At 32.9% G+C, this 64955-nt stretch overlaps 2 protein-coding genes and 2 pseudogenes across 2 annotated transcripts; all 4 read left to right on the top strand.

Moving 5' to 3' along the window:
• The first annotated feature begins 9765 nt into the window (after nucleotides 1-9765).
• On the top strand, nucleotides 9766-10707 carry LOC144256737 (putative olfactory receptor 2B3; annotated as a pseudogene).
• Nucleotides 10708-29141: 18434 nt separating this feature from the next.
• LOC144256703 (olfactory receptor 2B11-like) lies at nucleotides 29142-30080 on the top strand. Its single transcript, XM_077802118.1, has one exon. The coding sequence runs from the start codon at nucleotides 29142-29144 to the stop codon at nucleotides 30078-30080; it is 939 nt and encodes a 312-aa protein (XP_077658244.1).
• Nucleotides 30081-49494: 19414 nt separating this feature from the next.
• LOC144256486 (olfactory receptor 2B11-like) lies at nucleotides 49495-51412 on the top strand. Its single transcript, XM_077801531.1, has 2 exons — nucleotides 49495-50419; nucleotides 51375-51412. The coding sequence occupies exons 1-2, from the start codon at nucleotides 49495-49497 to the stop codon at nucleotides 51410-51412; spliced, it is 963 nt and encodes a 320-aa protein (XP_077657657.1).
• Nucleotides 51413-57425: 6013 nt separating this feature from the next.
• LOC113200103 (olfactory receptor 2B11-like) lies at nucleotides 57426-58362 on the top strand (annotated as a pseudogene).
• The last annotated feature ends 6593 nt before the right edge of the window (nucleotides 58363-64955 follow it).

A 64955-nucleotide genomic window follows, 5' to 3' on the forward strand; every position in this document is an offset into this window, starting at 1 on the left:
GATACACAGAAGTGGAACTTAACAACCCCCAGCCCTTGACCCAAGGGTCACAGAACCCATTAATAAATGAATAAATAGATGAACAAACAGAAAGATTCAACAACATAAGCAATGAACATCCTCCTTGTCAACAGTTTTGACTATCTCAATGGAAGCAAATGCTTAGTTTCTCATTGAGAAGATTTTTTCTTATTCCTTCTCCTTTTCCTTTTTAAGTTTTATTTTATTTTATTATTAATTTTTTTAATTTTTTTCAATCCGTGTGATGCTGTGTATATATATGTAATATATATATATTATATGAGTAAAATTATATGAATATGTATATATGTAATATATGTATATATGTATATGAATAAAATTATATGAATATGTATATACATATATACATATTCATATAATTTTGCTCTTTTTAGTTGCTTAAATTTACTTGGTTAAATTTATCTCTTTTTAATATACACAAAATATGTGTATAAAAAAGAAAGAGAAATTCATCTTTACTTCACCCATTAATTATTTAGCCTTGATTTGACTTTACTGGGGTAAAATTTTATATGAATTTTGTTTGGTTTGGTCTTATATTTGTTTCTTTGTTTTTGCTTTGATTTTTGTTCCTCTTATTATCTCTTCTTCACTCTACTAATAACCAAATTTTCCTGTTCTGTCCTCCTCTATTTCTTTCCTTTATTACTTTTAGTTATTTTTATCTCTCCATTTTTACAGCTGTCATCTGTTACATATCCCCTGCTTCTCCTTTATTCACTTTTAAAATATTTCAAACTTTTTCTTGCTTTCCTACCATATTTCTCCTCATTTAAGGAACTGTAATTTTATTATCTTATATAAATATATATTTTAAGTAACTTCTACCACATTCATGGTGTGATTATCAATATAGTGGATGACATAGTAGACACCTGCTGTCTATGTCTGTTGTAGTTCATGGTTATTTATTGTTAGTATTGATGCTAAATGCTGCCCTCATCATTCATCTTTAATTATTGTTACAAATGTCAAATTAGACACTGGACATTTATTTTAAAACTGTACATTGGTTGCTAACACTATTGCTATTATTTGTTCCCCCTTTCTCTAAGAGGGGCTGGGAAGTGATTGGGACATTTGGAATTCACAGAGTAGAAGATCTGCTGCTAAGTAACACCATAACTAAGACAAGTAACAGCAAAGCTTACTCCATACATAAACATGAGCCTCAACAATACTTCAAAACATAGAATAGAGGAGACAAAAACCACCAAACCAATAATCAGGTCTCAAATAGGAACAACAAGAAAGGAGTCTCATTTTTGGCCAGTTACTCATACAACAAAAACAGAGAAATTTAACAAAAGATAACCATACACCAAAATATGTGTATAAAAAGGAATTCATCTTTACAAAGATGCATAAGTCCAAGACCTTTGAAAACATGAGGAAATAGGCAAACAAATCTCTCCCCAAATTCACAATTCCTCAATAAAGAAACTCATGATATGTAAGTGTATGAAATTCCAGAAAAGACTATAAAAACTCATTATTACAATGTTTCATGAACAAAAAGAAGACCAAGGAACAAATTAAGGGAGCAAATACAGGTGGTGAAAGACCATCTGAATAAAGAAATAGGTATATTGACAAGAAACCAACCAAAAATTCAGAAAATAAAACATACAATGAATTTAATTAAAAATTCACTTGAAAGTATCACCAACAGAATAGAGTTCATAGAGAATATAATTTCAGACCTTGAAGATAGAATTTCAGGACTTTAAGACAAAGTATATGAACTTGAATACTCAGTATGTAAGGAAGGAAAAAAATAAAGACCATGACAAAAATATGCAAGAATTCTTGGACAAAATCAAGAGATCAACTCTGGAGTCACCTGAATCAACTATGGAGATACAGTCTAAAATCATTAAGGGTTTCTTCAGAGAGATAATAGCAGAAAAATTCCCTCCCCTTAGAAATGAGGTTGATATATATATATATGTCATTTAAAATCCCAAATAGACAAGATAAAAAAGAAACTCTCTAAAACACATAAACATCTATCTATAGTATTATGGAATGATCTCACCTCCTGAATTAGAAGAGATGAGTTGGTAGGATGAATTAATAAACAACATCTAACTATATGCTGTTTGTAGGAGATTCGTCTCATAGGCAAAGATACACATAAGCTGAAAGTAAAAAGATAAAAAACAATTCTATGCAAGTGGAGTCCAAAAAGAAGCAGGAAGAGGTATTCTCATATCTGAAAAGGCAGCTGTCTAGTAAAAATTAATCAGAAGAAACAACATATTGGTAAATGGTAAGTGGAACAATCCAACAACAAGATATAACAATAGTAAATATTTATGCCCCAAATGTCAATGAACCTAATTACATAAAAACAAATAAAGAGACTTCTTGTTAAATCCCAGATAGACCCCAATACAAGTATACTAAATGACTTCACCACATCCCTATCACCAGTATATAGGCCATCCAAACATAAAATCAATAAAGGTATTTCCAACCTAAATAATATTGTAAATCAAATGGACAAACAGACTTTATAGAATATTTCATCCCAAATCAGCTGAATTTATTTTCTTCTATTTTTCCAAAATAACCATACTGTAGGTAACAATATAAGTATTAGAAGACACAAAAATTGATATGATTACATGCATTCCATCAAATCAGCAGAAGGAAGAAAATAACGAAGATCAGAGTCAAAAATTCATGAAATTGAGAATGAAAAAACAATACATAGATCAATGGCAACAAAGAGTTGGTTCTTTGAAAAAATAAGATTGGTAAACTCTTAGCCTAACTAACCAAAATAAAGAGAGGGCCCAAATTTATAAAATTAGAGATGAAAAAAGAAACATCACCACAGATACTTCTGAAATTCGGAGGATTATTATAAGCTATTTTGAAAATGTATACATTAACAAACTGGAAAATCTAGAAAACATCCACAAATTTCTAGACACATAAGACCTACACAAATTGAATGAGGAAGACAGAAAACCGAAACAGACTAATATCAAGCAATGAAATTGAAATAGCAATTGAAAGTATTCCAAAAACAAAAAGCCCAGGACCAGATAGATTCTCTAGTTCTACTAGACCTTTAAAGAACTAACACTAGTCATTATCAAATTAGTTCATGAAACTGAAATGGAGGAAACACTTCCAAATACATTCTATGAATCCAGCATAACCCTGACACCATAAAACCAGATAAATACACATCAGGAAAAGAAAACTTCAGACCAACATCCCTGATGAACAAAAATGAACAAATTTTTAAGAAAATATTAGCAAACCACATTTAAAAACACATAAGGAGGGAATAGATCATGATCAAATGGTTTTTACCCCAGGAATGCAAGCTTGATTCAACATGTGCAAATTGATAAATACAATTCATTGAACTAAAGTCAGTCATATATAGTATGAAACAGACGTGCTGAAACACAATTTCACTATTCATTATCTATTTATACTTATATAATACATATTATATATATATATATTTATATATTGTAAATATCCTATAGATATAGATCATGTACATGTATGAACTAAAGTCAGCATACTAGCATACTATAGTGGTAGAGTATGAAACAGACATACTGAAATACAATTTCACTATCAGTTATCTATCTATCTATCTATCTATCTATCTATCTATATATATATATGTATATGTACACATATGAAGTATATATATGCATATATATGTATATATATGTATTTATATATATGTCTATATACCTGGTTTATATATATGGCATATATACATACATATATAAATAGATAGATATAAATAACTGAATAGAAGAAAGAACAGTAAAGTACATAAAATGGAATAGGGAAAAGAAGGAAAGAATGGAGAAAGGAGGCACTGGAGACAAATATAGGGCAAATTAATTTGAACGTTAATAGACACAGAATTATGCCAAAATGAATTTATCTGTTATGTATAACTATAAAGTACAAATAAAACTTTAAAAAAGTATATCCTGGGTCTTGGAGGATGGGATTGCATCCAACTGGCATTCCAAGTATATCTTCAAGTGGTCACTTCATGATGGACTAGTAGGAGACAAAGTAATGAAATCCATTTTCTATTCCACATTTTATTTATCCACTCATCTGTTTATGTGCATCTAAGGAGGTTCTATAACTTGACTATTTTGAATTGTGCTTCTATAAACACTGATGTGACTGTATCAGTGCAATAAGCTGACTTTAGTTCTTTTGGATAAATACCAAGGAATGGGATACCTGGGTCATATGATGAATCCATTCTAGTTTATGGAGAAATATCCACATGACTTTCCAAAGTAGTTGTATAATTTGCAGTCCCACCAACAATGCATAAGTGTAACTTTTCCCCCACATTCTTGTTAGCATTTATTATTATTATATATTCTTGAAAATTGCCATTCTCACTGGACTAAGATGAAATCTCAATGTAGTTTTGATTTGCATTTTTTGATTGCTAGAGAAACTGAACATTTTTCACATTTGTTGGTCATTTGTATATTCTCTTTTGAGAGGTGTCTATTTAGTTCTTTTGCCTGTTAATTGATTGGGCTATTTGGGTTTTGTTTTAGAGATCAGTGTTTATATTTTTTTTCTATTTTTACTGATTCTTCTTAGTTATACATGACAGTAGAATATATTTTGATAAAATTATACAAGCATGGTATACATTTTATCCTAATTAAGTCCCATTCTTGCAGATGGGCACAATGGTGTGACTCACTTAGGTATTTTCATATATGTATATAGGAAAATTATAACTGCTAAATGCAATTATAATTTTTTTTTATTTTATTGAAAATCTTAAGTGGGCAAATGTTAAGTTATAAATAACCTTATTAAAAATATTCTTGCTCCAATCTCATATTATTTCTATTTTTCTACCCTAGTAAATTACTGTTAACTTTAAATATTTATGTGGATTAATTTACATGTGACTTTGTATGATATAATTTCATCTTTTATTAGTGCATATTCTAAACCTGAATATCTCAGGAATTTTTAGTTCAAACTTATGCATTATAAAAATCAATGAAGTATATAAATGTTACTATGTTTCACACACTATCCAGTATGTAGAGGTGGTTTGTGTGTGTATGTGTGTGTGTGTGTGTGTGTGTGTGTGTGTGTGTGTGTGATATCTGTGTAGCTGTATGTGACACATTCAATGATGTTTCATAGCATGTTCCATATATACTGGCATAAGATTCCCTATTCGACCCTGAGACCATTTAAAAGGAATATGGGATATACTCCATTTAACTTTGTGCTGCCCTAATTAAACAACTCTGAAGTTATTTTTTTAATGTTTTATTCTTTATGACTGTAGTTTTCACCTATATTTTAGGATTTTTGAACCACGTTTGTGCCAATACCATGCTTCCAGGACAGTAGGGACTAGAGTTCACTGAGTTACTCTTTGGACACAGTGACCAATTAAACTTCTGGGACTCAATATCCCTTGGGTTAAAATAGAGGACATAATACTGTGTGAATAGTTGGCCCTTAGTAAATACTAGTTGGTTTTGTTTAAAAGCACATCTTTTTCAAAGGTACAAACAACGATATTGCTCATGTCTATAAAATCAACTTCTCATAGAAATCCACTAGAAACATGATGAGCAGAGCCCATGCTAGTCAAAAATGCCCTAGTGATTGAAGACAGTAACTATAATAATACACTTTCACTTCATTGAAAGGACTTTTCTCATATGTTCTTGATGCAGTCCAGGTTTTGTGTTAGTTTCATTCTCAATTTGTGGGAAAAAATAGTTGAATAAGAATATCACAGAGGCTGAAAGCACAAAAAAATGATTGCATTTATCAACTTCTGTTTGGACCAGATTTCCTTCTGCACATGGCACAAAGGCATGGATAGCCTTTGACACTTAGGGAAAAGGTGAGTGGTGTTTATTACAGAGAATCATGCTACCAAGCATAGGAAGAATATCTCAAGAACATTTCACCCACATCTTGAAATACATTTAATATCCAGAGCATACAATTTGTTTCTTGGGAATCAGTTCTTTTTAATCTTTTCATCCATTTGAATGAATATATACTCATTATCTCTCCACATATATTTCTCAAAAGAGTGGGATTTTTTTAAGCTTTTAAAAAAAAAGAATCAGTGGTATTTGAGGCTTTTTTTAAAAAAATGATGTAGGATAAACAAATAGGACAAATGTTAAGATGACAGTGGAGTCAACATATTCTTGTCAAAGGGTGAATTCATTTTCTGACAGCATAAAAGAGAAATTGGTAGGTGAGCTGGCACTAGTGTCATGTAAAATGAAATGTGAAGTAAGGATGTGAAAAAAAATAGAAATAGAAGAAACAACAACTGCTGACTAGAAACCTCTTCAATACCATGGCCTTCAGATAACCTGGTATCTCCAACTATTGACTTGATTTCCATTTATTGAAAAACTATATTTTAGGTCTTATGTCAGAAACAAAGACACAGTGACTTCTACAGTTAGAATTTCATATTACAATACAATAGGAATATAAGAAGTACTAGGACCAACAATAAGTTTTCTATATATAAAACAAGTTGAGAATGATACAATATTACTATTAATGATCATTGCTAGTATCACTATTACCCACACTGTAAATGATAACTAATCCACATTCTTTAAATTCTTACTATGTTTCATGCACTATCCAAAGTTCAGACCTGTGTGCGTTGTCTCATTTGAACTTCATAATAGCTTGCTTTTGATCAACACAGTGATTAAAATATGTGTACATGGCACAAGGTTGTTCATTTACTTGTCTAGGATCACACAGCTCAGAAATAAAGAAGATTCTAGCTCCTAAAGAGGCAGAGACTCCAACAGCTCACTCTTTTTTGGTCTTTATTGGAGGAGTATTTTGAAAGCTTGTTGTTGAAGTGACAGGGTAAGAAAGAATAGGCAAAGGCATGTGCCTAATCTTCAACTCAAATTTGGAGACTAACTCTTCCAGTAACTTCAGCTATGCATCCCTACTCCTCCAAACCAGGGTGAGCAGGAAGGTTTCTTCTGCTTTACAACTCTGAGACTATCTCTGTCTTGCGGAGAGATGATTTTTAATATCTGATGTGGTCACTGTCGCCGTTCTCTGTCTTCAATCTGAACACTTACAGGTATTTGTTTTCTAAATTTTGCCTTTTCTTCCTCTTTAGTACGTAGAGGCAGTATGTAGAAGGGTGTGTGTGTGTGTGTGTGTGTGTGTGTGTGTGTGTGATATCTGTGTAGCTGTATGTGACACATTCAATGATGTTTCATAGCTCAACCCTTTTCCTACTGTTTTAAAATATGTTGCAATGTTGCTTGTGCTTCTGGTAATAGTTTGGGCCAAGGAATTGTGAGACAGTATATTTATTATAGAGCATCCAGCATAGACCTCATTATATTATGCTTCACATTTTGTGGTAGGTTTGTATTTCTTATTTGAAAAGGATTTTGCAGTAGTGTCTCAATATTGTTTTATACATTTGCCTATGTTTTTTCCAATATTGGATATGATCAGTGTCATTTGCCTTAAAGCATTAATTTTTTTCCTGATGTTGTTTTGTAAATTATCAAAGTAATATATTAAATTTTAGAAATTAGAAACCCCAGAAATTAATAATCATCTGTATATTCATACATATATGTGTTCATGTGCATGTGTACACACACATACACATTCACACATACTCACAAAATCAACCTCTTGGGATGACCAATGAAAGCATTATGTTTCTGCCACATCTCTCTCATATGATCAATAAAAGAAGCATGTCTAACTATTTTTTAAGAAAATTTTAAAAAATATGAGAAAAACATGAGAGAATATTATTCACATGATTCTCCATTCTAGTTTTTATTTAACCATATTTTGGATTTATTTTGAGGTCTCTAGATGCAGAGAGATATAATTTATTATTTTAATGTTGACTAATATTTCATAAAGAGAAGTACATTTGGTTTGTTGATTCTTTCTGGTATTGATGAAAACTAACTTCTGGTGATGCATTTTTACAATATGAAATGAATTGACAATATATAGTTTCCTCATCATTTTATTTGATAATTTTCAATGGTGTGAAAGTTGTATATCTTTTCTTACCATCATATTATAGTTTTATCCTGCCACAAATTGTTCATTTATACCCATTGCTCTTTCTTTTTAAATTTTTGTATTTTATTATTATCATGTAATAATTATTTATATTTTAATATATTAAAATTTTTTGTCATAGACACTACCTATTTCTCATCTTGTAATTTCTTTCATTTTGCATATAGTCATCATTAAAAAGTTGAAAGTTTTGTGAACACTCAAAAAAGTCCAGGTATAACTAATTAGAATAAATTTTAAGAAGTCTAAACTCATATCCTTTTATATCTTTCAAATTTAGGTGTATTATTATTATTTGCCAAAGAATGATGTCTATTTGTAGCTTAAAAAGTCAAAATTGAAACCACGTATAATGGAAGAATTATAAATGCTGGGTCCATATCTGTTAGTTGTCATGTAAACTTTCCATTGTCATGCTATACTTCATTTATCAGTGTTTGTCACTCTGGAAAAGATGCCTCATTCCTTGGTAAAGTGTACCAAATCTTGTTTCATCTTCGTTGTTAAGTTTGCCAGAAGTACTGGAGATTGAAAACAATGCTCTTCTACCACTGAGTTACATCTCTTGTCCATCAAATTTTTTTACTTTGAGACAGTCTTGCTAAGTTGCTGATGATGCTGACCTTGAACTTGCAATTCTCCTGCTTTACCTCCCTTCTCCTCCCTGAGCCTCTGGGATTACAGGTGTGTGTCATAGCACATAGCAGTATTCTCTGTTTTTATGCTTATAAATTCAAATGGTATAAGTTATCTCAATGTTACATTATATGTAGCCAATTTTGACTTGCTATATGTAAAATTAGAAGGGAATATGGTATAAAAGAAAGTATGGTCTTTAATCCTGGGTTTGAATCTTGGTTTCATCATTACTAAGTGTGCAAATTTTTCATTTTCATAAATCACAAAAAAAGGTAAAATGTAATTCATATCTATCGGAATTTTAATGAGAATCAAATTTCAAGCAGTAAGCAGTGTCTGTCATGTTGAGTCAAGCAAGGATTAGGTTATACGTTTTTAAGCGGGGAGATGTCAACTTTGATCATTACTGCCTCACAAATAAGCCTTAATTTTATTATCTGGAATCAAAGCATCTAATACTCAGGATTGTATTTGGTGGAAATAAAGTTGCATAACATAACATAACTCAAAATATTATGCAAAGATGTTACCAAATTTAGATGAATTGCTTTAGGTCAATTATAGGTTTATATGCTCAGCATTTTAAGTCTGGTTTTAAAATAATTTAATTTACAGTGGTATTTATTATTGAAGATGTTTATTGAGGTAGAGTAAGAAGTGATGAGAGAATACTTGAAATGTATTGAGCACTTATAATTTTCCATGAGTTTTGCATGTAATTTTATATACTTTATGTCATTTAATAACAATGTCCTTTATCAATACATTTGACTACTGGAAACAAAGGATCTATGTTTTAACCAAATGATAAGTATTTCAGAAGGGTTCCAAATTTTTTGACTGTGAATTATATTTGGTGCAGAGCTAATCATCATAATTAATCTAAATTCAATTCAGTTCCAAATATCTATTGACTTATTGACTCTTTTCTTATTCTCTATTTTTTAGGAATAAAAAGTAAGTATTATCATGAGCTGGGAAAATGACAGTTCCCCAAAAGGATTTATCCTACTTGGTTTCTCAGACAAACCCTGGTTGCAAATGCCCCTCTTGGTGGTTTTGTTAATATCATACACATTCACTATCTTTGGCAATGTGTTCATCATGATTGTGTGCATTCTGGATCCCAAACTTAACACACTCATGTATTTCTTTCTCACTAATCTCTCTATCTTAGATCTCTGTTATACCACAAGCACAGTCCCTCATATGTTAGCAAATATTTGTCGAAACAAAAAGACCATTAGCTATGATGGCTGTGTGGCCCAGCTCATCAGCTTCCTGGCCCTGGGAGCCACAGAATGTCTCCTCCTGGCTGTTATGTCTTTTGACAGATTTGTGGCAATCTGCAGACCACTCCATACATAGTCATCATGAACTGTTGGTTCTGCTTAAGGATGGCTGCCTTCTCCTGGCTCACTGGATTCAGCAACTCAGTGTTGCAGTCTTCCCTGACACTAAACATGCCACGCTGTGGTCATCCAGAAGTGGACCACTTCTTCTGTGAAGTTCCTGCCCTTCTCAAGTTGTCATGTGCTGACACAAAGCCTATAGAGGCTGAGCGTTTTTTCTTCAGTGTATTAATTCTGCTAATTCCAGTGACATTGATCCTCATCTCCTATGGCTTCATAGCTCAAGCAGTGTTGAAAATAAAGTCTGCAGAAGGCAAGCGGAAAGCTTTGGGGACATGTGGGTCCCACATGGTTGTGTTGTCACACTTTTTTTGGAACAGGCATTTATATGTACCTACAACCACCTTCATCAACCTCTAAGGACTAGGGAAAGATGGTTTCTCTCTTCTATGAGATCATCACCCCCATGTTGAACCCACCCATCCACAGCCTTAGAAATAACGATATGAAGGAGGCCTTCAAGAGGGTGATTTCAAGAATCTTTCTCTATAAGAAATAAATTCTTCATTAAGCATACTCCGAGTCTTCCCTTATTCTTGAATATGATTATAAGATTTGAAGTGATTTTCCAATTTTCCAGGCTCTCATGATTTCATTGAATTATACCAACATATGAAAATTTTTTCTCTGTCCAGAAAATAATGCTGAAGAAACACAACATATGCTTACTAAGTTAAAAAATCCTTGGTTTTCCAGAAATCCCCCAATGCATTGTGTTCCTTGAGTCCAAGTCATTCTAATTTCTTCTTAACCATGTCAGATGAGTTAGGAAGGCTTGATTTTTTTTTTTAACCTTCCCACATGTAAACTATTTCTTTCACAGTCGTCTAGTCTATTTCTTAGACAAGGATTTTCACATCTTCATGATTAAATAACCAATGATCTCAACCCCAAAGTTCTTTCATCATAACTCAAATCCTCAATCCCTTTACTCCCTCATCCCTTCCTAAAAATTCATTGTACATACTCTTCCAAAATATTCTGAACAAGTAGTGTGACTTCAGTCTAGCTTAAACTAGCTAAGTGTGTGAATCTCATTTTAGAGAAGACATAATTGAGTTATAGCCTTAACCCAATCATCAAATTAATCCCTGATGGGATTAACTAAGTGGTGACTGAATTGGTATGAAATGGCTGGAGGAGGTGGTAATTGGGGGCATGGCTTTGGGATACATATTTATATCTGGCAAGTGGAGACTGTTCTCTCTGCTTTCTGATCGCCATGTAAGCTGCTTTCCTGTTACACACTCTTCTGCCATGATGTTCTGCCTCACCTTGAGCCCGAAGAAATGGAGCTGACCTTTTATTGACTAAGACTTCTGAAACCATGAGCCCTTAAATAAACTTTTACTCCTTTACAGTTGTTCTGGTTGGGTCCTTTTAGTTACAGCAGTCAATTGCAATGTCTGACTGAATGTCTGAAAGACATTTCAGACTCAACACATTCAAAAGCTGAACATTTACTCCCCCTGCAAAGCTCTGTTCTAAAACTAGTTTAATGAAAGAATTCGCCTTTTTTCATATATGCAAATCAGAAAACATGAGCCATATCTTATACCATCCTGTTCAGAATTTTACTCTCTCACACTAGATCATAAGGAACCTTTTCTTACTTAACAAATAAAGACATATTCACCTCCCAGGTATTCAGTCCTTGTTGTCTTATGCTAACTGTGTTCCCTTCCAACCTGGAACATTTGAACACACTGATCTTCTACCTAGAATACTCCTTCCACCCATCTTTACCTGATACTGAGTATAAAGGTCTAATTGTTTATTTAGGACATTTTTTTTATCTCCCTGGTTTAGTCAAATGTCCACAATTTTACTTATTTACCAAGTACCTCTAATTTATAGCATTTTAACATTTAAATCATCATTTGATAAATGTCTTTCCTTATCATTAGACTGTGAGCTCTAGGAGCACTGAAACAAAGTTTGCCTTTACTGACCAAAGCATTCACAGATCTTTAAAATGTTAAGTTATCAGAAATATAGGTAGTTAACTCAGATGCAAATTTTCACTTCTGTGAAAAGAATATTCAGAGATTATGCTCTGGTTCTGGGGACAGTGGTCACAGAAAATTCCATGGTAGTATATAAACTTGAATTCTCAAAAGCTAAAGAAATTATTTTTTCTATGGAAAAAGAAAAATCTAATCATTGTCACATATGGTTATTTATAATATTTTCTCTTTTAATAAATAATATAGATCCATTCCTTATATATTAGTGAAAGTAAACAGTTTTATGGGAAATAACTCATCCTTAAAAAATTATATTTAGAGTTCACCATTACTAGAATATTATTTTTCATTATTTTCTGTTCAGAGAGTTCACAATTCTTTTATGTGTATTATTATATCCTGAAAATATTCTATAATATTTGAAAATATAGTTTAAATAGCTGCAATCAAATTGCACTATGGAAGAATATTAAAATGCATTTAAATATTTTTCTATTGCTGAATATTTGCCTTTCTTCTTTTGATTATTATAAATGATTTTGCAAAGACTTTTCCACATATGAACATATATCCAAATGTCAACTTATAGTTTTGACAATGGTATTTTTAGGTCTGGAAAAGAAATTTCTTAGCAGACTTAAGAATCAATAAATATGGCTAAACTTTCCTACATAAATTTCTTCATTTCACCTTCCAATTAACATTGTACATGACAAATGTGAATATTTGTTTCATGAGCTTTTGCCAATTCTAAGATTTTTCATCTTTTGAGACATTTGCCAATTTTAGGAGTGGAAATATTGATATTGTTTCAATTTTTTAAAAATTTCCTTTATCATTTTGGTAGTTGTTGGGATAAACATTTGTTGGAAAGCTTGTTGTTCCCAGCAGTGAAATAAGGACTCTAAAGAGTGGAAGGAAATGGAGAAGGGAAACTGTCCACTTCACTTTTCTCTAAATTTTAGATACAAATCAAAGCAGAGCAACTTGGTTGTAAAGTAAAAGAATGTACTCATAAAACATCTAAGAAAACTCATCTATGCAGTGCACATGCAACCTATCCTAGATATCTGCCCCAGTTGTGGGTGTTGTGCAGCCCTCCATTGTATCTTGGCCTGCTGCCACCAAAGAGTTCCTGCATAATAAATTGTTCAAAACCTCTCTGTTAAATCCTCCAAGTTCTTTCTTAGGAATGATATAACACTACCCTGGGTTGAACAGAAGTAACACATGGAATAAATTAGGGATGTTCACAAATATTTGATTTCCTATATTTGATTTCTTCTTTTAGGCAGACTGTAGAAATAGTTCTCCCTGCCCTCCTAAATGCAGACCTGGCTTTTATTTTTTTTATTTGTTCTTTTCATTTATTTTGACATATCATACATACATGGAATATAACTTCCCATTTCTGTGGCTGTACATGATGTGGAGTTACCCTGGTAGTGTGTTGGGAGCTGGCGACCGCACCCTGAAAATGGCGCTGGTTTCCTGCTTCTGCTTCTTTAGCAGTTAGAGTTGTTAGAGGTAAACAACTCCTTGTAAGGCTGTGGGGCTGGGCTCTGGCCTGTTTCCGCTGCGCTGTACCTATTAGACTTTTCCACGTGGTGCTAGTTCATTGGCGGGGCTAGGTACTTAAGCTAGGGCAGACCGACCGCTCGCTCTCTTGTTCCTGTTTTCTCGTCATGCTTCAAGGGTCCTGAATAAACTGCTGAAAGAAGAATCCTGTGTCGTGTTTTCCTTGCTGGCAAGGGGTCACGACAGTAGTGTATTCATATTTGAACACAGGAAAGTTATTTCTAATTCATTCTACTTTCTGTCCTGTTGCTAGCCCTCCTCCCTTCCCACCACCTTACCCTGTCCAATCCCAGTGAGCCTCACTACCCACCACCCTGCATATTATGAGTCTGGCTTTAAAAATTTGCTTTTACAATAAAATATGAAAATATGTGGTTCACTTTGGATGATGACTTTAAGATCTAGTGCACACTCTGCCTTGTTGTCTTTTTCTCTGTCCATTAAACAATGTCCCAGGTAAAGTTCTTAATCAGCATAAAGTTAGATTTGGTAAAATGTGAAGTAGAACTCACACCCTTGTTAGGAAAATAGCATAAAAGAAATAAATATCTTGCTATGGTTTAGATATGAAATATTACCCAAAGCTCATGTGTGATACAATCTAAGAAATTTCAGAGGTAAAATGATTAGATTCTGAAAGTTGTAACTTAATCCATGAATTAAGCCATTGATGTGGATTAACTGGGTGGTAACTGTAGGGTAGGGTACAGCTGGAGTAGATAGATTACTGGGGCAGGCTTTGATGGTATACATTTTGTACCTGGTAGTGGAGCTCTCTCTGCTCTCTGACTGCAACATCCTGAACTGCTTTCCTCATCCACATTTCCCACATGATGTTCTGCCTCATCTCTGCCTCACCTCAGTTCCAGACCAATGAGTTGGACATCTATGGACTGAGTCTTCTGAAACCATGAGCTAAAATAAACTTTTCCTTCACTAAAATTTTTCTCAGGTCTTTGTGTCACAGAAGCAAAACAGCTGACTAAAACAACTTTCTTAGTTAAAGTTACTGATATTTTTGAGATTTTTACTACTAAATTATAATATAGTTTGTCTTGATTACTGAAATCAGAAAACAATATAAGAATTCTGATGTTAAGAAAATAACTGAAATAGGAGGCACTGGCATAGGGTCAGATATCAGCGTATAAGGAAATCAGTTTTAAAGATTGGAGCCATAAAGATCCTTGCTATGCTATACAATAAGAAAATTTTGAGAAGAGCATCACTTTCAATAATTTGAAAGGCAGAATGAACACAATGATTGTGATTCTAAGAGGTTGGAAAAACTGTATGCATTTATTATTATGGTATATAGTTGACAAAGTATAACAAAAATCTCAGAAAAATTCCTTGTTTTCCAGTGGAACTTAAAAATATAAAAAAAAAACATGAGGAAGTTATTTGAGCAACAAAAAATAATTAAAATGAAATTTGTAGGGATAAGAATGAGTACAAGAATGTAAACAATTTACTTCCTACTAAACTTTGAGTGGATTAAAATAACACCTAATATACCCCTTCACAGTTAAAATAAATGGTTCAAGGAAAACAATTCTACTGATGATTGGTAGTACCAATAAGCCTACAAATAAATTTGTAGAGAACAAGATGTCTTAATGAAAATTGTGGAAGTGGTATTGTACATGCGACAGAAGAGGATCAAGGAGATTAGAAGCTAAGTTTTAAAGGGAGTTATACTGTCAAATAAAGCAGGATTCTGGACTAAAGAAGCTTCTGTCTCTTTGAGATATAAAATACCTTTTGGAACTCCAACCTCTTTTAAGCAGGAAAAAGCTGAAAAGGTTTATGTATTTTCTCTTGCCCTCTTCAGGTGCATATACTTCATAGAAGGACAAAGAAACAGATGCACCTCCAAAAGGGTGGAACTCAGAGGTTATGAAGAACAATAGACAGAGGTATTATTTCAATGAGTAAAAAATAGTAACTTTTCTTAATTCACAGTAACTGCCTAGTAATTTTCAGAATTTCTAGGAACCTGTGACTTTTACTTTTTTCCAAAATTTCATGTCATGAATGAAGTTTTCACACTGGTCATTTTCTTCCAGATTTCCATATTAAAATTTGAGTTTGTGAAGGACAGACAATGTGTTGTTTTAGTCTTAGATCTCTAAATCAAGAGAATTAAGTACTTCTGATGAAGAGATCAGGAGCACTAATTATAAATCCTGAACTTTGAGGTTTGTTTTTATTGGTTGGAAGTTTGAACTTTTTTTTTTCAAAAGGCGGTGTATAGGAAAAAGAATAAAACTATAGAAATCTTTCCTTTTGAGTATGCATTACCATTTTCTTCCCTGTGGAACTATGACATTGTAATTAGCTTTAGTCAATAAATGTGAGTTACACTGATTATAAACCTCTGGTAAGAAATATAGGAAATTTTAGACAATTTATTTTCTTCAATCTTTAATGGAGAATGGCATGGAAGAGGGCTCAGGGACTTCCTGGATGTGAAACATGAGCAAAAATTAAATCTTTTTTTGGATTAATCCAGTATGATTTTGGACTTGTTCACTAATATATGTTCATAGGCCATTTCTTTCTAAAAGAAATATGGAGAAGTACTCATTGGTAAGTGGGAGAGGAGAAGTCAGAAAATAAATCTATACTAAAATATGACCCTAATTTTGAATACACCTATGCTTGTAAGAAAGAACTGTAAACAAACTCTCCAACAAGTTAATTGTGCTGGGGTAAATGGCAGGATACCAGAACATTTTTACTATAGCCTTAATAAATTTTCTGCATTTTAAAGTTACATCATACATTTTCTTAAATATCAAGAAAGTGGTACTTAATGATGTGTAGTGATACTAAACATCAAACACCTGATGCTCTCAATGTATTTTGTCCTGAAGAGTTTTCCAATGTGATATTTGGTTAATATTGGACACTATCTTAGAATTATAATACCATACACTTGAAATGAAAACTTTTAAAAAAAAATATTTATTTATTTTTAGTAATAGGTGGATACAATACCTTTATTTTTATGAAGTACTGAGGATCAAACCTAGTACCTCATGCATGCTAAGTGAGCGCTATACCTTTGAACCACAACCCCAGCCCAAAATAAAAAACTTATTGATAGTGAAATTACTATTAGAATATCATAATTATAAATTTGCAACAAATTTTAATTTTCAAAAATCTGCTTACAAATAATTTTGTAAATACTTATCAATTATGAGACATTAATAACTTAAATACAAGGTGATTTGGGCCCTAACATTTAAATCCCCATCAATATCTAAAATATTTTTATATTGCCTATATCTACATTATTGTCATATACACCTTAATCTGAGACACTTAAAGTTTGTCTGTATTCTTAAACTTAGTACATACCCCAAACCAGGGCTATTTTGGTTATTTATTTGCTGACAATTCCTTAATGCCTACATACATAGATATTGATAATTGTGAGGTTCATTGTGGATAAAATACGCAAAATTCCCCCTCACAGAATACCAAATCATAATGACAAACATCTAATTATATGTTGTAATAAAGGTTGTGCTGTACCAATGACAAGGTTTCACGAGTAAAATAGAAGGTAATTAATTCATTTAAGGAAAGCTCTTCTCAGGAGGTGTCATTTAGCCTCAGATCTGTAAGTAAAGTAGAAATAAATTAGATGTAGTGTCAGAGGGGAAGAGCATTTAAAGCAGAAGAAACTACATGTGCTAAAACCTTAATCTGGAAGGCAATATCTTGACTCAGTGTTTCTTTTTAGTTTTACCTTTGCATATTATTCAATTATGGTTATAATATATTTGAATATAATTATAAAAATTGCTTTAATAGTCCAAATACTGTATTTGCCCTTTATGGAGAGTCCTTCTTCATTTACATTTGGTGCCATTTAAAAATATATAATATGTAAATATAATTTAAGTATAGATATACATATACATGAATTTTTCCCAAATTATTTTTTGCTAAACACTTCAACAGGACATTCTCTGAGATTGACTTGACCTTATCAATTGTCTCCAAAGTTCACTTTATATCCCCACCATACAGAGTGAATTTTTTTTTTTTGCTGTCCTTTTTAGATATACATTACAGTAGAGTGTATTTTTACAAATTATGCATATGTGAATTATAACATTCTAATTAGAAGCCCATTTTTGCTGTTGTACATGATGTGGATTTTCATTGGTCATGTATTCATATATAGGAAATTCATGCCCAATTAATTCTACTATTGTTTCTATTCCCATCTTCTCTCCCTTCCCTTCACTCCCCTTTTTCTAATCATTTGTGCCCCACCATTGTGTGTCAGCATCCACATATCAGAGAGAACATTCACCCTGTGTTTGGGGGGGTTTGGCTTATTTCACTGAATATGAGAGTCTCCAGTTACATCCATTTACTGGCAAATATCACCATTTAATTTTTCATGGTTAAATAATATTCAATTGTGTATATGTACCACATTTTCTATATCCATTCATCTGTTGAAGGGAGACTTGGTTGGTTCCATAACTTAGCTATTGTAAATTGAGTTTCTATAAACATTGATTGTTTTTTTTTTAAATAACAAAGAAGAACTTTATTTATTTTTTTAAAGAGAGAGAGAGAGAGAGAGAGAGAGAGAGAGAGAGAGAGAGAGAGAATTTTAATATTTATTTTTTAGTTTTCAGCGGACACAACATCTTTGTTTGTATGTGGTGCTGAGGATCGAACCCAGGTCACACACATGCCAGGTGAGCGTGCTACCGCTTAAGCCACATCCCCAGCCCAAACATTGATTGTTGTATGCTAATTTTAAGACCTCTGGGTATATGTGGAGGAGAGGGATAACTGGGTCAAATGTTGGTTGCATTCTAAGTTTTCTAAGGCATCTTCATATTGCTTTACAGAGTTGTTGCACACCAAATTGCAGTCCCACCAGTAATGTATAAGTGTAACTTTTTCTCCACATACTCGTCAACATTTATTGTTACTTGTATTCTCGATAATTGTCATTCTGAATGGAGTGAGATGGAATCTCAGTGTAGTTTTAATTTGCATTTCTCTAATTGCTAGAAATGCTGAACATTTTTCATGCATATGTTGACCATTATATATTTTTTTCTTCTGTGAAGTGCCTCTTTAGCTCCTTTGTCCACTTACTGATTTGGTTATTTATAGTTCTGGTGTTAAGTTTTTTGAGTTCTTATATCCTAGAGATTAACGCTTTATCTCAGGTGCAGAAGGCAAATGTTTTTTCCCATTTTATAAGCTTTCTCTTCATGTTCTTGATTGTTTCCTTTGCTGTGAAAAAGCATTTAAGTTTGATGCCATTCATTCATTTATTCTTATTTTTTTTTTCTTTTGCTTTAGGAATCCTGTTGAGGAATTCAGTTCCTAAGCCAACAAGATGGAAATTTGCGCTTATTTTCCTTCTGGCTATGCACAGGGTCTCTGGTGTAATGCTTAGGTTGGTGATCCATTTTGAGTGGATTTTTGTGCAGGGTGAGCAATAGGGCTTAAATTTCATTCTGCTGCATATGGATTTCCAGTTTTCCCAGCACCATTTGCTGAAGAGGCTATCTTTTCTCCAATGTATGATATGGCACTTTTGTCTTGTATGAGATAACTCTATTTATTTTAAATTGACTCTGTGTCTTCTATTCTGTTTCATTTGCTTTCCTTCCTGTTTTGGTGCAAATACTATCATTTTTGTTACTGTAGCTCTGTAGTATAATTTATGTTCTGGTATTGTGATGCTTCCTGTTTCACTTTTCTTACTGATGATTACTTTGGCTATTCTGGTCCTTTTATTTTTCCAAATGACTGCTTTTTCTCATTGTATGAATAATTTCGTGGAAATTTTAATAGGAATTGCATTAAACCTGTATAGCACTTTTGGTAGTATGATCAGTTTGATAATATTAATTCTGCCTATCCAAGAACATAGGAGATCTTTTCATCTTCTAAGGTCTTCTTCAATTTCATTTTTTAGTGTTCTGTTGTTTTTATTGTAGAGTTCTTTCACCTCATTTATTAAATTGATTCCCAAGTATTTTATGGTTTTTGATGCTATTTTGAATGGGGTAGTTTTTCTTATTTCTCTTTCTGCTGACACATCATTGGTACATAGGTACATGATTTGTGGATAATAATCTTGATGAATCATTTCAGAAATGCACATGAGGTTTATGGGTCTTAAAACTCAATAAGGTTAATTTTAATTGCTTAACTATAAGATGGTATTCTCAAGGTGTCTCTGTGTGAAGTTATATTTTTTTCTTAAAAATTAATTAGTTCCAGGAGTGGCGGTGCATGCTTGTAATCCCAGGGGCTCGGGAAGCTGAAGTAGGAGAATCACAAGTTCAGAGCCAGTCTCAGCAAAAAGAGAGGTGCTAATCACAAGTTCAGAGCCAGTCTCAGCAAAAAGAGAGGTGCTAAGCAACTCAATGAGACCCTGTCTCTAAATAAAATACAAAATAGGGGTAACTGGGGATGTGGCTCAGTGGTCCCTGAGTTCAATCCCTGATACCAAAAAAATAAATTAATTTTAAAAATTAATTAGTAATCTGTAGGGAGATAGTCTGAAATTGTGTAAATATGTTGATCCTGATTAAGCTTTCACTCATTAATTTAGTATCCACTAATGAACCTCTTACTTAAGTGTACCTTCTATATTTATTGGTTGACATTCTATAAGTAAGTATTCTTCCCTCCATTTATTTATTTTTTTCTTTTAACTTATATTTTTATTTATAACATAATTACTCATAAATTCCCACTTTATATTACTGTTTTACATTATTTGGTTGTCTATATTGTCCCAATATGGTCAATTAAGCCCTTTGAGCTCTAGTTGTGCTTTTAATTCAAAGATTATTAAGATGTATTCCTAAAACAATTAATTTCTAAATCATGTTTTTTAGTACATATACAATATTTTTTGTTATATTTAAGAGTTACTGATTCAATAGGGAATTTTCATTTTCTACCTCCCTGTACCATTGGTATTCATTAGTCTCTGAATCAATATTATTTTTTATCTTTAGCTTTTTCTATTAATAACTTAAATCAAAACCACATATTTGCGTGTTATAGAGATAATATATTAAGCAGAATTATGTATGGCCATAGTGTTTAAAGCAATTGCACATTTAACAGAGTAAACAAAATTATTTTCCTCTCTCACTTAAAAGTAAACACAGACACAAATATCCAAGGTTCCTGGATTGTGTCTGGTGCATAATATCCTCTGGAAATCAGGATTTAATAGGTCATGATAGTTCCCATTGTATTTTCCAAGCCATCAGCTATTCTCTAATTAACTGGATAGAAGAAGAAATTTTATTTAAAGGATTTCAGAATTCTGTCAATTATAATTTCAAATATGTTTTGTTGATTAAAATTCAGGCTCTTGGTAAAGCTTGGATTTATGGAAGAATGAGAAATGTGATCTTTTTTATTATGAATAGTCATAGATCTAGCTAAAATTTCTGCTAATATGTAGAAGGGAGGATGGTTAGTTTGAGACATCTAACAGTCTCATCTACAATTTACCCCTTTAGCTTTATAAGTATACTTATATATTCTCCCCTCTTCTCTCTCTCTCTCTCTCTCTCTCTCTCTCTATATATATATATATATATATAGATAGATACATAGATAGATATAGATATAGATAGATATATGAGAAACTCAAACAACTAAATGGCTAAAAACAAAATAATCCAATTTAAAAATGGTCAATAAATGTAAATAGATATTTTTCTAAAGAAAACATAAATGACCAACAGGCATATGAAAAACACACATATCACTAATGATCAAGAAAATAAAAATAGAGATGAGATATTTACTTCACTGTAGTTAGAATGGTTATTACCGAAATGGCGACAAGTACCTGAGAGGATGTGGGAGAAAGGGAACCCTCCCGCTCTTTGGTGGGAATGTAAATTATTACAGCTCTTATGGATTATGAAAGTTTCTCAAAAAATTAAAAAAAAAAAAAAGAATCACCATATGATCCAACAATCAAACCACTGGGTTTACATCCAAAGGAAATGAATTCAGTATGCCTTAAAGACATCTACACTCATATGATTAATGCTGTGCTATTCATAATAGCCTAGAAATAGAATCAGTCTAAGTGTCATCCACTAATGGGTCAATAAAGAAACATACATATACACAATGAAATACTATTCAGCCACAAGAAATTGATCAAATTTTGTCATTTTCAACAAGACGGAGTGAACTAGAAGTCATTACATTAAATGAAGTAAGCAAGACACAGAACAATTAGTAATTCATAATCTCACTCACATGTAGTTTCCCAGATGAATTCAAAGTAGAATACCTATTACCAGAATTATAGAAAGTAAGGGGGAGGGAGAAACAAGAATTTTGTCAACAAGTGCTAGGTAGCAGTTACAGTTACATAGATGTAATAAGTTTTCATGTTCTTTTACACAGGGGTGACTACAGATAATATATTGTATATTTAATAAAAATAAGCCTTTACCACAGGAAATGATAAATGTTTAAGAAGACTGATAGGTTTACTCTTATTTGAATATATAAAAGTATCTAAATATCACATTATACCACATAATTGTGTACAATTTTTATGGATTAGTTTTAAAAATGATATTAAATGAAAAAATATTATTGGGAACATTTCCCAACACTTGTTACCTGACAGATCTTGATCATAGAGCTCAGAGCATAATGATAGAAATGGTTCATATTGGGAACCAATATTTATAAAATTCACTATTTTTTGCTTTTTTAATCCCATGTTGATTTTTTTGATAAACTCTTTTAAAGAAAGAAATGACCTATGCAAGGAAAATAACTCAGCAATCCTGCCACTGGGTTTATAACCAATGTAATTTAAATCAACATAATGATGTTCATTAGGAAAAATATCAAATCAATTTAAGGTTCTGCTTCTGAATAAATGGATTTTTAAAATGTTGTGCATATATACAAGGGACTCCTATTTAGTTATAAAAAAGAAACAAATCCTGTCATTTATGAACATTAATGAAAGCAGAATTATGATATTAAATTTATTAAGATAGGCACAGAAAGATAAATAGTGCATAATATAACTTATATGTGGAATAAAAAAAAAATTTGATTTTATAAAATTAGAGAGCAAAGTGTTGGTTACCAGAGGCTCGGTGTTTGTGGACCATGGGCTGTTGGAAAAAGGATAGTAAATCTTAATTATTGAAATAATAAGTCCAAATGATCTATGGTACAACTTGGTGACTTTGTTAAAAAATATATTGTAGTCTTGTAAAATGATAAAACAGTGTATGTAGGCTATTTTCACCACAAAATCACAACTATGTTAAATAGCCATATATTGGTTACACTTAGTCATAGCACAATGTGCATATTCTGCAAACCATCATATTGTAAAAGTTAAATACAGACATTCTACTCTGTCAATTTAAAAAAGAAAATAAAATGGAAAAAGAAATAAACAAAAGGAAAAAACATCCTGAATCAGGAAGCTATGTCAATCTGCTTATAATGGAGAGTTAATGTCACCATTGTTCACAACAGAGGAGATGGCACACTCCAACTAGGACATTGAGGAATGTTTCAGAAAGGAAGTGTTTACAAAAGTATGGGAAAGACTGAGAAATCCTACAAGGGTATCCCAAGTGTGTATTATATAAGCACTACCTTGATAATTGCAAGAGTGGGGAGCCTGGTTGCAAACCAAAACCTAAGGTAGCAAAAAGAAGAAATAGTATTGGAAACAAGAAGAGAGAAGTCTGAACATGTATGGCCACACCCAGCATCTGTGTTCTTTGGTTGAGCAACAAAGCCTGTCTCACAGGTTCAGATGAGAAAGAACTAAGAGAGTATACCTCCAACCAGCTGTTCCTTCTCTCTTAAATGCTCACATGGTGACTGCCATCAGTTAAACCTGACCAGAAGACAGATATGAAAGAATCTTTTTGATTCAACCTCTATTGGAACAACACAGTAGAAAGTATTAAACAAAATATTTAAGAGGCCATTATTTAGGACTGAGTTCCTGCATGTGGCCCCAGAAGACCAAACCAAGCCAAAATAAAGCCAGTTATGTTGAATACAACATTGTCAAACAGAACCTCTAAGAAAGCAGATAAATCCCCGGCCCCAAAAAAGAAAGAAATGTTTTTACTAAAAACAGGAAATTATGGCCTACTCAAGTAAGGAGGTTCGATTTTCACAAGAAGAAAGAAGAAGCAGAAGTAGAAGTAAAAGGAGAAAGAAGAAGAAGAAGAAGGAGGAGGAGGAGGAGGAGGAGGAGGAGGGGAATAAGAAAAGGAGATGGAGGAGAATGAGGGGGAGAAAAAGAAAAGAAACCTGAAGAAGTGAACTGACATCTACCAATGAACTTATTCTAGTGTTAATTCTTTGTTATCCACATTGATAATTTCTGTTCTGCCATTAACCAGTGGGAGCTCACTCTATTTAGGAGAAAGGAAGCTGCCCATATTCATGAATCATGAATAAAAGTTAACTAGATATATGATAAAGTTTGCTGTAATTTTGTCTTCTGGAAAAAAAAAAAAAAAATATATATATATATATATATATATATATATATATATATATATATATATATATATATTTGAATAGAGGGTGGGTCTAGGAAAGGGAAAGCAGACTGAAAAATAATCGTCACATATATAATGCATAAAAATACACTCACATGATATAGTTACCATTACAGAAAGAAGGTGAATTATACACCATTGGGGACAGTAGTCAAAGGAAAAGCTTATGCTTTCTGTTCTATTCAATGTCATTGATTTTGTGTTTTTAAATAATGTAGTTTAATATAATACATGTAATTTGAAAAGAATATTAATTCTATCTACATATGTCACTAATATTTGTAGAGAGGAAGACAATACAGAGTTAGAGAGAAAATCATAATTACATCTTTTTTCTAGAAAAACAAATATTGTGAAGTTTTTATTTAATATTTAATATTTCTCATTGGAAAGATCACTTTTTTGTTTTGTTTTAAACTTATTTTGTGCTCATTTACAATTACTATTAGAAATAATTAAATCTAGGTGAGCTATTCTAAGAATTAGTGATGCAAGATATTCAATGAATTCTCATAAAAATTCCCCTGAAACATTTATTCAAACTTTCTCTATTCTAATTATATCTTTTTTTTTCTAATTTATTCATCTTTAATTGTATTCCATTTGAAATTAGTGTTCACTTTTTGGGGTAATTGAATGAGCTCAGATCAGTAGGTAACTAATTGTATAAAAGAAGCATTTCCATAGAGAACTCTGTCTCCCAATTTTTTTCTGATAACTCACCTGGGAAAAGGACAAAAGAATGGTCTATGTGAAAAGAATGTCCAGGAGTTTTTATGAATAGCATGTAAATAGCATGCTCAGAGAGCATTCTGAATATTTTCTACTTTGCCTTCCTAACCTAGGTGTTCTTCCTTTGTCATCTGCATCAACAGAAAAACTAACTGCTCTGAAGTTAAAAGTTAAATATACACCTGTGAACTAAAGTTTCTTTGTCCTCTGAAAATTTAAAAATTTAAATATACTTCCTCACATTTCCTTTATATTGAAGTCTATCAAAATAAAGTAAGTAAAAGATACTTGTTTTATGGGGAATGTATTCTCAGAGGAGATTGGAATGTGTACATCATACTATGTAATACACATATGAAAGGCAGAGTATATTTCATTTCAGGAAACCTTTTATAATGTTTGGAAATAACTAGCTTGGTGTCTTTGTGAACAACTAGACTTCACTTGCAATTAATGTCTCTCTTAGTTTCTCACTGAAATTGATGGTAAAAGCATAAAAATGTAGTTCTGACAAATATGAACTATTTGAATGAGATATGAAGCTTTCAGTCAATTATATGACTATCTCATATCAATCAATTTTAACAAAAGTTCAAAATTTTATGGATTGATTTCCCCATATGTTTCAATCAGAGTTCAGGGTCAGATGAAAATAACCTGTATTTTTCTTCTTGTGATCTTCTATTCTATATAAAGCTAAATACTAATTGCAAGTATAAATTAAATATTGTATAGGATGAATATAAAGTAGAAACAAGATATACTGGAATGAAAATATGAGGGTGGATACAAAGAAATGGCAAAAAGAATACAGTCTACCAACTTACTAAAGTGACTTTAAATGTTTGTGTATAGATTTCCATGTAGTGAAATAGGGATGGGAAATCACTGGAAGTAGGAGATCAAAAAGTCATAGAATCCAAGAGTTAAAATAATGAAATATGAGAATGATACAGAAAAGATAAGAAGAATTAATGACCTTAAATATACTTTAGAGTGACTTGCATGGATTAGGCATACCTGCTGTTTTGTCTCTAGGCAAACAGAGAAAAAAGGAACAGGGTGAACACCATTCACAGTCAAAACCATACTTAATAAAGATAAAATAGGAACAAAGTCCAAAATAATATAAATTAAATAAAATCACAGAGAGCATACTGAAGGGATGATTAACATCAGTGTTAGATATAATAAGTTATGGAAAAACTCCTGGAAGACTAAATTGAAAATTCCTCTTAAAAAATTGTAGAATGGAGCATATTTCAATAAAGCATTATTGACATAAAACAACTAGAAAAAGAAACAATTAAGGAATGGCCTATGGTAAAAAATTATATATGATGTGAACATAACAATGTTTTAAAAAAATAAAAATCATGTATCTTTTATCGTAGTTATTTAAAAATGTGGGTGAACTGTAACTTTTAAAAAATTTGTTTTTCAATAGGATAATTCTGATTCTGCTTATTTCATATCTCTTCCACATCATGGTATTTTTATGTGAAAGAAAACTTGGGCCCAGAGATGTTTCTAAATTCTCTGAGCTCCTATTAACATATTGAGTAATATGGCTAAAATAAAGGAGCCACACTAATTCAGAACAAATTTGCAGTACATATATTTTAATCTTTAATTTTTTTTAATTCCAAATTTGTTATCTTGACATCTCACTACCTCATTTAAGGCATTGATTATATTTTGATCTTTACCTTTACCTTTCTAATTACTAGAAGACTCTAAGAATTAATGATTAACAATATCCTAAAATATGGATACTAAAATTTCCTTTGTCATAGGGTGGGTGGGTACTATAATTTAGTAGATGTAAAACATTATTGGATTTCTGTCAAATATAGCTCAGTGAGTATTGCTTGGAATTACTATTGTTTTATCATTGTTATTTCTTCCAAACTACAATACATATAATCAAAAGGCAACATTCACATATTAATTCTGAGTAACTTTCTGTAATTCTTACAAGATGACACTGCAGATTTAATGAGATAGAGAATTTGAAAACTGTGCTTTGTAACCCTGAGAAGTGTACCTTGAAATTGCTAATTGACTAACAGAGTGACTCTGAATTTTGTGGCTAGGATGCTGTCCCAACTTCCCCTCTGAATATTCCTCTTCTTACAGAAGACTGTGGTGGAGTGTGCTTTATGAAATCTGCAACATAAACCAAAACCTTCATTACCTAATTCATCTCTCTCAACATAGTGTTTTACTCAGCTTATTGATTTTTTTTTATTTTCAATACTCCTTTTAGTAAATAAATAAATAAATAAATACATCCTGGAAATATAAAATAACTTGTATATTTTAAAATGTCTCTGAGCCTGAATGAGGATATTGAATTTTCTCCTGATAGCAGTTGATGTGGAATTTAAAACTGTATTTGTAGTTACCTATGATTAGTGGATCAATGGAACCTGTCCAAACTCTTTTATTAAGACAAAATAATGAATAATCCTTACAAGAAGGACAAATTATCTAAAATACAATATAAAAGAACACATATTGAGGTTGGAAGTAATAGTTATGCATGTAATAAAGTATACACAAACAAATTCTTTCTTTTATTTTTTGTGTAGTTTTATTTTCTTATTTGTTCTTTTCAAGGATACATAACAGTAGAGTATATGTTCAAATGTTTTATATACATGTAATATAACTTATTCTAAGTAGGATCCAATACTCGTGGTTGTACATGATGTGGAGTTTCACTGGTGGTGTATTCACATATGATCATACTAAAGTTATGTCTGATCCATTCTACTGTCTTTCCTATTCCCAAACCCTCTCTATTTCCTTCATTCCCCTTTGTATAATTCCCCTCCCTGCTACCATTGTGTGTTAGTATTCATATATCAGTGAGAAAATTAGACCTTTGCTTTTTGGGGATTGGCTTTTTTCACTTAGCATGATAGTATTCGGATCCATCCAATTACTGGCAAACTTCATAAAGTCATTCATTTTTAGGGTAAAGTAATATTCTATGGTGTATATATACCATATTTTTTTATCCATTATTCTATTGAAGGGAATCAAGTTTGGTTCCAGTTATTGTGGTTTGAGCTGCTATAATCATTGATGTAATTGCATCACTGTAGAATGCTTATTTGAACTCCAATTTGAAAATTGAATCATGTGGTGGTTCCATTCCAAGTTTTCTGAGAAATCTCCATACTGCTAATGGTTGCACCAATTTGCAGTCCCACCAGCAATATATGAGTATACCTTTCCCCTCAAATCTTCACCAACATTTTTGTTACTATACAATTTTTTTAGACAAATTCTTAAGCATGGTGAAACTTATGTCATTGTACCTTCACACACACACACTATTTTTATCTGAAGAAACTGATGTTGAAAGTGTTTGATTTCTCGCTAAATTCCAAGTAGCTAGTAGAAATTGGATTAAATCCAGGCTTCTCACTCCCTATGGAGATGGTAAAACTATTCAAACAACTTGTTGGGGTAGGACAGGCCTATCATAATGATTCTCAGAGCTTTACATTTTCTGCTCTTTCTTCTACTATCACTACCTTGATATTGTACTCTTCCCATCTTTTCTGAAATGCTATAGCACTCTTGTGCAAAGTGACTCATATGATTCCAGGACTCCATGCAATAGCTGCTCTACCAGAAAATTGAAGATAAAAATCAGTAAACTTAATTTAAACAGCATCCCCCCCAGCTGATTTTTATGGCAGGTAAAGTTTGAAAACCACTGTCTGGGTGTCCAGCAGAGTTACCACTACTTATTAAATTTTCACCATAGGGAGAACATTATTGTCTGCCTTTATTATTCAAAGGAGAAAATTCAGTTTCAGAATGTTTAGCTATTTTTTAATGTAAATGCCATTTCTTGAGTGTCATAAATAGAAATTTGGTCACCTAGTGACAGATTTTGCTTTCTTCCATCCAAGAGTTATTGCAAAATATCCTCTGTAATCATATGTCCAATGTATGGTTATGCTTTTTAATTACTTATAACACTTTCTAAAGTTTTGCCACTTCCTTATTACAGGTGACACAACTTGAAGAGAATGGCACTCATTAATGAAAGCCACCCTGAAGAGTTTATCCTACTAGGCTTAGATGATCTGCCTTGGCTAGAGCTTCCTCTATTCATTGTTCTTCTTATTACATACCCCATGACCATGATGGGAAACATTGCTATCATTCTGGTGTCCAAGTTAGACCCTCGTCTCAGTAGTCCCATGTATTTCTTTCTCACCAACCTCTCCTTTTTAGACATGTGTTTAACCACAAGCATTGTGCCTCAGATGCTGTTAAACCTGGGAAGCTCTAAGAAGACCATCAGCTATGTAGGATGTGTAGTTCAGCTTTATGTCTTCCACTTTATGGGAGCCACAGAATGTCTTCTCTTGACTATCATGTCCTTTGACCGCTACGTGGCCATCTGCAGGCCTCTGCACTACACCCTCATCATGAATCAACGCATCTGCATCTTATTAGCGTGTATTATGTGGCTGACTGGAGTGCTTTTTGCTTTATCGGAGGCCACACTGACCTTACAATTGCCATTGTGTGGTGTCAATAAACTGGATCACTTGTTGTGTGAGATTCCAGTTCTGATAAAGACTGCCTGTGGTGAAAAGGAAGCTAATGAACTTGCACTGTCTGTGGTGTGTATTTTTATTTTAGTTATTCCTTTATGTTTAATTCTCTCCTCTTATGCTAGTATTGGACATGCTGTACTTAAGATTAAATCTTCTGAGGGAAGGAAAAAGGCCTTTGGAACATGTTCTTCTCATCTTATTGTAGTTTCCTTATTTTATGGTCCAGCTATTAGCATGTATCTTCAGCCTTCCTCCTCCATCACAAGGGACCAGCCCAAGTTCATGGCTCTCTTCTATGGAGTGGTGACTTCTACAGTCAACCCCTTCATCTATACCCTGAGGAATAAAGATGTAAAAGGGGCATTAGGCAACCTAATGAGAAACATTTTCATTTCAAAGTGAAAGGTTGTCAACAAAATAAAATTACTTATTTAAAAAGTTTGTATTGATTTTGTAACAATTCATTTAGACTAATAATCCAATCTCATGCTATGTGTTCTTCTTGATAAAAATATTTTGTTTCTGACATTTTACAGTCACATTGGGCATGAATGTTATTAGATTGTGTGCACTAGTATGGAAAGTTTATTTGTGAAAATACAGAAAAATAGTATTTTCTATTTGAATACTGAACTAGCAACTGTATTTATAATATAAATTTATTAGTTTAAGTAGATTAGTTTAAGTAGATTCATGATTTTTGTTTTTATTTAGTGTGGAATTCATAGAATTCAATATGATGTTGCATAGTGAAGACATGTAGACTTGTTCAAAAAATCCCTCATTTGGACTTTTCTATTGTGTCTTTTGGTATGATCGAGATCTGAGAAAAATCACTTAAAGGAAAGACTCATAGTACACTGAACCACACTACCAAAATTAACTGCAACCAGATATATTCTTTGAAAATAACAGAACATCTGGTGCTGCACTACGTCATGAGAACTTTGGAGTTTTGTAAATAATTTGAGTAATTAAAAAATTAATTTGTGGGTAATTGTTAGGGGATTGTCACCAAAACTTTTTAAATTTCAAGAGTTTCATACTTTAAATTTTCTTTGTGTTTTTGAAATATTTTTATATTTATGACATGTGTTGAAGATGAGACCCATTTCTAAATATGGCAGAATTTGTTTGTATTTATATATAACCTATGTAAATAGCTGAAGCTAATCTTAACAAATATTATTGCACATTTTGACTATAATCCATCACAGCAGATGAATGTAGAATTTTCCACTTGTATTATCACAAGTGTATTTAAAATTTTCAGGTTTCAGAGCTTTATGGATTAAGGATGCTCAACCTGTACAGATATCTTGAGCTTTGGGGTGAAAGACTTTAATTCGGTGTTAAAAGCATAACTACTAAGGCTAACAATAGTTGTTCATAGTGCTTATATTACCCTGAGTTCTGACTCATTTGATGTGTATGCTACTTTCTTTGTCTGTAAAGATTATTTATTTTGGAAATGTAAATGTAATCCAGACTTGGTGAAATATCAGAACTTTATGAAGTATTAATGTAGAAGTCTCAGGATAAAGAATACTTAAACCAGTGGTAGGAAAAAACCACAGAAACATTTTTAGAAGAGAACTTCACATTTTTAAGGTATGTATGTTCAGTACATTTTATAATTTAGTTAACATTTAAGAAACCCTAATGAGAGAAAGGCATATCACTATATCAATGTGAAATTGTACTCTACTTTTGATGCAAAGCATAAGTAATCTTGAGAATGCCTTTTTCAAGAAAGTTAATTAGAAACCTTTGTCCTTTCCCAAAGCAAGAACAAATAGGAAATATTAAGGCATTTTATCTTTGTCATGATGAAAGACTTGGGAAAGTCTTTAAGAAATCAAGATGGTTTAAACATTGTTTTCTCCAAATTAGAGATATCCTTCTTTATTAATAGCATAATAACTTCTAGGCAAGAAGTGCATCCTTTTCTAAGAGGGATAAATAAACTAGACTTAAATCAGAATTCTGGTTGAACAAATGCCTTTAAGAGCAAATATCTTTTCAAACTGACATCTTTAGAATTTCTAAGCCTTAGAGGAGTCACAGAGGCCACTGATGAGAAGGGTAGAGTGAAGAAGCAGTATATATGGTGGAATTAGAAAATATGTCCGATTTGTTTAAAGAAAGGACAGTAGATTTAAACATAGATAACTAATTTCCTAGTCTAATATGAGAAGTAAACACTTTAACATTGTGATTAAAATAAGTGTATTTTGAATAAATGCTTAAATTTTTACTTGAGCCAAAAAGTATGTATATAATACAATAAATGTAAAATAACCTTCAATGTGTAGTGAGTATTCAAAAAAATCATATAAGAATTTGTTACACAGAAAAATAACTTCTGAGTGTGTTTATTTTTATCAAGATTGACATCATGCAAATTGTTTCAAATGATTTCTGGATATAGACACTTTACTTATCTCAAGATCTTATATATCAAACTTTGGTTATTATCATATGAAGAGAGAGTTAGGAGGTTGACCTAAATAGCCATTGATGGGAGGGAAAGGGAGAGAGAAGGGAAATTGCATGGAAATTGTTATACAAAATTACTTATAAGAGGATGTGAGAAAGGGAAAAAAAAAACAAAGGAGAGAATTGAATTACAGTAGATGGGGTAGAGAGAGAAGATGGGAGGGGAGGGGAGGGGGGATAGTAGAGGATAGGAAAGGTAGCAGAATACAACAGTCACTAGAATGGCATTATTTAAAAACATGGATGTGTAACCGATGTGATTCTGCAATCTGTATATGGGGTAAAAATGGGAGTTCATAACCCACTTGAATCAAATGTATGAAATATGATGTGTCAAGAGCTTTGTAATGTTTTGAACAACCAATAAAAAAAGAAATATAAAAATAAATAAATAAATAAATAAATAGCCACTGATGCTTTCTGTTACTTATATAGGCAGAAACAAAGTTCGATACACTAAGAGGTTTCTAATTATACTTCTCATTACTTCCCTTTTAACCAGTACATTGTATTGTATATATAACCCCAAACCACCATCCCTTTCCAAACCAACTATAATGTTATGATAACTCCATTTCTTATACTTTCCTGCATTTTCACCTTTGTGCATTCATTTACTTTTGCATTTAAAAATGCCTCTTCCAATTTTCTGAATCTTAAAGCTTTCCTTAAAATGATCTAATATAATAAGTGGGAAAATACATTTGCTAAAATATGGTTCTGTCATTTGCTCAAGAAAAATGCCTACAACCAAAAGAAACATCAAGAAATAGATAAAATCAAAAAGGATTTGCAAAACAACCAGAAAACTAGTGAAACCCTCTGCAACATAATGAGATGCTGTCTCAAAATTTAAAAAAAAATAGGAAAGACTGGGGATGAAGCTCAGTGATAAGTGCTCTTGAGTTCAATATGCAGTATCAAAAGCAAAAATCAAACAAACAACAAAACAAAACAAAAATCCAAGCAAACAGGAAAAAAAGAAGAAAAACAAATAACAAACTAACATAATAAAAATGTAAGTCCTTACTTACCAATCAGTAATTACTTCTAATGTAAATGGACTAAAATATGCAATTGAAAGACAGATGACTGACAGATAATAAAACAAGTTCCAACTGTGTGACTAAAAAGATTCATTTTCTCTTTAAAGACAAACAAACTGAAAATAAAGGATGGAAATGACCAAAAAAATGGAAACCAAATGAGAACAGGATTAGCAAGACTAACAACAGTTATAATAGACTTTCAGTCAAAAACTATGAAGTTAAATAAAAAATTCATTATATAATAATGAAACCAATTTCACCAAGGATATAATAACTCTAAATTATATAAAACAAATATTAAAAGTCTTAAAAATAAACAGGAATGTGATAAAAGCAGGGACTTCTATATTCCATTTTCACCAATAAATTGACTGTTCAAACAGAATATTAATAAGAAAACAATGTTTTTAAACTCCACTTGAGATCAAGTGGACCTAAAAGATGGTTATAAAACATTCTATCTTAAAGCATTATGGTATACATTCTTCTCAAGTACCCAGAGAACATTCTCCAGGAAATATCATGTGTTAGCCCATAAAACTCATTTCTGACTATTTTAAGGAGTTCAGAGTCATAACATGTAAACTTCTCTGAATAAAGTGGATAAAATAAATAATGACAAGAGAAATTTACAAAGTTTGAAATATATGTAAATTAAGCAACATGCTATTGTTTAAACAACCAATAAATCAAATTAAAAATGACAAAAATTCTAAAAATATATTGAGACATAAAAATGAACATGCAACATTCCAAACTTTGTGCAGAAGCAAATGAAGCTGAGACTAGAAATGCAATAGAAAAAAAAGATAATAAAACTAACATTTCATTTCTTTTGAAAAGATAGTAAAAAATCAATAATCCATTAGATATATTAAGAAAAAAGTAAAAATTCAAAGAAGCATAATAAGATATGAAAGAGGAGATACCATAGAAATACAAAGGACAATAAAGTTCCTATGGATAATTCATGCTAATAGTTGAATAGCCTAGAAAAAAATGTATAAATTCCTACAACCTATCAAGACTGAATCATGAAGAAACAGAAAGTCTGAACACACTGATAAAACAGTAAGGAGATAAGATCAATAACAAGAAGTCTTCAATCAAAAAAGATCTCAGGAACTGATGGCTTTCCTGATAAGTTCTATCAAATATTCAAATAGTAATCCTCAAACTATTCCAAAAGAAAAAAAAGTCAAACAAAAGGTACTCGTTCAAAAATTTTAAAAAACAGACAAGGATATTACAAAAAATAAAAACTTTAGGTCAATATCCCTGAAGATCTGAGATGCAAAGACCATCAAGAAAATGCTAGCAAATTGAATTCTACAACATGTTAAGAGTATCATTCAGGACTGGGTTGTGGCTCAGTGCTAGAGCGCTCACCTAGCACATGCAAGGCCATAGGTTCAATCCTCAGCACCACATAAAATAAAGGTATTGTGTCCAACTACAATATATATATATATATATATATATTATATATATATATATATATATATAATATATATATGTATATATATATATATACATATATATGTATCATTCAACTTGATTAAGTTGGATTTAACACTGGAACACAAAGGTGATTCAACATATACAAATCATTAAATGTAGCACTTCATTTTAACAAAAGAATGATAAAATCATATAGTAATTTCAACAGATTTGGAAAAATTAACTGACAAAATAAAACATCATTTTTATGATAAAAAGTTGACAATTCAAGCATAGTAGGAAGGTACCTCAAAACAATTAACAATAGATGTAGATGAGGATGTGGGGAAAATTTTCATTCATACATTGCTGGTGGGACTGCAAACGGTGCAACCTCTAGGCAAAGTGGTAAGAAGATTCCTTAGAAAACTTGGAATGGATCCACTATTTTACCCAGTTATTCCACTCCTTGATTTACACCAGAAGGACTTAAAATCAGTGTACTACAGGGACACAGCCACATCAATGTATATAGGAGCTCAATTCACAATAGCCAAGATATGGAACCAACCTAGGTGCCCTTTAACATGTGAATGTATATAGAAAATGTGGTATATATACACAATGTAATATTTATCAACTGTATAGAAAAATGAAATTATGACATTTGCCAGTATCATGGCAAGCAAAATAAGCCAGTCCCAGAGAACCAAAGGTCAAATATTCTCTTTGATATATGTACACCAACTCATAACAAGAAAGAGTAGGGAGGGGAAGTATTGAATTTTATTAGATTAGACAAAGGGGAATAAGGGAAGGGAGGGAAATTGAAATAAGAAAGACAGTAGAATGAATTGTACATAACTTTCCTATGTTCACATATGAATACATGACCAGTGCAATTCCACATTATGTTCAACAACAAGAATGGGATAAAAATTGTAATGTCTTGCACTCCATGTATGTCTAATATATAAAAGCATACTCTACTGTCATATAAATCTTAAAAAAAAAATTTAAAAAGGCCTTGGGCTGGGGATATGGTTCAAGTGGTAACATGCTCGCCTGGCATGTGCAGGGCACTGGGTTCAATCCTCACCGCCACATAAAAATAAAGATGTGTCCACCAAAAACTGAAAATATTTTTTAAATTCTCTCTCTCTCTCTCTCTCCCTCTCTCTCTCTCTCTTAAAAAAAAAGGCCTTATATGAAAAGCCTTCAATGAACCTCATACCCGATGGTGAAAAGTTGAAAGCCTTTAAGTACTAGAACAAAAAGGGAGGTTCAGTTTCACCACATTTTTTCAACACAGTACTGCATTCTTAGTCATAATAATTATGTGAGAGAAAGAGTAAAAAGCATTCAAATAAGAAAGGAAGAAGGGAAATTGACACCATTTGCTCCATTAAAAAATACTGAATCTAATTAGCAAATTTTATAAGGTTATAGGATGCAAAATCAACACCAAAAAATCAATGTTTCTATGTACTAATAATGAACTATATGATAAAGAAGTCAAGAACACAATGTCTTATAAAAAACTAGAAACTTTTAAATAACTATAAATACTTTCAGCCAATGAAGTACAAGTCCTGCTACTGAAAACTGCAAAACACTGATGATAGTAACTGAGAAAGACAAATAAGTGGAAATATATATGTTTATGGGTTAGAAAAAATAATGTTGTTAAAAAGTCCAAAGAGAGCTACAGAGTCACTGTAATTTCTTATCAAATTTTTAATGTTATTTTTCGTGGAAAAATAATAAACAATCCTGAAATCCCCATAGAATTATTTAAAAAACTCCAATATTACCAAAGTGGTTATTACCAAAAAGAAACTGGAAACATTGCTCTGCCTGATTCAAAAATATACTTTGAAGCTATAATAATGAAAACATGGTACTGATTTAAAAAGACACATCAGCATATGGACAGAATAGAAAGTCCAAATATGAACCCACAGATATACGTTGCATTGATTTTCAGCAAAAATGCCAGGAATACACAAAAGAAAAGTATAGTCTCTTCAATAAATATTATGGGAAAAATTGGATATCCACATACAGAAGAATGGAATTGGGATTTTATCTCAGATAACAAACTCAAAATGGGTTAAATACTTAATGTAAGACCAGAAACTGTAAAACTACTAGGAAAAGTAGGGGAAATCTACACAACATTGGTCTAGGATTTTTTTTTTCAAGATGTGACCTGAAAAGCATAAGCAACAAAATGGAAAAAAGACAAATTAGTGAAAACTAAAAAGCTTCTGCACAACCAAGGAAGCAATAAACACAAAGAATCAATATATGGAATTAGAGAAAATATTTGCAAACCATTCATCTGATAAGAGGCTAATAACCAAAGTAAACAAGGAACTCAATTGTAAGAAGATAAATGACTCCATTAAAAAAATAAGCAAAAGACATGAATACACTCTATTGAAAAGACGACAAAAATTCCTCAGTATTGTGAATTATCAGAAAAAATGAAAATTTAAACTACAGTAAGCTAACACTTCACCCCTGGTAGAACATAATTATCAAAAGGAAGAAAGACATCAAGTGTCTATAAGAATGTGGAGAAAAATGAACACTTGCACAATGTTTGTGGGAGTGTAAGTACAATTACTATGGAAACCAGTATGGGGGTTCTTCAAAAAATTAAAAATATAAGTAATATATTGATCTATCCATCCCATTTCTGGGTATACATCTAAAGGAAATAAAATCAGTATGCAGAAGAGATATCTTCATTCTCATGTTTATTCTGACACTATTAAAAATTGCCAATATATGATAAGTGTCCATTAGTGGATGGATATATAAAGAAAAGATGGTGTATATACACAGTGAAATATTATTCATCTATTAAAAAGAAGGGAAATCTGTCATTTGCAATGGGAATTAACCCATAAAACATTATATTAAATGGAATAAGCTAGGTGCAGAAAGAAATAGTGCATGATATCACCCCTGTATGCTAGTTATCAAAAGGTGAGGTCATTGGGATTATGGGTTAGTAGTAAATGGAGATATGTTGGTTGAAGGATACAAAATTACAATTAGACCTGTGGAATCAGTTCAAAGAATAAATTGTACAGCACAGTGACAATAATTAGTGACAACATACTATATGCTTGAAAAATGCTGAGAGGATGTTAAATATTCTAACTACCAAAAAGATATACAAATGAGTTAATGTATATAATTAGCTGGATTTAACTATTCCACAATGTATATATTTATATAAATGTCATGTTGTACAAAATAAATGTAATTTTATCTGTCAATTTTAAAAATAAGCAAATTTGAAAAGAAACAAATTCTTGCTCACATCCCACATAGGTGAGGGAAAGGTTTCTTTTAGACAGATGGGCTGGCTGCAAAATAAAAGCTATGAAAATAGTACCAGGAAACAAATAGGAAAGACCAGAAATATATTTTACAGAGCAGGGGGCAGTGACAAGTGAAACCGACCAGAGGGGTACAGTGTCTCACAAAGATGGATTCTGGCTTGCTTTATTTATAGCAATATGGACCAAAGAGGATTGGTAAGGATAAGATTTCAGTGTGGGAGGAATCTTGTCTCTTGTGCTTGCTTCTTCACTAAAAACAGCATATTGGTGGGGGTAAGCAGACTGTTTGGCTCTTAGCGGGTCACTCACATTTCCCATGCTGTGCTAGAACTTGATCTGTGAGCTAGTTTTGGGCACCACATGAATCAGGCATTCTTGAACAAGTGGATTCCTACTGGGAGTTCCTGGTATGGGGCTCCCCTGCCTAATGGCTTAAACATCACTCAGTCAACACATGGCTTATGAAGTCTTCCTGAAACAAATAGTGAAGAAATTTGAATATGAAAGCATTTTATTTTGAATGTCCTATAGTATAAAATGAGGGAAGAAAATAAAAATATTTAATTGTAGAAGAATTATTGAAAAAGTATATAAAACTAGTATAATTTATGAATAAATTACTAGTTTATAAAAGCTTCAAAACCATGTATTAGAAATGATGTAATTTAGAAAATGTTTATATTCTACAAATATGATTTTATACTTTATAACAATACATAATGCTCAGAAACAAAAGGGAAAATAGATACATTAAGATGACAACTCAATGTTTTCTTTGAGATTTTATCTAGAATAATACCTAATTACAACTTTCTTTGTTTTATTAAAAACTGAGATATGCACACGTCACATTATATGTTGCACATGTCAACTCATTTTCAAAAACTAATCCTGTATGCTCAGTATGCTAATTTTTACTTTGAATGATGTATGAAATATTTTCTTAAACTGCAGATCTGTTACAGGTTTACTTTAGAATTATTCATTAAAATAAATTACTGAAGAATAGAAAAATTTTTCTCATATACACCATCACTATTTTGCCCTGAGGCTATTTAAAGGAATTTTAGGGTTGTAAATTCATTGACTTTTGTGCCTTCCTAATACAAAAACTTCAAGCTCATTTTCATGGTTTATGTTAACCTTCATTCTAGTCGTAGAAATTATGAAGCATTTTTGTGTTAGTATTGTACTACCATTACAGTTGGCAATGGAGTTCACGTCTAGTTTTTCTGGACACAATGACCCATTGAATCTGAGGAAATCTATAATCCCTAGAGTTTAGAGGACAGCACTATACGAAACTTGGGTTCTTAGGAAATATTGGTTGGTTTTATTTAAATGTACAAACATTTCTCATGAATGTTGCTGATATGTGATATGTGTAAAAGCTTTCCATTGTGGAAGTCTACTGGGATTCTGATGAGGAGATACTATGTCAGTCAAAAATGCCTCAGTGATTGAAGACAATGTTTATAATTTACTTTCAGTTTATCAGGAGGACCTTTTAAAAGTTTTTGATGCAGCCCAGGTTACACCCTGATTTTATTATTGACTGGTCGGTGAAAGGACACATGACTGAAGAAGCTTAAAAAATTCATTGATTTTTATCAATCCATGGTTGGGAACAACCTCCTTCCAGAAATGGCACAAAGAAAGATGTAGACATCTCTCCATTCCAGAAAAAATGGTGAGTGGTATCCACTACAGAAAATTACGTTACCATGAATGGATAATGCCTTTCAAGGTCATCTCATTTATATCTTGCAATGCATTAAATAATCAGAGTATCTGATTTGTGTTGGGAAAATAAATTTTGGTGTTTGAGCTGCCCAGAGACAGAGGCAAAGCCTCTTTTGGAAATTTCTTAGCAAAAAGTGTATAACTTTGAGTTCAAATGTGGCTGCACAGAGGTAGAAAATTGATAGTACTAATTGGATTGCTTTTACTACTAACTTTGCTTCTGTTTATCTTGAAGAAACTTTCTCACAATAAATCCTTGTGATGTTTAAACCTATATAATAAATGTGCTGATTTTGCTCTTTGTCAATCTTCATCCCTCAAAGTTTGGCTAATCCACTGGGTCCCAGCTTTTTCGCTACTTTTGTGTCTGTTTGTCTTTTCTCAATCCTTTTGCCACCCAGTTTTGGAATCTAAATAAATGATCATGTAGGACATGGAAGTTGGCTCCTAGAACAGGGCCCCAAAGACTCACAAGTTCTCATTTTGGGGACACTCCTAAAAGAAGACACATGTCAGATAAAGGAGAGGCAAGAGTTTTATAGCTAGCTTAAAAATATGGGGTACACTGGATCTAAAGAAAGAGATGTTTATTTTGCAACACTTAAGACTACGTACATCACAGGGCAGCACTGTAACAAAGGCACAGCTGGTGCAGTTTTGAGAATTTGCTATTGACACTTGTTCTTGGTTCCCTGAGGAGGGAAACGTAGATGTGGAGTTTTATGGTTTGAATATGAGGTGTGTGTTCACATGTGAGACAATGTGGGAAGGTCAGAGGAGGAAATCATTGGCTCATGAAAGCCTTAACATAATGAGTGAATTAATACTCTGATAAGGATTAAATGAGTGGTAACTGAAGGTGGGCACAGTGTGGCTGGTAGAAGTGAGCATTACGGAGATGCTTTGGAGTATATATTTTGTATCTGGAGAGTGAAGTCTCTGTCTCTACTGCCTAATCATCATGTGAGATGCTTCTCTCTGCCACACTCTGTAGCCATAATATCCTGTCTCACCTTGAGCCCCAAGGAATGCATGCAGCCTCTATGGACTGAGATCTCTGAAACTGTGAGCCCCTAAATAAAATTTTCCTCATCTACAGTTGTTCTGGTTGGGTCTTGCAGTCACAGCAGTGAAAAAGCTGACTAAAACATAAAGACTAGGCAGAAATTTGGTAAATAGCTGTGTTTCAGATATGCAGCCCAGGAACCAGACAAGATCCCCAAAGAAAATTTTACTCTATGGACCTTGATATGAGATTGGCTTGATACATTTTTATGAGAGTGTGAGATCTCAGTCCATAGAGGCTGCATGCATTCCTTGGGGCTCAAAGTGAGGCAGGATATTATGGCAGAGAGAAGCATCTCACATGATGATTAGGCAGTAGAGACAGAGACTTCACTCTCCAGATACAAAATATATCTGATTTGATATCTGTCTTTAAAAATGCTATTAAATGCTGTAGAGACTTTACCCAAGAGTTTTCAGCCTGGGGCACCTCCCCTTCCTTTGTAGGGGACTTTGTCTCCTGAGAGGAGTCAGGAGGTGGGGAAGGAGGCATTTGATCTGGACAGATGCATTCAGGATGAAAGGGAAAATGGTTTCAGATAGACTCTGAGGAGGAATTTGAGGAAGAAAGAGAGTTAGTTCACAATTTTTCTAATTTGACTATGGCTATTTTGGCTCCCATGCCTCAGCCCATGACTGAGACTAAATTAAAATTAAAGGTGCCTGGATAAAAAAATGTTATTGTTATTACAGTAAAGTCTCTGAGCAATCAGAGTGTCAGGAGAAAAGATAGAAGGGTTTTGAGCGTATCCAAATAATTCCGGTCAGCCATTTCAATCACTTGAGCCTATTTCTTAAAAAAAAAAAAAAAAAAAAAAAAAAAAAACTTCAGAGTTTTAAGTCTGTTTGTTTGCTTTATATATGGCCCCACAGCTCCTTTAGTTCAGAGTTTGTTAAAAATGCTTGCTAATGAAGACATGCCACTTAATGATTGGATTAGGATAGCTGAAGCTTTCTTGTCAGGACACCACTATTTAATGTGGAAATATAACTGGATAGAGTTTAGTGCAAACCAGGTGGAGAGAAATTGAGCTCAAGGAGTTAATGTTACTCTTGTCTGGAACATTAACTCAAGGAGTTAAGGTTCCAGACAAACCTTATAACCCTCCAATGGGACCTTTACAGGGTCATGGAAGGAAGTGTAGGACTGGAACTTCATCTCACTGCCAAAAGTGTATTAACTCCGGAGATGTGACCTCAGGCCATGCCTACTGGTATTTACAGCACTTTGCCCTCTGGCATGGTGGGACTTACATTAGGATGAAGTATTTTAGCTATGAAAGGGTTTCAAGTTTTACCAGGGCAGATAGATTCAGATTTTTATTGGGGAAATAAAAGTTATAGCTTGCCGATATTTCCATTGTTAAGGTACTTCCATTGTCAAAGAAAATATCATAGCTCAAATTCTTCTTTTACCTTACCATTCAAGAGGAAAATATTTTGTCAAAGAAGCCAAAGTTGATAAAGGTCATCTCTTAGGGCATACTTGGCTCAGATAGTCAAGCAAGAGTGACCCCATCTGGATCTTAATATAAATGGAAAGAATTTTTAAAGGTGTCATAGGCACTGGGACAGATATGTCTCTTATATCTACAATTCATTGGCCTAAATGATGGTCCTTACACAGGGCCTCTGCTAATGTGGAAGATATAGGTCACAGTTCTCAGCCTGTGAAGAATGCTCCATATCTTTGATGGAAGGATTCTGAAGATAATAAGGAACTTTTCAAAACTTATGTCCTTGAGAGTTTTTCAGTAAATTTGTGGGGCCCTGATATTCTAAATAGCATAGGAGTTTTAATGATGAGTCCTAGCTTGGTGGTTACATTCCAAATTTTTAAACAAGAATTTATCCCCAGTAGAGGGTTGGGAAAAAAAGGAAGTGTTTGTTCATCTGTAGCATAATCTTCTCAACAAGGATGGCATGGATTGGGATATTTACCTAATCAACTTTTCAGTAGAGGCCTTGATCTCTTCTCCAGCCCCAAGAAGAGCAGAAAAAAATGAATTGGCTGTCAGATAATCCTGTCTGGGTTGATCAATGACCCCTTACAAGAGAGAAACTTCAGGTGGCTTATATACTTGTCCAAGAACAGATATAAGCTGATCACATTGGACCTACATTTAGCTCATGGAAAGCTCCTATTTTTGTAATAAAGAAAAATATGGTAATTGGAGATTATTACAAGATCTCTGAGCGAATAATCAGACTATGGAGTTAATGGATCCTTTGGAAGGGAGTTAATGGACTTCCTTCTCCTATAGCTATTTCTATTGATTATTATTTAAAAATAATAAACTTAAAAGATTTTTTTCACTATACTTTTATATCCAGCAGATTGTAAGCATTTTGCATTCAGTGCTCCAGTTATTAAATTTAAGAAGCCAGTTGAGAGATATTGTTGGAAGGTTTTGCCACAGATAATGACTAATAGTCCTATTTATGTCAAACTTTTCTAGCTCAAGCAATTGCTCCCATGTAAGAACAATCCTGATGCATATATTATTCATTACATGAATGATATACTTATGGCACAATCTAATTCAGATATTTTTTAAAAATTTTTGTTCACTTGTAAACCTCACTTACCTCAGTGGGTTTGTGCATAGCATCTGCTCTAACCTTTCAGTATCCAAGCAGCTTAACTGATGGATACATGATTCATCCACAGAACTTACAAATGAGAAATGATGTTTTGCATACTCTTAATTATTTTTCAAATATTGTTTGGAGATATTAATTGGTTGTGATATGGTTTACAATCACCAGTGCAGATTTAAGTTCTTTATTTGCTATTTATGTGGAGATCCCTCTCCGGCCTCTTCTTGACAACTCAGAGCAGAAGCAAAGGATGCATTAGTAAAACTGGAAGCTAGGGGGGATAGTAGGGGATAGGAAAGGTAGCAGAATACAACAATTACTAATTGGGCTTTATGTAAAATTATGGATGTGTAATTGACGTGATTCTGCAATCTGCATTTGGGGTAAAATTGGGAGTTCATAACCCACTTCAATCTAATGTATGAAATATGATATGTCAAGAGCTTTGTAATGTTGTGAACAACCAATAAAAAATAAAATTAAAAAAAAAACTGGAAGCTGCTCTCAAGACTGCACAGCTTACTAGAAATAATTTACAGAAGTCTATACATGTGTTGATATTTTCTACTTCTCATACTCCCATAGAGGCTGTATAGCAGTCTTCAGTAATTATCAAATGACTTCCTTTTGCTCAGTCTCCTTCAAAATTTTTTACTCCATTTTCATGATTTTGTTGCTCAGTTTGTTATTAAAGGCAGAAGTCGAGTCATAGAATTGGTGGGAGCCGAGCCTTATTTTATTGTGGTGTCTTTTTCAGTTCAAAAACAAAACTGGCTTTGTCAATCTTCAAGTGCTTGGCAAGTAGCTTTTGCTAATTTTCCTGGTCAAGTAGAAAATCATTATCTCCATGATAGGTGTATTCAATTTGCTACTTTAACCTCATTTATTTTCCCCCAAATTGTACACACTTAGCAGATACCTGAGGCAGTCACAGTATATACAGATGGCTCTAGTCCAGGCGAGGCTGGTTACCATAGCCTTGCTCACATTAAGGTGGTGTAGACTCCTACATCTCGCACAATGAGCACATCATCAAGCTCTCATTTGTGCCTTGCTTCATTTTGCTAATAAGCCAGTTATTATTTCTGGTGACAGTGCCTACACAGATGGAGTTCTATGCACATCGAAACAGCTGCCATTGGACATATACATTTAGAAGAGTTATTTCATTTATTTCATACTTTACAAAACACAATTTGAGTTCATAATTATCCTTGTTTTATTGGACACATCAAAGCTTTCTCTGAAATTTTTTTACCAACAGGTAATGCTATAGATGATTGTCTTGTTACAGCTTGTCAGCAATTGTCTCCTTATGACTGTACTCAAGCCTCTCAAATTGTTCATTATCAGAATGCTTCCAGCTTACACAACAAATTTTTCATCAACTGTTCATCAGTGTAATACATACTCTAGTCTTACCTATTAGGGTTAATCCCTGTGGTTTTCAGCCAAACCACCACTCTCAATTGGCAGTCAGTGTTATGTTCATGTTATTATTGACACTTGTTCTCATTTCATTTTTGCCACTTCTCATACAGAAGAAATCTACTCATCAATCATTTTTTTACCATTTAGCTGCTTTTGGAGTGCCACGCCATCCTCTATAAATTAAAACTGATAATGCTCCTACTTATCTAGTTCTTTTCAATAGTTTTATTGATCACTGAACAGGTATTCATTATAATCCTCAAGGTCATGTTACTGTAGAGCAATCTCATTTGTCCCTTAAATTACCATTACAAAAAAACCAAAGGGGAGATAGAACCCAACAAAATTGTTTGAATCATGTTCTCTTTGTTTTAGATTTCTTAAATTGTGATGCTGAAGTTCACACTGCTATTGAGCCGACTACCACTGCAATGGGCCTGTCAGGCCTATTTTGTTGGAGAGACTTACAAACAGGATCATGGAATGGACAAGATTCAGGATAATGTGGCATAGAAGCCATGTCTGTGTCACTCAAAGGTGCAGTTTATCCTATCTGGTATCTCAGCGTGCTGCATGTTCATCACCATCAAGGAGGATCTGAAGCTTGAACCAGAGGCATTGATCCTGATCTCCACTAGGAACAAGAAGCTGAGACAATGAAGTGGAAGGTGAAGAAGCCTCTGTAGACCCAGAATGCAAAACTGCCAATGTGGGGACAACTGAAGAACTTGACACATCAGGTTGAGCAGATCGTTAAACAATAGGGAGGCACTGTCTCCAGCCATCATATTTGTGGCTATGCTGGCTTTATTTCATGGGGAAACTTATTAGACTTATTTCCCAGACCTACCTGCAGTGAACCCAACTGTGTGGACTGGAGAATTTATTCCAGTATTTACTGATGGATATCAAATGATGTTGAGATGTTGAGATGATTCTCAAATGATGTTGAGTTTGAAATGGAGGCATTGTTCAAAAACAACAGCAACAACAACAACAACAAAAAGGAAAATATGAGCCAGTTAAGCCTGAAGATTCAATTTCCCATTTATGAAATAGATAAAGACAGCTTTCTTTCCCTAAGACTTTTAATTATATTTTTTGTCCATTTTTTTTCCTTTTTAGTTATACAAGACACTAGAGTGTACTTTGACATATTTATACAAACATGGTGTACATCTTATTCTAATTAGGACCCCAGACTTGTTGTTGTACATGAAGTGGCAATTCACAGTGGTGAAATCATATGTGTACATGGGAAAGCTAAGTCAGATTTATTCCACTGTCTTTCCTATTCCTGCCTCTTCTCCTTTCCCTTTATTCTCCTTGTCTAATCTACTGAACTTCTATTCTTCCTCTCCCTCCTTGTTTTGTGTTAGCATCCACATTTAAGTAAGAACATTCACCCTTCAGCTTTTGGGGATTGGCTTATGTCACTTATTTTCTAACCCAGTTCCAGTTGGTGCTGTTGTGTTTCCAGCTGAATTGTCTGTTATTTGGCAACATTTTGTGATTATTCCACTTTGAAAACCTTTGCCTCTTATCCAACTGCTAGTGACCTATATTCGCTCGTCTATTATTTCACTACATTTATATGTCACCAAAAGGGTTCAGTAAAACTCACAGCCATCGGACAGTGTTTTATTTCTCTTCAGTTTGTCATAATATTTTTTCTTTATCAATAGAATAGTGGCATTTGCATCAGCTTAGTGATTATCGCTCACACCTTCTGGTCTAAAGACAAAATATAAAGAATTACTTTACTTTCCAGCTTCAGAGATCTTTGTCCATAAATGGTTGACTTCATTGTTCTGGACCTGGGGTGAGACAGAATATCATGGTGGAAGAATTAGAGGAGGAAATAAGATCAAGATATGGCAACAAGGAAGTAAAGAGAGCTCTACTAAATAATTTTTAAAAAGAATTAGAAGGTGATAAAATTCTAGAATTCAGAGAATGACAAGAGAATAAATATGAACAAAGAGAATAATCTCAGAAGACTGATGTAAACTTTTATAGAAGGATTCCAGACTGTTAACTACTGGTAAGGCCTGAGTGAAAAAAAATTGCTTAAATAAGAAATTCAGGTTTAAAAATCCTTTAGATTCATATTTTAATTTTTAGTCTTTTGTCAAAAAATCTATTGGTGCAAAACTTATTTGTGCCATATTATCAGCTTGTACCATTGTGATTTGTTTAGTAATTGAATCTATTTTGGAGCTAAATTCATCAAGACACCAGCAATAAACACAAATCTATTCTTCCCATATTAGAGTATAATTTCATTACAGGAAGTTGTTGGATATTGATTCTCAATGTTTATTTGGAACATCTAGATGAGTGATTGACACATAGTAGGGATTCTATAATATTTACTGATGAGTCAATGAAACATTACTAAATGAAACATGAGTAAAAGAAATATTAATGTATATGAATGACACAAGGTGTTTATTGTTCAAGTCAGTGAGAAACTTTAATATCATCAATATTAGGTTAGGTAAATAGTCAATACTGAGTGAGGCTACTGTGGGGAAAATAAAACCAACGACAAGAGCCTTTTGTTTTCTAAAACATATTAGGAGGTGACTGTCTCTTCCATCTCTATGTAGAATTAGAATTGCTATATCTTAGCATAGCAGAATCTCAAAATAACATTTGATATAAATGTAAATAAAAAATCAGATCTTGACATCAAAAATAATTTTTTTGTCTTTCTCTGGTAATCTAGGAACATTTCTATGAAATTTTTGGAGCTAAATTGAGTTTTCTAGGTGTCTTTCAGTCTCAAGTCCATGTTACACAACAGGTGTCAGTTTTATGATTTCATTTTATTGGAATAAGAATGTGAGAGAGAAGAATACCCACAGGGAATTGCTATAGTGTCTCTTGGCAAGAAATTTCCACTGAGGTTCATTATCTGTTTGGAGCACAAAGTCTCACAGCTTTATAAAGAGAGTGAGGCTCCTACTTAACTATTATTTTATGTTTTAATTTATTTTTGTTATATTTTAGGGAGTACTGGAGATTGAATCCAGGCCACATACATGCTAGGCACTCAATAGCTGAGCTATATTCCCCAAGCCCTCATACAATTATTTTAGGGTAAATAGGTTTCTGCATCTAAAAAGATTTGGGATCCTTCAAATAAGTATTGACTTATGATATGAAATAAAGATACTGAATAGAGAGAAGATATTTAATCCTATCCCCAATTAATATTAAATTCTGATGAAAATAGCAATTTTTTTCTTAGAAGAAGGAAACCAGTACAGAAGATCATTTGATTGAAGGTAAATGTTTTATGTGAGAGGGAATGATCTATTCAGCTGTTTTGATTTAATCTTTGAACAACTCCATGCATATTTTGGCCTTTTTAATGCAAAGTTTCATGTGAGAAAGCATGGAAATAAATTGACACATTTTAATATTAATAACCAACATTATAATTTGAAACTGAGGCATGTGTTTAAAAATAGCATAGTAAACTATTTGCATTAGTGGGAATTTACACTAATTAAAACATGTGTGGGTTGGTTTAAAAATCTTGAATGCATTAACATCAGATTCAAATTAGGTGATCTGAGTAATGAAGGAAATGGAAGGGAAGAAAATTGTACATTGTTGATATTTAGGTAAAACCTGAAGAAAAATTATTTAGCAAACTCCTAACCAAATAAAACACTGTATTTCATGAAAATATCCAGCTGAACATGAAATATTGCACTTAAGAAAGTATGGTCAGACATGTTGGACCTCACAATAAGGGAGGTTCTGAGAAACAATACCTAAAAGATATGTGTGTTAACTGTTAGCAGTGGATTAGATTCAGGTTTTAAAATTTTGTATGCTCTTTTCTTTTCTACTAAATCAATGTTTTTCAAACCTTTTCCCATTGCCTATAGTAAGAAGTACATTTTGCATTATAACTCATATTACACAAACTTAGATATTCCCACTTGTAATGGAAAAAAAATAACTTGATAGAATAACATATGTGGGATAGATTACAACTCACATTGTGAAAATCACTTGTATAATCAGACTATGTTGATAAGTGCTTGGTGTCTCTAATAATTTATCTTTGCAATCAATTATTGTTTGTCTTGCTTTGCAAGTTCTGAGTATGTTTCAAGGGTTCATTTCCTTTTAATTGCATGGTTCCTTTTATAAAAAAGTCAATCTAGAGTTTGGAGAACAGACTTATGGAAAACAATATGTGCTGTTTCTATGCAAACCAGACATCTGGAACTCCTAAATCAACTCATAAATCTAACCAGAACACTGCAACGGCCAGAAGATCATGGATGAAAGAAATGAACACCAGTGGTAAGTTATCATGACTGGTTCTTGGGTAGATTAGTTTCATTCATTCATCCATTTTTTATCCTCTCTCTCTCTCTCTCTCTCTCTCTCTCTCTCTCTAACATAAGTTGAATTGTAAGTTTTCCTTTATCTCATTATTTTATAAAAATTTTGCTATTCTGCATTTCTTGGTTTAAATAAAGGTATTTGTTTGTTTTTCTTTTAGAAGACCAGAAAAGTAATACTTTATTAATTTTTATGCTTGCAAACATCAACTCACTTCAGTGGAGTATTTTCTTTAACTTGAATCTACCAAAAAAAGCAATGGCAAACATAAATCTGGACAATGCAAGTGCTCCAGAGGTCTTTATTCTCTTGGGTTTCTCCAACCACCCATGGTTGGAAATGCCCCTGTTCGTTATGGTGCTTGTTGCTTATATCTGCACACTGGTGGGCAACATCTCAATTATTGTGGTATCCAGAGTAGATCCACATCTTGACAGCCCTATGTACTTCTTCCTTTCCAACCTCTCCTTCTTGGACCTGTGCTTTACCACAACTACCATACCTCAGCTGCTGCTTAACCTTTGGGGCCCAGATAAGTCTATCAGCTATGGGGGATGTGTGACCCAGTTTTATATGTTTCACTTCCTGGGAGCCACTGAGTGCATCCTGTTAGCTGTGATGTCCTTGGATCGCTACATTGCCATCTGCAAGCCTCTGAGGTACCCAGCTATCATGCATCAGCGACACTGCATCCTCCTTGTGGCTGTGGCCTGGATAAGTGGATTGGCTAACTCCTTGCTTCAGTCAACTCTCACTGTCCAGCTGCCACTTTGTGGTAACAACAAGGTAGATAATTTTCTTTGTGAGGTTCCAGTGGTGATCAAGATGTCATGTGCTGACACTACATTCAATATAGCTATGCTCTCCATTGTGGGGACTTTCTATTCCCTGGTTCCTTTGTCACTTATCCTTATCTCCTATGGGTTTATTGTAGCTACTGTGCTTAGGATTCGATCTTTGGAGGGAAAGAAGAAAGCTTTCAATACTTGTGGTTCTCATGTTATTGTTGTATCTCTTTTCTATGGACCAGTAATTATCATGTATGTACAACCCTCTGCTGCTAACTCACAGGACAAGAACAAACTCATGTCCTTGTTCTACAGTTTAGTGACTCCTATGCTTAACCCTTTTATTTATACTTTGAGGAACAAGGACATGAAAGGAGCAATGAGGAGGCTTCTTGGCTCCTGTCATCTAAGAACTGAACAAACATAACAATTTTTATAATCCACACTCTCCACACTTGGCTCAGAATATCTCCAGTTTTAAATTGCCTATTGACTTAACATCCTCCAAAATTGTAAACATCCTTTAGTACCTGTCTTATCTGCATGTGTCCTTGTACCATATGGCTATAGTCGGTTGGCTATCATTTGAAGTGTGAGTTCTAATCCTCAGTTTGTCTACAATTTGAATGGGAGTGAAGACTGTTATGAAGTTGCTTTCTAACCTTCTAAAGATTCTATTGTAGAACCTAAGAAGTAGGCAATAAATAAAAGCTTATTGAAGGACTCATTCTTTTAGACCAAAATGAAAATAAAAATCTTATCTTTTTTGTGCTATTTTGGGAAAAATAAGTAATTTATACTGCATTTTTCCTCCTTGCTATTGTAGATAATATTTGAGGATCAATGTATCAAATACAAATCAACTCTTTATGAAATAACAGCAAGATCAAATGGGTTAATATCTCATATTTTGTAATTGAAACTCTTGACCGTGCATCTGCTAATCTAAGAAAAAGGGGATTAAAAAATTGTATATACCTCTTTCCTCTCAATGAAATGTCTTCTTCAGAGATATTTGAATGAAATCGCTATTTTTATGTTTCCAGAGGGAAAATGTGATGAATAAAATCCTGGGGAAACTTCTGTGTAATATTTCCATAATATTAATAATCACTTATATTTTGGGGGGGAGCTAAATGTATCCAGAATGACAAGAATATTAGGTATATTTAATACATAAACAAAAGGTTTAAATAGTTTAGTCATTTAAGAATCAGAATATTATGTGGTTAGCAAAGAAAAAATAGAGAAACTTGCAGTTTATAATATATATATATATATATATATATATATATATATATATATATAATTGGGTATCAGACTATCAAATATGACATAGAGGTGAAGGAGAAAGGTTATTGATGATATGCAAGGGGGTCATGCCTTGATTTTATCAACTTTTATCATTATAAATAATAATCTCACACTTTTATACTCTCCAAGCCAACATCCTCAGTTTTTTTGACTTGTATTTAAGGCATACATTTAATTTCTTTTCTTAAAACTAAGTACATTTGTGTGAATTCTTCATATCCTTGGTTTGTATTCAGTATCAACTTCCAAGTGGCAATAACAAAATTTATTGATTCACAGAATACAATACTTTGACAGAGATATATTGATTCTAATTAATAATTAATTAGAATATTTTCATTCTTCAATTTCTGCTTTATATAGTATAATAAGCTTCCCTTTGTAGCCTTAAAATAATGGATATTACAGTTTTTCTCCTCTTAGAGACAAGGAAACATTGCTCCTTTGGAAACAAGTTTATTCCCTGGTACAGCCACTTCTGATGACAACTCAGTCTTCTGGTTTTACCAAGTACTCCTACTTTTTAATATGGATGATGCTTGAAATTCCACATTCTTATAGATGATGACTTTTTTCTCCAAAAATAACCAGGAGTTATTTTTTTATCATCTGATAACCTGTGTGATTAGTATTACACTCCTAATATTTTTTTAAAAAATAAATGGTTGAATGATAGGTATTTCCTACTGTCCTCATTACCTGGTGTCAAAACCTGTATCATAGGCTCTTGCAAAACTGTGTTATGTACCTAATAATGAGTTTAACAAAAGAAGGGAGATCTTTTTTAATACTTTTTAGATGTTGATGGACTTTATTTTATTCATTTATTTATACATGGTGCTGAGAATCAAACCCAGTGCCTCACACATGCTAGGAAAATGCGCTATCACTGAGCCAAAACCCCAGCCCCAAAAGAAGTGATATCTTTAAGGAAGTGTTTTCACACTATCTCCAGAAAATGCTCTGGTATATATTATGAGTCCTACCTAAACAAAAAGTAAAGCATATTTAAGTAAATTTTGGGAAAATCCATATATTATTCTTGGAATTGTAGAAGAATAGTTAATATAATGTTGGTTTTAGAATTTTGGAGTAAACTATTAAAATATGTTTAATAAAACACATACCAAACACTTTTCCCCGGAGTTTATTGCTTCTTTATCAGAGGAAATAACAGCACAGTTTGGAAAATAGTTTACTAGAGGAGACTGAGTCCTGAAATTTGAAGAGAGAAAATGGATGAACTGAAGGAAGTGGGAAAAAAATCTCACTTTTGTGTTGTAAGTATGAAGAGACTACTATGAAAATATCATAGGATATTGAGAGAAAGCTGTTTATAATAGTGTCAGTATACCTTTCCAGCTATCTTAAATATCAATAGCATTTATTACTTTAAGATATAATTTTTGTAGTCAAATGTTACATTTGCAGTTTCAAGATCAGTATTCATTAGACTAATTATTTCATTTTAACAGTATAAATACTATAGCAGTTATGTGACAACTTAGTTATTGTACTTTAAATATTAAAGAGAATATTGTGCCTTTATTACTGAGTATAATTTCTTCTAAAGAATAATTATTTGATGCATGTTATAATTAATAATACAGACTTGCATACTTTTAGATGAGAATTATAAAAATATTAACATTCAATTTTGTGTAAGTTGCTTCTTCATAAACCTAATAAAAGACATTGCTGAAATGAATATTAAAATGTTTTTCAGGGATAGGCAAATTTGCCAATCTAACAGAGCAGAGAAGGGGAGTAGACTTACAATTATGTGCCTGTATAATGAGGAAAGGTACCTATTCATGATACTAGTTATCTTTAGAGAAAAGAGAAAGATTATAGATCATTGGAATAACTTGTCAGATTGGAAACCTTTTCATTCATAATCGTTATTCAATGTATTTGAATTTATTTAGTTTGGGAATATTGTATTTGAGATAAAGTATGGTATTTAAAATCTTACTATCTACATATCTAATATAATGTAGTGTGTATGTGCATGTGTGAGCATGGGTATGTGTAGAGAGTGAATATAATTTCATTTTTCTTATAAAATATTAAATACATAGAATTATTTTATTATTACTCTATTCCTTTTTAAAGAAAAATATATTTTATTTCTTCTCTATCCAACTTATTTTTATGTTCCTTAATTCTTATGACTAAATAATTGAATCTTATGATATATTCTTAGTCACATATTCAAGAAATTATAATTTAAATTACTCAGGATTATTAATTTAAACAAGCTCATTTCCTTTTTTTTTTTTTTAAAGAGAGAGTGAGAGAGGAGAGAGAGAGAGAGAATTTTTAATATTTATTTTTTAGTTCTCGGCGGACACAACATCTTTGTTGGTATGTGGTGCTGAGGATCGAACCTGGGCCGCACGCATGCCAGGCGAGCGCGCTACCGCTGAGCCACATCTCCAGCCCCATAAACAAGCTCATTTCCAATTGTATACTATCTTAAGCTGGTGTATGTTGAAAACTGAATTAGTGTCCTGTCCTGTCAGGCAGGACACATCAACGTGGGCAGCGAACCTAGATGGGGAGGAATGAAGGGACAAGAGACACAAAAGGTGACAGCAAGACAAAAGTTCTGATCAAGCTGCAAACTTTTATTGTTCACACAGGGGTATTTATATGCTGGGGATGGGGAAGGTCTCTGCAATTGCTGGATGTGGGTGGGTATTCATATGCTAGGGATGGGGAATGTCTCCGCAATTGCTGGATGTGGGTGGTAAAACTGCCAGCTGCAAGATGTCTGATGATCCTGATAACCGCAGGATGTTCCAGGGAGATAGGTAGCTGCAGGATGCCTTCAGGGCAGGATGTCTCCCAGGGGGCTGTCAGGCTAATCTTTGAAGTAGAATTTCCTTCTAGTTCCCGACAAATTAGTTTATTTCAAAATATCTAGCAAGAGAAGAAAGTTGCTACCAAACTTAGTTCAGTAGGAAATTAATTGTTCATGAGAAGCATTTCCATAAGGAGTGCTGTCCCAAGGAACTTTCTCCCCTAACTCACCTGAGAGGAGGATACATGGCTAGCCTGTGGCTAACAATGCCCAGGAGGGCCCAGGAATAGCATATAAATACCCTCCCACAATGCATGGTTGATTATTTTCTACAGATGTCTTCTTTACCTAGGTTAAAGTGATTTTAAACATTCATGGAGATACAGAAACCTGGTTAGTGAAATAAGGATAGAAAAATCGCTGGAAGTAGAAGATCCAAGAGTCAAGACATCTAATAGTTAAAAGTAATGAAATATCATGAGAATAACATGAAAAACAAGAGAAATGTACACATAGAATTATAAAGCTTCAATATACTGTAAGAGTCAATCACAATGATCTCTAGGGAAATGCCCAGAGAAATAAAAGGGCTCTTGGGTAATCACTGCTTACAAAGAAAATCATACTTAATAAAGTGAATAATATGAAAAAAAATGTCCGATAATACAAATTTAACAAAGTTGCAAAAACCATACTAGAGTGAATATTGTTATTAGAATTTGATAAAATTAATTGTGAAATAAGTCACAGAGGATCAAATCTAAAATTACTCTTTTGAAAAAAATTGATGGTGTGATTCATGGTAGAAAATTGTGAAATGTGAATATAATAATTTTAAATAAGTAGGTAGTAGGCATCTTGTGCAATTATTCATTGTGGGTAGAGTAGAATTTTTAGAATATTTATTTTGCAATCAAATCAATTAATACCGTGCTTTTACTTTATATATCACCTACCACACAGAATTTCCCATGAAAAAGAATTTACAGCAAGATATGGTCCTAAATTTGCTGTGCTCATTTACATCTTGAATAAATTCCAGGTCAAAACATGCATGGGGTTACTCATTCAGATGACATCCTTAGTAACGATGCTTTGCTTTCTTTGGAATTTTGGTCCAATATTTTACTACCTCATTTAGACATTGATAACTTTTTGATCTTTAGATTATCTCTAGTTATAAGTAGACTATGAAAATAAATAATTAACAATATCACAGAATATGGATATAAAATGCCCTAGGTCAATAGTGTTTGGGGAGTTATTAAAGGATTTAATGCATGGAAAAAGCTTATTGGTCTGTTTTCCACACAGGGCTCATTAAAAATTTGTTGAAATTTTAATTATTACATAACATTTAAAATTATTATTGTTATTGTTATTACATACATATAGATCACATATAGTCAAAGAGCAATGTAAATATCTTAGCTTTGAATGACTTTGTGAGGCACCCTTACAGATGGCCTTGAAATTCAATGAAATGGAAAATGTGAAAACTGTAATTCTAAGAATATAATTAGGTACCATGAAACTATTAATTGGCTAGAATAGTAACTCAGAAGTTTGTCAATGGGATGCTATCTTAATCTCACATCTGGATATTCCTTATCCTTCAAAATATTATAGTTTTCATAAATATAAATCCTTCATCACTAAAAAAATGATTAATATTTCTTTCTCAAAATAGTATTTCATTCAAGTTACAGATTTTGTTCTTTCAATGTGCCTTTTAGCTGAAAAATAATGAAATATTTCCTTAAAATTTTAATGTTTCTTGGCCTAAGTTGAAAAAATCTCCTGACAGAATTTACCCAGAGTTTAAAACTGTGTTTGTATATGTAAAATGTAGTTATATATGGCAAATGGGTCACTGAATACTGTTCAAATTCTTATGTTAAAAAAGGAAAACAGACTTACTTGATAAAGAAAACTTCCTACAAAACATAAATTAAGTAAAATTCAGCATGAAAGATTAAATGGCTAAAACCTGAACTAAATAGTTATGCAAAAAAAGAAAAACAACACATAATTATGAAAACAAATTCCAAAGCGTACATAAACCTTTGTCATCATAGTTTAGCTTTTCAAGTTTATGAAGTAAGTTAACTATACTAAAAAGAGAACATTGATGTTAAAAGTGTTTATAGTTTTACCTCAATTTCAAATACCTAAGATAGATTTGTTTAAATCCAAAGTCTTCACACAACTCACAGAGAGGACATGATTAATCAACTAACTAGATGGAACTGGGGTAAGACCATACTTTCTGTTCTTGTTGCTGTGGATCATACCAAGGGCCAAGCACATGCTAGTCAACTACTCTACCACTGAGCTACATCCCTAGCCCTGGACTACGGTATCAATTTTGGGGGGGAGGATGGGTAAAAGGGAAATACCAGGGATTGAATTTAGGGGCACTCAACCACTGACTCACATCCCCAGCCCTACTTTGTATTTTATTTAGAGATAGTGTCTTTGCTTTTGCTGAGGCTGGCTTTGAATTTGCAATCCTCCTGCCTCAGTATCTGAGCTGCTGGGATTATAGGAGCATGCCAACATGCCTGGTTGTACTATTGTATCTTGATGATACTTGTACCTCAAGGATTCTCTTCCTCATTTTTCTACTATTGCTACTGAATTTTTATGATTATTTTCACTTCTGTAATGCCTTGCAGCAGTGATCCTTGAGATTAACAGTCCAATCACTTAGTATCAAGCATCATTTGCATTACAAAAATTATATATATATATATATATATATATATATATATATATATATATATATATATTTTACTTGTTGATCAATCTTTCTTTCTTTATATGTGGTGCTGAGAATTGAACCCTGCACCTCTCACATGCTAGGCAAGCACCCTACCACTGAGCCACAACCTCAGCCCCAGCATCATTTACTTTGTCAAACATCTGAAGATAGGAAGCAATGAACTTCTCATTAAGAATCTATTTAGCTGATTTTTAAGGCAATATAAGTTTGAAAAACATTATTTCCGAGTTTCCAAAATACAGTTGCTCACCAAAAAACAATGAGATAACTATTGTCAGTTTTATTATACAGGAGAAGAAATTGTTCAACAATAACTGCAAATAATTTTTGGTGTCATAAATGGAAATTAGATAACCTGGTGTCAAGTTCTTTATTTCAAGTTACTGCATTCTGTCTTTTATGAGTACACAACCAATTGATCATGATGTCTGGTCATTCTTCATCATGCTAACTTCCTTGCCACCTTCCCCACTCTAGGTGAAACATACTGAAGAGAATGGCACTAATTAATTAAAGCCACCCTGAAGAGTTCATTCTACTAGACATTACTGACCGTCCTTGGCTAGAGCTTCCTATATTCAATGTTCTTCTGATAACATACCCCATGGCCATGATGGGAAACATTGCCATCATTCTGGTGTCCAAGTTAGACCCCCATCTCCACAGTCCCATGTATTCTTTCCTCAACAGTCTGTCCTTTTTGGACATGTGTTATACCACAAGCATTGTGCCTCAGATGCTGTTTAACCTGGGAAGCTCTAAAAAGACCATCAGCTATATGGGGTGTGCAGTTCAGCTCTATTTCTTCCACATAATGGGGGGCACAGAATGTCTTCTCTTAGCTATCATGTCCTTTGACTGCTAGGTGGCCATCTGCAGACCTGTGCACTACACACATCATGAATCAGTGCATCTGTATTTTGTTAGTGTCCATTGTATGGCTGGGTGGAATCACTTATGCTGTCTCAGAGGCCACTGTAACACTACAATTGCCACTGTGTGGTGTCAATAAACTCGATCACTTGATATGTGAGATTCCAGTTCTGATAAAGACTGCTTGTGGTGAAAAGGAAGTTAATGAGCTCACACTTTCTGTAGTATGTATTTTTTTATTAGCTGTTCCTCTGTGTCTAATTCTTGCCTCATATGCTAGTATTGGGCGTGCTGTACTGAAGATGAAGTCTTCTGAAGGAAGGAAAAAAGCCTTTGGGACATGTTCTTCTCATCTCATTGTAGTTTTCTTATTTTATGGCCCAGGCATTAGTATGTACCTCCAGCCCCCCTCTTCTATCACAAGGGACCAGCCCAAGTTCATGGCCCTCTTCTATGGAGTGGTGACTCCTACAGCCAACCCCTTCATCTACACCCTGAGGAATAAGGATGTAAAGGGGGCATTAGGCAACTTGGTGAGGAGCATTTTGAGTTCCAAATAAAAATTTTAATTTATTTAGCAATTAGGATTATAAAATTTTCTCTTATAACTCATTAAAGTTATGAAATCTCATGATATTTATTCTTACAACCCTCTTATTTCTTATGTTCCATGTAATCAAGTAGACAAGATTATTCTTGGTTGATCATTATGGGAACTCTTTCTGAAAAGAATTCTGTTTGGGTCGGTATATACCGAGTTAGTAACTTTCTTAAATAGTAAAAATATTGATAATAGAAATTATAATTACATTAGTTCAAGCAAATTACCATGAAAAGCTTGGCAATCATTCATCATTGGGCTTCCTATCAGCGTCACTTGAGAAATATTATGTCATCTCTACAAGTTGCCCCAGGTTGATGTGTACAGCTTGGCTGCACTGCATTTGGTATAAAGCACTCTATACTGTCAAATATTCATGATTTAAAAAAAATATGTCAACTTCCATTCATGTAGATGCTTTTGTGTCTTAAAGAATGCATTGCTATTTTTGTATGGGATGTATGTTTGCATGATTTTGTATGGTTAAATAATTTATCATTAAATAGTGAAATGAGTAAAATAAAGAAAAAAATGTGGATAAATCTCTCGCCATTCTTTAGAAATATCATAAGTTAGAGTCTTTTGAATCAGGAAAAGAACAAATGAATTGATATAAGTAATAAAGTATAACCTAGAAATATGTCTATGCATAAATTGGAAGAGCACAAACTGTCTTCTAATGGTGTGAAATAGTCAGTATGAGAAAACAGTAAACTGTATTCTGCATTGGAAATCAAATTTGTTACTTCAAAAAACAATATGAGTGTCTTTCTTATCAATGTATATTTTGTGGCTTAAGGATGCTCAAAGCCTATGTAACTAAAAGTTGAAAATACTAAAACAGTAGGGCTCACACCAGAAATTAAAAATTTTATCATAAAACCAATAACACACTATGATAATAATCAATGATTTGTACAATTATGTGGTATTGAATTCAAATATTAAGAATTCAACAAGATCTGCAGTGAAGAACTAAACCCTCATGAGATAATTAAGAGATTTATTTGGGACTTTCTTCCATGTGTTTTGATATGAGTAAGATCATGGTAAAAAAAAAAAAAATTGGAAAAGAAATCTCATATTATTCCATACAGGAATAGATTGCATCCCAAACACACTCTGAAAAATAACAGCATGTAGTGTTTATGCAGTTCTTAAAACTAATTAACTTTGACATATTTTTTTAAACTTCTAAGGAACTTTAAAAACTCACAGGTTTCTGACTAATTGCCGGAAAATATTATTTTACACACACGCACACACACACACACACAATTTAACAATGTTATATGATAGCTTTAACAACATTTATTGGGTAAAATATTCTTTGTCTAACTTATTATGTATTGAGAAATTCAGTGAATTTTTGGTCTGGAGCAAAACCCTGTAATATCTGTGCCTTGAACACAGCCACAGAGACTAGTTACAGTTTTTCTGAGTGATTTCTTCAATTGTCTTCCTTCCTGGGATAGTTAATGTGTATATGAACTTTTAGGCCTATAGAGACTACTCATTTTAGAAGCATGAGTGGCATCCAGACTCTGTGATAAATGAAGACTACTAAAAACTGTATACAAAATCTCAGGATAAAAGATAATGAGAAAGTGATGGGAAAGCATGCAGACATGTTTTATTTGTATTAAACTGTTTCACATTTCTAAGGTTCATATGTTCAGCATATTCTAGCATAAAAATCATGGTAGCTAACTTTTGAGAAATCAGTTGAAGGAAAGGCACATGCTATATTTGAAGCTGAAAATGTGCTCTAGTCTCTACATAGAGCATGTTCAATCCTGATATTGTCTTCTTAATAAAGATGATCTAAAATTTTTCTCATTTTCTCAAGCAAGAATTTCCTACAGAGCAAATGGAAAACAGCCAAACATTTTAACTTTTGTTGTAAATACACTAAGATTCATTTTTGAAAATCTTTATGGGAGAATTCAAGGTGGTTGGCTTCACACTACAGGGGTCCTCAGGTCTGCATAGCAAGGCAAGAAGTGCATCCTTCTCTGCTGGGGATATTTAATTACAGCTATTTAAAAATGCCTGATGTTTCCTCTTAGTTCACAGAGTGAATTAATCTCTAGTTTATCACCTTGTGAAGAGAAAAAAAACAACCAGTAACTATTTATTGTCAAAGGCTAAAGTGAGCAGATATCTTACTCCATCAACTCTTTCCTTGTGGATAACACTTACAATGCAGCATTGGGCCAGCACCCCAATGTTGTTATCACCTCCAATCCTCAAATCATTCCAGTAGCACCAGTATTATCATTTAACCCATTCAGAATGATAAACAGAAGGATTTTGTAAGAGATTCTATAAGATATGGGACTTAAAAGAGACATTTTGTTTTCATATATTCCGGAAATTATTAATGAACACAGTGATCTTTATGTATAATCATTCTGCTTTACAGGGGATTTGAAAAGACAAGCTGCAGAAGAATACATAAAATGCCATTTGCTTCAAGTTTAAATACCTTCAAACTGTAATTTTATGTTATGTAGATATATATTAGTAATAAATACAATGTAAAGATATTAAGGAGAAAACAAAATTCATTATAATGATTACCTTGGTGAAAAGGGAATGTTATTGGGAAGAAGTAAATATGAGCTTTGTTGCATGATAATAGTTCACTTTATTTACTAAGCTGTTAGTGGGTTTTATATTAGTTAATATGTTAATAATTAATTAATATTAATAATTAACATTATTAATATTATTAATTAATAATAAATGTAATATTAGATGTTGAGAGCCACAGCCAATGGGGCCCCAGCAAACTTCCAGCTGATTGGCTCACAGCGGCCCCAGCAAACTTCCAGCTGCCAGCTGATTGGCTCCTCTGCAGTAATGCTCATTGCACTGTTTCCCAGCCCTTTCAGACCACAGAGCTGCTCATTGGGGGACTCTTTTGGCTCCACCCATGCAACCCAGCCAATTGGCCTCAAGAGCTGGAGGAGTGGGGGGCTGAGAGGCTGGCCGGAAGACGGTGGTGGCAGTTGGGCTCTGAGGGAATTCCTGAAGAGCTCCTGTGGTGCAGCGTGTGTGTTCTAAAAATAAAGTTCATTTCTGCTTGACAAGTGGCTCGTGAATTGTGCCCAGCCAGACTGCGGCAATTAAATATTTCATAAAAGTTTTAAAAATGATGGCAAAATCAAACCACAGATTCAGTAACTGTCCACTTCTGAGCAGAATTAACTTAAGCAAAATTTGAACTTTTTCCTCTTGTGTTAATTTTTCATAGAGAACTCTCCATGTGCTCTATGTGTGACTTTAGTGAGAGGTGATTAATCTTAAAAGTAGATACTATAGGAGCATGTATTCATGGTACATTGATTTACTGTGTCTAATAATTGGTTGAAACATCATACCCCAATATTTTACATGGTTTCTCATTTCCTGTTCAGGCCTGGTCTTAGGTATGACATTTATATTTAATAATAGAATGTTGTGTTACATGCCCAGCTTTCTGGTTTTGGTGGAACTGATAACTCATTTCACTGTAGGTAGCTCAAATTTTTACTTAATGGGCCGTGGTCAAACTTCCAGTCTGACTACTGGCCAATAACAATCTAAGAAGTGCCTTTTAAGTAGTGAATGGTTGTCAGTGTGAGCTGTGATTCTGCCATTAGAGATTGCCACAGGCTTTGAATAAAATTCTTCTTTTCCATAAATACTTCATGTGCCTTGGATCTTTTAAGGCACATGACCATGTTATTTGTTAATCAAAGAAGGGTATTTCTAGGAGTAAAAAGAAATATATTGAAAATAATACCTAAAATAAGACCTCCAATTCATATTAGAATCTTTTTCAACTTCTTCTTCCAAAACTGCTTCTCATCATAACAAACTCCCTAACAAAAGTCCTATCTTTTCTTCATTTCTCTTTACTTAAGACACCATCATTGTCTTTGACTCATCTCATTCACAGAGGACCAAGTTTAATAAAATTTCTCTGACCTCCTGATGAGTCTCTCATACTTCTTTTATCTTTAAAATTTTTAGCACTTTTATCTTAGGCAAGGGCCTCATTTAATTTCCAGTGTTTTCATAAACTAAACTACTTTTTATTATTCCAAATATAATCATAAATTAAAGGTTTCACACAATTACAGAAATTAAAATCCTATACGTTCTCATCACCAAATGAAATGTACATTTTATTTATAATTGCCTCTTATATTTTAAAATTTTGAATTGGTCCATTTTAGTTCTGCATAGCATTAGAACTTATTCTAAAATAATTATTAAAACACGGAATATAATTTGCTCTAATTCAATCCCCAGTACTTCCCTTTCACTCTGTTCCTCCTTCTCACTACACTATTCCCTTCCCTTTACTCTATTTACTTAGAAGTGGGTTTTTTGTTTGTTTGTTTGTTTGTTTTAGTGTCTTGTGATTTATACATGATGGTGAGATTCAGGATATTAATATTCCAAATATATAAAGAACTTAAAAAATTGACACTAAAATAACACAAGTAACCCAATTAATAAATGGGCAAAAGAACTAAATAGACATTTCTCAAAAGAAGAAATACAAATGGCCACAAATATGTGGAAAAATGTTCAACATCTCTAGCAATCAGGGAAATGCAAATGAAAACTACATTGAGATTTCATCTCACTCCAGTAGAAATGGCAATTATCAGGAATATAAATAGTAAGATTGGCAAGGATGTGGAGGAAAAGATACAGTCATGCATTGTTGGTAGGACTGCAAATTCATGAAACTGTTCTACAAAATAGTATAGAGACTCTGCTAAGAACTAGGGATGGAAACAACACATGTCCCACTCTTTGGCATATATTTAAAAGACCTAAACTCAACATTCTATAGGAGTACAACCACATCAATATTTACAGAAGCATAATTGGCAATAGCCAATAGCCAAACTATGGAACCAACTTAAGTACCTTTCAACAGAGGAATGGATAAAGAAAATGTTTCTCTCTCTCTCTCCCTCTCTCTCTCTCTCATATGCACAAATACATTCTCTCTCTCTCTCTCTCTGTCTACACACACACACACACACACACACACACATGTATATGGAATATTACTCAATAATAAAGAAGAATAAAGATGGCATTTACTGATAAATATATGGTACTGGAAGCTATCATGCTAAGTGAAATAAGCTAGACTCAAATGCAAAGTTCTAATGTTTTCTTTGATATGCAGAAGCTAATCCAAAATAAGGCAGGAGAGAGAGAGAGAGAGAGAGAGAGAGAGAGAGAGAGAGAGAGAGAGAGAGAGAGAGAGAATGAGAGAGAGGCAGGCAGACATATTTGTTTCCACCATCCCTATTAGAGTACTGTTCATTTCTTGCTTGCTGGTATTATGCTATGCAGATCTGAGGATGTCTATAGCACTGCAGCTTCTCCTGGTTTTGAAAGATCCTTTCTGTTCTTGGTTTGCTGTGTTTTAATAATAAAAAATGTTTTGCAATTTTGTCCAAAACTTTTAATGCCTCTCTTGGGAGGATCTTATGACTTTCTTCCTTTATTCTGTTAACATAATGAGTTGCAATGACTGATTTTTAGACATTAAACTGTACTTCTTCATATGGAAAAGTACTCAACTTGATCTTCTTTCAGAACCTTTTGTTGTTCAATGTGATTTGTTAATGTTTTATTAAGAATGATTGAGTCTCAAATTATGGGTGTTTGTAAGAAGTATTTTTCTTGTGATGTCTCTAAATACTTTATTGCCTATATGATGATAGTTTCACTAAATGATTTAGAAAGTGTTCCCCTACCCTATTTCAGATAGTCTGTTTAGGTGTGGTACCATTTCTTATTAAATGTTAAAAATAATTTACCAACATTGACATATGGATATGTAATTCTCTTTATGAGAAATTTTAAAATAAATGTTTAATTATTTTCATTGGCATAGAGGGATTTGGATTTTTCATTTCTTTTTAAGTCTATGTTAGGTATTGATATCTTCCAAGGAACTCGTCAATTTCCCCTGTTTTCCAATTTGTTCATAATATCCATAATATACTTTTAGCATTTAGAACACTGCTATGATACAAACTGACCCCTACTTCAGTTTGTATTTATCTCTACTTTATTTATCAAACCAGGGAGATGTTTTTCAATTTTAAGATATTTCCAAGGAATGAAGTTATTTTTCATATATTGTTTTTAATTATTTTGTTTTGTGTTTCACAGATTTTTGTTCTTGTGTTTTTTGTCTATTTTTTCTCCTAACTTTGAGTTCAACTTGATCTTTACTTTTAGACTTATATGGTGAAAACTTAAATCAGTTCTTCATTTTACCACAAATATTTAAAATGTATACATTACAAATGTATACATTTCTCACTAAGTACTAATTCAGCTTCATCTCACACATTTTGACTTTTTAAATTTTCATTTTGTCTTTCTAATAATCAATGTTTTACAATTTGCTTTGTGATTTCCCCATTAATGAAAGAGTACAGTAGGCATCAGAGTGGCAAAAAAAGGGGGGGTGGAAAGTATAGGGTTCCAGTGGAGCTGATATTATCATGTAGATCTAAAAAT

This window comes from Urocitellus parryii, chromosome 8, assembly GCF_045843805.1.
Source record: "Urocitellus parryii isolate mUroPar1 chromosome 8, mUroPar1.hap1, whole genome shotgun sequence".
Taxonomy (NCBI): Eukaryota; Metazoa; Chordata; class Mammalia; order Rodentia; family Sciuridae; genus Urocitellus; species Urocitellus parryii.

What these genes read in the sequence shown, in the direction of transcription:
- LOC144256703 (XM_077802118.1), top strand. Translation starts at nt 29,142, where the DNA reads ATGGCACTCATTAATGAAAGCCACCCTGAAGAGTTTATCCTACTAGGC.
- LOC144256486 (XM_077801531.1), top strand. Translation starts at nt 49,495, where the DNA reads ATGGCAAACATAAATCTGGACAATGCAAGTGCTCCAGAGGTCTTTATT. An exon ending in AGCAATGAGGAGGCTTCTTG is followed by an intron (nt 50,420 to 51,374) that starts GCTCCTGTCATC and finishes GAGGTGAAGGAG; the next exon opens with AAAGGTTATTGATGATATGC.